The sequence below is a fragment of the Humulus lupulus genome, chromosome 3 (assembly GCF_963169125.1).
Source record: "Humulus lupulus chromosome 3, drHumLupu1.1, whole genome shotgun sequence".
NCBI lineage: Eukaryota > Viridiplantae > Streptophyta > Magnoliopsida > Rosales > Cannabaceae > Humulus > Humulus lupulus.
The window spans coordinates 91,139,135-91,211,223 of record NC_084795.1 but is presented as its reverse complement, the minus strand read 5'-3'; the positions used below and the strand labels follow the sequence as shown (position 1 = coordinate 91,211,223).

Genomic DNA, 72,089 nt, shown 5'->3' with positions numbered 1-72,089 from the left:
CTTGCAACAGGTGCAAATGTTTCATCAAAGTCTATTCCTTCCACTTGTGTGTACCCTTGTGCCACTAATCTTACTTTATTTCGCACAATTGTACCAAATTCATCAGATTTATTCTTGAAAATCCATTTTGTGCCAATAATATTTGTATGCAATGGTCTTGGCACAAGGATCCACACTTTGTTTCTAAAAAATTGTTCCAATTCCTCCTGCATAGCTTTAATCCCATTTTCATCAGTTAAAGCTTCTTTCACATTTTTAGGCTCAATTAGAGATAAAAGACAAACAAATTGAACAACATTACTAAACCTTCTTCGTGTTGCCATACTGTCTTTTGGATTTCCAAGTATTAAATTTGTTGGATGATTTAACTTAACTCTGGTTGATGGTTCCTTTTGGACTTCATCCAAAATAATATCTGGAAATTTCTTTTCTGTCTGTTCAGAATCAGTTTTATCGGATTCGCGATCTGTTGGAACAGATGGACCAGACGTTGCAATAGTAGTATCACTGACACAAGCTTCTTCGTGTTTTTCAGTAGGTTCGTCAATAAACCTTTCAATTTCTTCCTCTGTTGAAAACTCAGAAAAATCCCTGGAATCATCAATAACAACACTAGCCGACTCCATTACAGTTTGGGTTCTCATGTTATACACACGATATGCCCTACTGTTAGTGGAGTATCCAATAAACACACCTTCATCACTCTTAGCATCAAATTTACCAAGATTTTCTCTATCTCTCAAAATGTAACAAACACATCCAAAAACATGAAAGTAAGCCACACTTGGTTTCTTACCTTTTCAAATTTCATAAGATGTCTTAGATGTACCTAGACGAATAAAAACACGATTTATGATATAGCAAGCAGTGTTAATTGCTTCTGCCCATAACCGTTTGGTCAATTTTTTGCAATTTAGCATCACTCTAGCCATTTCTTGAAGAGTGCGGTTTTTCCTTTCTACAACTCCATTCTGTTGAGGAGTTTTGGGAGCTAAAAACTCATGAGAGATACCTGCAAACTTACAAAATTCATCATAGACAGAATTCTCAAATTCTTTACCATGATCACTTCTTATACGAAATTTTTTTCCAATGTTGCAATCTTTTTCAACTTTTAATTTCAAGCAAAGAGTTTTAAAGGCATCAAAAGTGTCAGATTTTTCTTTCAAAAAATCCACCCAAGTATATCTAGAAAAACCATCCACACAAACAAAAATATACCTTTTCCCATTTAAACTCTCAATTTGAATTGGACCCATAAGATCCATGTGAAGCAATTCTAAAACTTTCGAAGTATTTATGTCAGAAACACTTTTATGTGTAATTTTTAATTGCTTACCAAGTTGACAACTCTTGCACTTACCATCAGATTCTTTACCTAGCTTAGGTAAACCACGAACACTCCCTGCATGTGACAATTTTTTCAAGGTTTTGAAATTTATGTGACCAAGTTTAGCATGCCACATATCAGTGTTATTACTCACAACAGATTGACACATAATAGATGGCAAAAGAGTGTAGCAATTGTCATTAGATCTATAACCTTCAAGAACATTCTCACCATTCTTGTTTAAAACAAAACAATTCTCTTTATCAAAGTTAACAGTATAACCTTGATCACAAATTTGACTTATGTTTAGAAGATTAGCTTTGAGACCTTCCACAAGTAACACTCTTTTGATTATAGGCAACCCTTCAAAGTTAAGAGTACCCATACCAAGAACATTACCTTCAATTCCATTGCCAAAAGTAACAGACCCACAATGCATAGGTTTTATGTCTGTAAGAATAGACTTGTCACCTATCATATGTCTTGAACAACCACTGTCAAAATACCCAAAAATATGAAGAAGCAGATCTATCATATTCACTAGTAAAACCAGCAAAACAATTATTCTTTTTTATCCATATTTTCTTTGATTGAACATTTTCCTTTTTTACTCTTTTGAAATTATCAAAATAATTAAAAATTTCAAAATATTCATTTTTGGAAAAATTCATAAGAGTAAAACACTTAGGACGAATATGACCCTTCCTACCACAAAAATGACAGATTGGAATGAATTTTTCGAACTTACCATTGGATTTACCTGCTGACTGTGTCCTTTCTGTTGGAACAATCCGAGTACCGGATACAACAGATTTCAGTGAGGATGACACAGGAACATCAGACGATAGCATCCCAGCCGAGATAAAGACAGTTTTCTTTGATTTTTGAGAACTTGAAGCACTAAGTCCCACATGAATTCTTTGACCTGCATTCAGTATATTCTCAAAATAGTTGAACCGGGGTTAAGCATTCTAACATTTTTCTCAAGAGTATCCAAATCTTTAGACAACTTATTAATTTCAACATTTTTTGAAATTATTTCTTTTTCAAAATTTTCAATTAAATCAGTAAGTTGTTTAATTTCAAAGGATAAATCTTTATTTTTGCTTACCAATGACCAATTTTCATAACACACTTTTACCCATGAACCATACATCTTTTTGTAAGATTCACTCAAGGACTCATCATTCAATTCAGATTCATCACTATCAGAATTTTCTTCATCTTTTGAAACATTATTCAAGCAAACAATTTTTTCATTTTCAGATTTAGAAACAGGTAAAATAGAAGTGAGAGCGACATTACCTTCCTCATCTTCACTACTTTCAGAGTCATTATCACTCCAAGTAGTAATCATACATTTTTTGTTCTTTTTCAAAGTGTTTGCACACTCAGACTGGATGTGACCAAATCCCTCACATTCCCTGCATTGAATACCCTTTTTATTATTTTGAAAAGTTTTAAGAGAAGAAGGATTACCTTTTGACATCTTGCCATTGAATTTCTTGTTTCCTATTTTATTCATATATTTTCGAAAATTCTTTGCAAGTGATGGACCCAAAACGGGTATGTTTTAAAAATTTATACTCGCAAGCGCACGAATCGTATTTATAGAATAGTGTTCGTGTAAGCACGAGGTCGAACCCAAGGGAGTTGACTTAAATCAATAGAGAAAACTATTTTTACCAAAGTGAAATAAATTTCTAACCTAGTTCCAAAGATTGATGTGTTTTGTTTTAAAATAAAGAAAGAAAATACTAAAAAAAAATTAAAATAAATAAACTAAAAAGATTTGTTTTTAATAGTTATTTATAAAATTATTAAGATTTTAGAATCCACAAAATATAAATAATAGTATTTATTAATATGTCGACTTCCCAATTTTTAGTGATAATTGAAATTAATCTAATTACCTTTTCCAAAACATTATACTTCCTTTAAGCTCTCTTTAATTCAAAAAATATAGATTTTCCTTCACTTCAATAGTATAACTTCAAAGCATTAGTTGTGAATCAATTTAATGAAACTACAAAAAAATCAAATAATGTTATTTCTAAAGCAAAATATAGTATTTTTGTTCTAAGCATTGGATGTGAACAATTTAATGACACATCTTAATCAAAGAATACTATGTTTTTGCACAATTAAGAACCAAGTAAAATATGCTCTAACAATCTAAAATACATGATATTATAGATGAAAGAAATATTTAGAAGAAGAAAAATCATAAACTTTATTGCTCATTTTGGGAGGTCAACATAAAATAAACACTATATAGTTATATCTTGGTTCATCCTCCACCTTAATAATTTTAAGTGGATTAGAAACCCATAACTATCAAAAACAAAATAAAAATTACAACATAAATAGGAAAATTTGGAGGAGTAACCTCCAAATTATTCCTCTAAAAATACATAAAAACTAATCTAAGAAAAGAAAAAGATGGAGAGAATAGAGAGATGGAAGAAGTGGTGTAAGAGAAGGTCTGCTTGAAATGGTGAAATGAGACTCCTATTTATAGATAAATTCTTTGGTAAAGGATAACACTCCTATTGGTCTAAAAAAAAAAGCACATGGATTCATGCTCAAAATTGTCATCTTTTCCTATAGTTACAAATCCAATGGTGGAGAAAGAAGCACATGGATTGATGACATGGCATTGTCAAGAATTGGATTGGGCCTTTCATTTTGGGCTTGCTTTCTTCATTTCTTTATACCAACATTTTATCAACATTTCATTTGCCCCAACAAATACACCTACATAAAGAAATTAAACACACATAAATTAGTAACAACATAATTAAACAAAATAAAAACAAAAAATAAATAAAAATACATAAAATCAAAATAAAACTAATAAATTCAAAATTACTTAAAAAATTGATAAATTAATTTAAAACTCAAGAACTAAGCAACAATTGGCTTATAAAATGTGGTAAAATAACTCTATTTTGTAGAGTTATCAGCAAGCATTGCCATTTCATTATCACCATCTTCATCATCTGAAACTTCCTTTTTAGTGCTCTTGAAAGCTATGGTTTTCTCCTTTTCTTTGGAAGTACTTGGTTTGTCTTTTTGACGAATCTTTTGATTTAACTCAAAGGTACGAAGTGACCCCATCAATTCTTCTACCTTCATAGTACTGAAGTTTTTTGCCTCTTCCATAGCAGTGAGCTTAACATTGAACCTGTCAGGAAGAACTCAAACGATTTTTCTAACAAGTACAGAACCATCAAGTTTCTCACCAAGTGCAAAATACTCATTAGAAATATCAGATAATCTCTCATAAAATTCAGATAATGTTTCAGAATCAGACATTCTAAGGTCATCAAACCTAGTTTGTAACATAATAAATCTAGACCTTTTAACATCTACAGTTCCTTCAAACTGAGTTTGAAGAATTGTCCAAGCATCTTTAGCCGAGACACATGTGGAAACAAGTTTTATAAAACTTTCTCCAACATCATTAAATATGGCGTGAAGAGCTTTATTATTATAGCTGCATAATTTTTCTTCTTCTGTATCCCAAATAAGTTCAAATTTTACAATTGTGCTTCCATCTTCACCTTTTTCAGTAGGAGGTGACCATCCAGACAAAATTGCTCTCCATGCTTTCTCATCTTGAGGTTTTATGAAAGCTCTCATCCTAACTTTCCAATATGGATAGTTTGAGTCATTTAGCAATGGAGGTCGAGACACCGAACTACCTTCTGCAAAGAAAGACATTTCACACAAAACAAATCAAACGGAAAATAACCACAAGATCTCACTAAGAGTTTAGTGAACCTGGCTCTGATACCAATTGAAATTCCATTTTTTATGATTACCAACTTAATTATTCAAATTAAATAATTAATTGTTGAACTGTTACAGAAATGTTTAAACAGACACAAATGATGTTTGAACAGAAACCAGATATGTTTAAACAGTTTGTGACCAGAAGATAAAAACGAACATAAGGTAAAGAACACACGAATTTTTACGTGGTATCAGCAATCTTTGCAGATTGCTACTAGTCCACGAGGCCACGCCCAAAGAATGAAATTTATTAGAAGAATATCTAAACGATTACAAAACCAAATTGACTTATACAAATAAAGACTCCATCTTGAATTTGTCGCAACTGTTGTAATCTAAACTCCTAATCAAATTTATGAAGTACTAAGATCTTGAACTCCCTTCAAATCATAATACTTGCACTTTTCCTCCCGAAAAGTGACTCACGAACAAGACTTCTCCCGAAGCTTGATGACCAATGTCCAAGTGTGTTCAACCTACACAATTAACACAAAGAAAACAATACAGAAGTACACTGTAATAAACCACTAAGAACTTGCTGGACTCAAGTTCTTCACATAATAAAAAGTCTTTCTAAAACTTGAAAAATATTTGGAAAATAATACACTAAGAGAGATAATGAAAAACCAACGACCTAAGGATGATTATATACTTTTTAGAATCCATTTAGGTCGTGGAAAACAAATCAGAAACCAATCAGCCAATAAATGGAAAATCTTCCAAAACAGGAAAGTTAGAATCTGTTCAAACAGACTGGCAATCCGTTCAAACAGATTCATTGAACCTGGACAGTTTTTAAACCAGTTTCCCTAAATAAATAAGGAAACTATATATACTTTATCTCTGCAAGCTATACACGATTTCTAGACAAATAAATCAGATCAAAAAATAAATAACAATAATTTCCATTTCAAGAAAAGATATTCTTTTATAGGAAATTATATATTTATTTTATTAAAATATGTATAATAATCTGATTATTAAAAGACACATTTCAACAAAACAGGAAACTACCCATTTTTTAAATTTACCACTCAATATTACAAAACAGAAAACTACCCATTTCAAAAATACTCATTTAATTAATTTTGTCAATATTGTCAAATATGCCAATAAAGGATTTTACAGGATGGTTTATGCCTTTTTCTTCCTTCATGATAGCGTCGTCTAACTTCATGTATTTATCTACTCGGTCCAGGAACTTCTGCAAGGTTTTGATGGGGTTCCTGTGTATGCTATCCCACAAGGGACTACGATAAAGTATTCCTGCCGAGATGGCAACGAACTTCCCCTCATATACTACTGTGGATGCTCTATTCGCCTCTCTCATGAATCTTTAGATGTAGTCCTTCAGATATTCATCCTTCCCTTGCTTGATGTCAACTAGCTGATTGGCATAAATTGGTTGAATCTGTCTGGCACTGAAGATTTTGCAAAATTCCTTCCTAAATTGCTCCTAGGAAGTGATGGATCCAGGTTTGAATTTCCAATACCATTTCTGAGCTGAGTTAGAGAGATTGGTAGGGAATACCCTGCACCTATAATCATACTCCACACCGAGTAACTCCATCTGATCCTCAAACTTTCCAATGTGTCGTATTGGGTCCTCCTTCCCAGTGTATGTTGGAAGTTTTGGGTTCTTGTATTTTGGTGGTGGTTAAGCAGCTTGGATCTTGGCACTGAAGGGTTTCCCACTTCTATGAGCCAGCTCGATATCGGATGGTTTCTTTGTCAGACCCTGGACAACCATGACGAGTGCATCTATTTGAGCCTGCACTGCTGGTGGGGTAGACGTCCCTGGTACCCCCTCCTGAGTGTTGGTCCTCTTGTTGATGTCCTCCCTCAGATCCTGAGGTTGTGCATCTTTTATGAGCCTATCAAACACGGTATTGAGGTTGTTCATCGATTCCTTTCCCTTGCGAGATTGAGGGTGTAGGGGTGGTAGGTTCGCCTTGCCCTTGTCGGTGCGACCCTGCCCCCGAGCCTGTCCTCCTACATGTCTTTGAGACTTTGAGCGGCCATTTCCATTCCTATCACGCCTCTCAGATGTTAGACCCTCATCTTATGCATTGTTTTGTCTGTCCCCCTGGGAGGAGGCCTTTGGGTTGGTAACATTCTTACTTCGAGATGAAGTGTTATTCTTCGTAGTCATGGAGGAGGCAGTCGTGGACTGTGCCTTTTCATCCTGTCTCTAGGAAAGTGGCTCTGAGAGCGTCCTTGGGGTTCGACTCCTCCCCTGGGACTCCTTCTTACTGTTGTATCCCTACTGCTTTTCCCTGAGCCTCTCTTACTGCCTGAGCAGCAGCTTCAGCATTAGCTCGGGCTAACTGGGTAGTTGCCTCTAGGGCCACAACAGCCTCCTGGTGCCTCCGGTCAGCTTCCTGCTCCCTCTGTATCATCCTATGGACCTGCTCATCTGTCTCCCGCTGTTGTCATTCCATAGTCGCCCTTTGGAGGGAAATTTCTGCAACAAAGGCCTCCTACCTCGCCAGAAATTGTGCCATCTCATCATGGTAAGCATCTTGTGGATCTTCCACATTTGGTTAATCTCCAACTTCCACCTGAGGTTCATTAATAGGATCAATGGAATCTTGAGTGGTGGAATCCCTGGGAGCCATCTTCTTTATCTGACTGGGTTTTGGAGGCATCGTAAAACTGATGAAAGTGTGTTTCTTGATTTCGTACTCTCAATGAAAGCACCAAAATGTTGACCTATGAAATTGGCCAACGGTCGTATGTACAATATACAACACCTTTGAACAGAAAGAATCTAATATATGACAAAGTACAAATATCTAAACGAAAACACATAGGAATTTATAGTGGTTCAGCCCTGTTCTTCTGAACAGTAATAACCTAATCCAAGTCTTTCGTATTGGATCGCTCAATAGACAATTACAAAGATCAACTCAGAGTTCACTCCTCACAAGTTCGACCAAAAGATCGATCCAAAATGTCCAGAAAAAGAGAACTCCTGAAATGAAGCCCTAGGTCCTTTATTTATAGTACTAAGGGGTTGTTACATGATCAGTAAGAGTGGGGATCGTAGTTTGGTACACGAACATTGGGAGTGGAGATACGTGTCCACCCTCCCTTGATTATGAGATCGTGGGTCTTCTCGTTGTCTTTGTTGGATCGTGGTCAATAATGCACGATTGAGACCTTTGAGAAAATGCTAAGTCTTGATTGGTTTATGAGACTTAGGTGCTAGGCTCGACGACCCTTTAGAGCTTGGGTGCTAGACCCGTTGGTCCTCTGGGTGCTAGGCCAGTTGATCTGATGGGTGATAGGCCTGTTGATCTTAGTTTGAACAAGCGTGAGTTTTACCCAGTGAAGTTTCTTTGGGAGTGTGGGCCGACCACCCTATGAAGGATAGGGTGGGCCGACCACCCCAAGGGGTTCTTGGGCATGTTTAGGCTGACCACCCCTAGGGGGCCAATGCCAGGCCGACCACCCCTATGGGGTTTAGGCCCGGTTGACTTTCTATAGGTCCTAGGCCTATCTTTTTTGCTCATCGGTCTTTTTTCAATACTTCGTCGTTTTTCCCTAATTTATGATGCCACGTGCCGCTTTCTCATTCGCCACGTCATCTCTGAATTTTTGAGGGATAACATTTGTGATATGATTAGATTAGATTAGATAATAACTGTTGGTTTTTATTGATCAAATCAGAGATTATACGCAGCGGAACAACAATCAAATTGTTAGTTTAATCCCATAAGATTTCTAGATCTACTTCTTCACATGCATATATATATTGAATCAAAGACATGAATAGAAAAATTACCTCAGGTCCTTCCTTGCTGCTATCTTTTTGTATGGCTAAATCCTTGAGATCTCACACCAAGATCTTCCAAAATGTTCTCAGCACACAAAGAACGAGTGTGGGCTCGCTATACAAACAATAGGCAAAAAACTATTTATCAGATGTTCTCAACACATGAGATCTGATAAAGTTTGGACCTAGGTTTTATGAAGAACAGTGACTTTTGTTTGTATCACTGTTCTCTTTCTCTGAGAGAGATTTCTAGATATTTTTCTATCCCTGAAAAGTTACGTTCTGTAAAACTGATATCCTATATTTAATATATCCAACATATTAAAATAAAATCTTAGTTATTTTAAACAATTTGAAAATAACTAATCAGTTATTAGATTTTTGTTTAAATAATAATATTTTAATCAAATTACAATATCTCATTATTTATTTAATATTTAAATAACTAAAATTGTGAAACCTAGAAACTGCTCACAGTCTCTTATGCGTGTAGCACAGTGACTGTGCACTGTGCCACACGTGTACCACATGCCAGTGATGGCATGTGATTTTTTCCAATTTTTATTATTATTTAAATACCAAAAATCCCAAAAATAAATTAATTCAAAATTAATTATATTTTTGTTAAATCAAATTATTAATTAATTACACATAATTAAACAATAATTATGTTTGATACATAGAAAAATATTTTACTTATCACATAAGTCATTTTTGCCCATTTTTGTATTTACATTTGTCAGTGTTTGTTTGAGCCATTTCGGGGACCATGGACCTATAACATTAAGCTCCAATAAATTGAAACTAAATAATTAAACTCTTTAATTATAATAGTTAATTTATTAATTCTGATATTACTCCACTATAAATTCATAATTGCACTCTTTATGTTATAGATATACTTTTACAGAAATCTTATCTTAAGTCATCCATTGATATAACCATCTTACAATAGTTCAACCCTATAATTAATTAGTTCATAAATTAGAATGGAAGAATTACCATTTTACCTTTCTAATTTACTTCTTATTCTTTAAGTACCATTAATTCACTAGTGAATAATTAATCTATAATCTAATTATAGATTTGAGCTCAAAATCATTCAGTTCCAGAATTAACCCTTAAGGGAACTAATATACGATCTGTTAGGAAAGATTAGATTCTGTATTGTTGATACATGTTCCCAGCCATCCATGATATTAAATCTCCAAAACAAAATTCATTAGCCTCATTCTTTGAAGAGACCTTAACGAATGAATCAAACGATTTAATAAACATGAACAGGAGTTCATGAACACTCAGGATTTAGGTTGATCTATAAATGATCATCAGTTATGATACGAATTACAAGTCTTTATTGTTAAATGGTTTTTGGATAAATACTTTAATTCATATCGGTCCATGTCATATATAATCATATTATATAAAGCACCTTTACCGAGATGTCTTTCCACATCAATAATCCGAATCTAGATTATTTGTATCATTATGATACTCAGTAAACCGTACTTACAACTCCAATTAAAGAATTCCATAACTTTAATTTGTTGTTGTTGACTATTTTTATTCATTCATGTAATCTTAATTCTTTCGTACTAATACAAGATCACATACTCAAAAATGAATATGGAATTTTTCTGATATTTACAAAATTATTCAAACAATAATTTAACAATCTAAATATAACAATAATAATAGACCATTGTATTTATTTATTCATAGAAAAACAAAAATGTATTTACATGCTTTTAGGACACACTCCTAACAATAACGATACTTACTTAACATGTCAATAATCAATATCGGTCCAGTCCAATGTAACAAAATACACCCGATCTTATCTACTTGGTCAATGTCCTGGATATTACATCACACTAGATGTGTAAGTAGATATTATCGTAGATTACCCAATCAGTAAAAATCCAGTGTATTGATTTAATGTTAGGAAAAAATGCTTTTGAACATATAATTAAAATTATAATCCACTGTGACCGAGTCACTATAATTGTAACTATACATATTGTAACGCCCTGGTTACGGTGAACTGTGAACCGTGAATTTAACTCGCTAACCGAGTTCTTTGGTTAAAAACGTGCTTCTAGGTGTTATTAATAAGTTAAGGTGGAAAACCAATCAAAAGCAAATGATACATTGTATTTAAAACATAAAAATATTCATGGGCCCATAAAAACGTTTACAAGTTATTTACAATACAAAATGGTCATTACTGTGTAAAATTTACAACTCGTCGATCTAAGCGGCAAAAATAGGGTAAACCCCCTAGTTCCCCTGAGAACTCCTTGGCCTTGGTGGTCAAGCGGCCGCATATGTACACATCACCACCTAAGTTCTCCACTCAAGGCTGGGTGAGCTTTTCTTTCCCTTTACCTGCACCACATAGCACCTATGAGCCAAAGCCCAGCAAGAAAACATAATAATGCATATAAATACTATCAAATGATTATCATTATAATAATACAGTGCTTATAGCTCTAATCAGATGAGTGAATATCACTTTTTGATTACGTTAACCATGAACGAGCTTATAGCTCTAATCAGATGAGTGATTTAACACTTGAGGTTCTGGTAAACCATAATGAGTGACTGACGAGCAAATCACTAGCTTAAACAAATGAGTGATTGATGGGTAAGTCACTAGCTTAAACAAATGAGTGACTGATGGGTAAGTCACTACGGGGCTCGGCACCCATAGCCATGTGACTAAACAGTCACCGAGGCTCGCTGGCCCTGGCTCTAAATGACTAGCCTTTGGCTAGACAAGCGCTTTTAGTTTTCATCGAACTTGAGGTTGGTCCGGCATTAATGCTCATTTGAGTTATTCAATGCAGATGTCGATTAGATGTAATCTTTGTCGGCTTGCGTTAACACGCTAAGACCGTTATTGACTTATGAGTCAATACCATGTGACCAGTGCTCAGTACCACTGTCGAACTTGACTAATGAGTCACAGCTTCACAGTTGATACTGACACCATTGCCAATTATAACTATTTAGTCATTGCCATACACAAGTGAGCAAGATTTGCTAAGCATTCGATATTCAATCAATGTACACATTTAAACATTCATCATGCCTCATGAATAATCATGCATGTCACATATGGGGTGCATTTTTCTTACCTCTGATTCAAGCGATAATTAACAAAAGAACGACCCTTGAGAATGATTTATCTTTAAGCTCCTTAGCGGTCACCTAGTCATAACAAAATATGGGATTCCATCAATAAAATGAATAACAAAGATTCCCAAACCAAGACCTAGCCTCCGGGACATCGAATCCTACTGAACCGGGTAGTAGGAACAATCCCGAGGCCTAAGACTTGAGTTCCCATGATCAAAACAACTATTTGGCCTCAAAACCCCTCAAGAGCCGCGACCCCAAAATCATGAGCCGCGGCCCCCAGCCAAGACAGGAGAACCAGGGGCAAGCGCCGCGACTCACCTTCCCCAGTGCCGCAGCCCCCAGCCACCTCAACTCCACCGTCATCAGCATCAAGCTCGGGCTGCGCTGCCCAAGACCAGGGCCACGACCCCCACCTGGAAATCAGCCATAACTCTGATTTCTCACCATTTAAACCTTCCAAAAACCTACTTAAACATCTCCAAATCCAAAAATCCAAGTTCCCAAACATCCCAATGATCCAAAATCATCAAATTCCAAGGCTCAAACAAATCAACAACTCATCAACACACAAAATCCAAATCAAAGCTTAGAAACTCTAAAACTCCAAACTTAAAGCTTAGATTACATTTGATTAAGTTGTTTCTCACTAAATCCTTTGGTCAAGAAGCTTCTAATCTTTCCTAGGATCGCTATGCCTCGATCCTTGCTTGATTCCGACTCCTAAAACCCAAGTTTTCTTCGAAATTACAACGAATGGTCTCAAACGATAACGGGAGAAAGAGAAAGGTGTTTGAACGTAAGTTTCTTTCTGACAGGTTACTTCAAGCTTAAGTAACCTCAAATAAATCCTAATGCTCGGGGTCCCAAAATGTAAAGAACGCCCTAGACTAGTACTTATTAAAACATTCACATATCGTTGGTCCATAAAGAAAACCACTTTTTATAAAGGTCTCAGTGGGGACTAGCTTAAAACAATGCAAGTTGGGCCCATTAGTTTAAAAAGAAAATATGAGTTTTAATGCAAAGTTCAAAAGAAACAATATTAAATAATTAAGTCCCATTGATAATTTAGAAAGTCTCTTAAAACATAATATATTTAAAATGGCGTCCTAAAGTGATCGTTTATTCCGTCCATAGGATACCCCACGCCATACACCCTACGACGATAGAACTCCTCACGTCACCACGCGTGCCATAGAGAAATCCTATTTGCTACCTGGAAGGGAAAGTAAGGGGGTGAGCTAAAAGCCCAGTAAGGAAGTACAAACAATAAGCAAGTAAGGATACAACAAATACGAACACTAGCGTTCACCTAACACATCATGGCATATCATAACATTATCGTAACATATCATCATTGCATATCATAACGTAATCGCAACATATCATCATAGCACATCATAATGTAATCGTAACATATCATCATAGCACATCATAATGTAATCGTAACATATCATCATAGCATATCATAACGTAATCGTAACATATCATCATATCACATTCATACAGCATACATGATGAGCATGGCCCGCTAGTTGTCCATGTCACCCTAATCATATTCATACAGCATACATGATAAGCATGGCTCGCTAGTTGTCCATGTCACCCTAATCATATTCATACAACATACATGATGAGCATGGCTCGCTAGTTGTCCATGTCACCCTATGAGGTAAACAAGAGTCTCTGGTCCTTGAATAACCTCGGCACGACCGCCCTAGGAGTTACGTCTTTATCTATAGTAGCTCGTTGGATGTATCTAACATCCATAAACATATCATATTCAACATATCATCACATTATGGCATTCATAATTCATAACAATTCATTCTTACAACATCCTTACCATTCATAGCATAAAAATCATAGAATCTATCTAACTTCCTTACCTCAGGTCCAAGCTAAGAAAATTTTCACAATGTGTCAATGAGCCTATATCATAATCAAAACAACATTTCTTAGGTTCATAAATTACTATTTTGCCCATCCATACAACTCATGTGCGCATGGGCCATGCACACATAATAACAGTTACACATAACATGCAATTATTCTTAACTATACATAGAGCCATAAAAGAATAATGCTCATTTTGTCTATTTTACATGCATGATCTTTCTATAAAAACCACATAGTTGAATAATAAACATAATTTTGGACGTAAAAGTGGAATTGCATGTAACATGCATACGTGGGAACATTACGTAATTGCGACGTTTTAAAAACGATAATTCTACATTTCTTACTTTTATCGTTTTAAAATTAATAGACATATAACATGCTTTATTTTTCTTAAAATTTCTAAGTTGATTAAATTTCTCAAAACATTATTTTATTTTATAAAATAATTTAATTTAGCTTTAAAAAAATGTAACAATTTCTTTTATTATTCTCAAATTACAAAGAAGTAACAAAAAGCTTGAAATTAATTAAAATATCTATGATTAATATGTTTCTTTAGAAAAATAAATTTTAATATTGGTTAATTGTGTTACATAAATGATGTGAGAAAAATATATCTTTAAGTGTGGGAAAAATATATTTTATTTAAATTATTTAAGACTTAGTTTTATGTAACATAAATCCATATGTGACAATTAAATAATCATTTTTAATCATTTAAACCAAACTTTCAGCCACTATTTAATTTCTTTAAAAATCACAAATAAATTGAATCTAAATATTTTTCTCAATCAAAATAAAGAAAAATCATAACTTATCAAAATATGCATTCATACCATATTAAAATACCATTTTTAATATTACCATAACTTAGGATAATAATTTTGTTTCAAAAACTCATCAAATTCATTTTAGTGAAACACACTTTACATTTTTTTACAAAAATTCCAGTAACCATTTTTATCTTTAAAAAGCACTATATTCAATTTTAAAACTCCTATTTTTCTAAAAATTCAATAAAAATTCTGTAGGTATTTATTTGAGTAAAATATCATTTTATTGGGACTTAAAATACCCTTTTTAATTCCATAAAATTAACATAACATCAAGGACATTACTTATGCATGCAAATCATTTTTTTTTTCAAACTTTTACCTAATTACTTACAAAAATCAGCAAGCTTAATTTCTCATGAAATTCTTTTATCCCAAAAATTTCACATAAAATCATACATGTCCAAAATCTCATCATACTCTTATTATATACATAATTCTAAGAATATTACTAACATATTCACATGCAATCTTATAAAATCCCATTTTTTTTCTATTCCATTGAATCTACACATGAAATCCAACAAAACACTAACAATAACAATAACATACATTAATTCATAAACACCATATTCACATATGCCTTTATATTAACCTAACATGTTTCTATCATTATTTTAATGCATCTTAAAATTTATTCATTCACAATATCACATGCATCCTTTCAAAATTTCATGGATCCAAATAGCAAGATTTCCAGTTATCATTTTATCCAAATTACATAGGTCCTAAAACATGGATCTAATATATTGAAAATCATACAACATCAAACAAAATATCAAGATGATCCTTAGGTATGCCTAGGCCGAAACCCCAAATTTGCATTCATAATTACCACTAATCATTATACATAGAAAATGAACATCAAAACCCTTTTATACATCAAACCATAATACCCTTCATGCAAATCAAACAACTTATTATCATCAAGATATCAAGAACACAGAGTACCCATTTTTTTTTCCTACCCAAAACATAAATCCCTTTAACCATAATCCCTCTAATAATCTATCCATCAAAACCAAAAATCACAAAATTTAGGGAGGGATTTCAATACCTCTTCTTGATAGAAAATCAAGAATCCAATCCAATCAAGAATCCAATAACCTCCTTGCTCAAACCCTAGGGGTTGTATATTTTGAATAATCAAGATAGAGAAGAAGATGAACAAGGTTAGAGACAACCCAATCAAAATACTAGATTAATAATCATAAGGAAAACAACCAAAAACCTTACCCTAGCTTGAACCCTTTTTCTTCTTCTTCTTCTCTCTCTAGGTCACGCCCTCTCTCTCTCTCTCTTCTCTCTATAATTTGGCAGCCCTCCATCCCAAATGAGCCTTCAACCTCTTTCTTATTTTCTATTTAAATGCCTCAATCTTCCAAAACCTAGCTAAGGAAAATGTAATTATCATTTTCCTTTATTTTCCCTAAATCAAAATATAATTCAATTAAAAATTATACTCAGCCAATCAATCCATTTTATCATTGACAGCACACTAATTCCTCTCTTGTCTTCCTTGGCTGTCCATGGCTAATAAAGGAAATAATGCTATTCTCGTAACTCTAGGGTGCTGAGACTTGGGACTGGGTTTTGACCCGTTTCTGTTACGTTTTAGGAAAAATGATATTCACAGAAAATGTAGATAATTTTATTAGCTTTCTAACGGTATAAGTTGTGTCTAAATTGGATATCCACAACCCATTTTATACCCATTTTACTGAGGCTGGGTCTAAGGTTACGGGAATTAAAAAAAAATGACAACTCTATCATTTCTCACCATTTGTTTCCCAATGTTTTTCTTGTGTGAACACAAGCCTCTTTATTTCCCTTTCCTTTTATTTTCCTTTTAAATCCCTTAATTAAATAAAAATAAATAAACTAATAAAAGGAAATTAATGTGTAGAAAACTATTGCATGCACACCATGCAACCATGCACATACACATACTCAATCACTAGGGTGCATCACTACCTACCATGCACCTTAGTGCATTAAACCAACTCTCACATAATCACATTTAAAAATAAAAATAAATATATATCATTTAACAAGTAATTTCAAAAAAAATATTCTACCAACAATTCTAACAATTAAATAAAATATCAAACAATCAAATAAAACAACAACAACTAAATAAAATAAACAATATTTAAATAAAACAATTCATCACACTTAACACTTAAATAAAATAAATCACAAAATTTTAATAAACTAAAAAAAAAAATTTGGTGCACTACACAAAAACTCCCCCGGGGACAAAATAGTCAAAACACCCAGAATTTCCTCCTGATCTCAATAACTCCCAATATATCCTCAAATAAACATTATCATTATCCAATATCCCAATAATTTACCCCGTTATGACAAAACTGCTAACTTGCCACTTAAGATCGTCTCATGCTGAATAGCTCGAATATATCCACATAATAATGAGATCTCTTCCATAAATCACAACATGCACCGAAATACACAAATATGCCCTCAACAGGCCAAATTACCAAAATGCCCTTATAATTAAATGTGGACCCACATGCATGCATTTAACATTATATTATAATATAATTCACATAAACATGCATATAATCATTTAATGGCATAATAAAACAATTATGGCCCTCCCGGCCAACTAATCCAGCCATTAAACCGCATTAGGGATTTCAGGGCATTACACATTTGTTTGGGATTTTATAAACATTTGTATTAATAATAATTAATCATGTAATAAAACATGTAAACAACGCAATTTGATTGAACAAAATGATTTCTACTGCTTTATTGATAGTGAATGAATTACATAAGAAATGTGGTTTTATAAGGGGATAAAACCCAACAAACTCCCACTTGCATTTTTAAAACAAATTCGGCATTTCTCTCAAACCCATTCCCTCTATATGCTTTAGAAAAGTTGTCTTTCCCAGTGTCTTTGTGAAGGGATCTGCAAGTTTGTCCTCAGATGCAATCTTCATGACCTTCGCTTCTCCCCTTGCCACATATTATGTGATGATGTGATACTTCCTTTCTATATGCTTCGCTCTTTTGTGGCTCTGAGGTTCTTTAGAATTGGCTATTGCCCCATTGTTGTCACAATAAAAAATGAGGGGTTTATCCATTTCTGGAATAACACCAAGAACTGTATAAAACTTCCTCAGTCAGACTATTTCCTCAGCCTCAGAAGCAGCTATGTACTCATCCTCCATGGTAGAATCTAAGATCGCAGATTACTTAACACTTCTCCATATCACAGCTCCACCCCAAGAGTAAATACCATTCCAGAAGTTGACTTTCTATCATCGACATCAGTCTGAAAATCAGAATCGGTGTAGCGTAACGGGTTCAAAACTCCACCCGAGTAAACTAGCATATAATCCCTAGTTCGTCAAAGATATTTCAGTATGTGCTTGACCGCTATCCAATGTTCCCTTCCTGGGTTTGACTGGTATCTGCTCACAACTCCCACTGCATGACAGATGTCCGCTCTAGTGCACAACATAGCATACATTAGAACTGCAGATGCATAAGGAATCCTTCTCATATCATCTTCCTCTTTAAGAGTCTATGGAGACTGCTTTTTAGAAAGATGGATTCCATGTCGAGATGGTAAATGTCCTTTCTTTGAATCTTTCATAGAGAAATGCTCAAGCACCTTATCTATGTAAGTTGCTTGAGATAAAGCCAAAGTTTTGTTCTTTCTATCCCTCAAAATCTAGATATCGAGAACATAACTTGCTTCACCCAAGTCCTTCATCTGGAATTGAGTTCCCAGCCAGTTCTTTATGTCTGATAATTTCTTGACATTGTTTCCAATGAGCAAGATATCATCCACATAGAGACTCAAGAATGCCACAATGTTGTTTTCCTTAAGTTGGTAAACGCAGGGCTCGTCAACATTCTACTCAAAACCATAGGTTTCAATGATTTCATTAAACCTTAGATTCCAGGAACGTGAAGCTTGCTTAAGACCATAACTAGACCTATTCAACTTGCACACTTTCTTTTCTTGTCCAGGTACTTTAAACCCTTATGTTTGATCCATATAAATGGTTTCGTCTAGATTCCCATTAAGGAACGTTGTCTTGACATCCATTTGCCAAATCTCATAATTAAGAGCTGCGACTATGGATAAGAGTATGCGAATAGATTTTAGCATGGCAGCCAGAGAAAAATTTTCCTCATAGTCAACTCCTTCTCTCTGGTTATAACCCTTTGCCACGAATCGAGCCTTGTAAGTCACAACCTTTCCATCAGCTCATCTCTTCTTCTTGTAGATCCACTTGCACCTAATGGCCCTAAAGTCACTAGGTGCTTCTACAAGATCTCAGGTGAAGTTAGAGTACATGGACTCCATTTCCAGTTTCATGGCTACAAGCCAAAGATCCTTATCAGCAATACCCATTGCCTGTTCGAAAGAAAATGGATCATCATCACGTGTGTCACCAATGATAGAGTAGTTTTTTAATGGTGTTTTAAAAGGTTATTTTATTTAATTTTTTAGGATTATTTAGTATTTTTTTTTTGTGTAGTATGACATTTTGTTGCCTTTATTTGATAATATTTTAGATTTATGGGACATAATTGATAAATGGCCGCATTTGGTGTCAAAAAGATGGAATTTGATGAAAAAAGACATTTGAGCCGCGACCCTTGGAGTTTGAGCCGCGGCGCTGCGATTAGACAGAAAGGTTAATTTCTTGAGAAGCAAAGGGCTGCGACGCTGCCTTTGAGAGCCACGCTATTGGTTTATAAATTTGGGCCGCGGCACAAGTCTATTAGAGCCACTACGCCTGAGCAAGTCAGAGACAAGATAATTCCATATTTTGGTCACGAGCCGTGGCGCTAGAGTGGCAGATTTCGCAGAAAATGGCAGTTTATGCAGGGGAAAATGTGGGATTTTACATTCAAAGCACAAATTACTATTTAAGCATCATTATGAAAATTTCTTAAAGAAAGCCCTAAGAAGACTATTGTTTATTGTTCTCTAGATTTATTCTTCATCTTAGTTCTTTAGGGTGTTTTCTATGAACAATTATGTGAGTGTTATGGTTATTATGTCTGATATGAACTAAACACTTCTATCTAGGGTTTAATGTAGTCATTTGGATGTCTATTTAATGTTATTATGATGTTCTATTGATTCTTCTTCTTTATTCTAATCTATATAATGTTTGCTTAATGCTAGTAAATACCTGATCAATATTTGCATGATTTATGATTTTGATTCAAAATTTGAAAGATGAGAATTGAATATGTTATCGTTATATAGACATAGGTTACATATTGGACGAAAGTACTTGTATGGCTTGTGTAGTAATTAGGTTTCTATGCTTAATGCTTGCTATATGTTTAAGTTTATCACAGAGATGTAGAAAACCTACATATAGGTTGAGATCTTATATCTTGAAAAAGAATAAGAATCGATTTTGTTAACCTGCTATTAGAATAGGAAGAAAAAAATTTAGAACTGATTAATAAAATTAATAGAATGAAAAATTGATGAAGTTAACACCCTAGGTTTTTAATTATTGAATCAATCTTTATTCTTGCAAAGTTTATTTTAGTTTTAAGTCTTAGTTTAAAAATCACTCTATTTTCGACAGCCAAATAGAAATTTAAAAGCATTTATTGGTAATTGGTTGATAGTCTTTGTGGGAACGATACTTTATTTACTATCTATATTACTTGAATCGATTATGTATACTTGCGTATCATATTTTTGCGATCACCCAACGACCATGTTGGTTTCACTATCCATACAATAGCAGATCGGGGTACGAGAAACCCTCCCACTACGATGAGGCATCGTAACTGTCTGAACCAAAATTGTGGTTTCTTGTTCTTCCTCGTTAATCTCGATTTGCGTCACTTGAGGAAGATCAGTAGGAGTATTTTTTGTTTTCATCAACTTGTGTTGATGGAATCAGAATAGTAGGAATAGCTAAGTCAGATTGCAATTTTGCCAAGACTACTTTGCTACGAGGTTTGAAATTAGACATGTAGTCCTCTTCAAGAAAAGTAGCGTTTGTAGAAAGAAACACTTTTTTTTTTATCTATTGGACTATAGAATAGACCACCCCATGTACCTTTAGGTTAGCCAACAAACAAGCAAACTTCAGTTTGCGATTCTAGCTTTTCTTCCCTTTTCCTCAGGACGTGAGCAGGACACCCCCGGATTCTATAATGATGCAAACTAGGTTCATGACCATTCCATAGTTCTAAAAGTGTTTTGGAGATAGCGACATTGAAAATGTCACACGCAGTTTGTATGGCATGTCCCCAAAAAGAGATCGAAAGAGTTGAATAACTAATCATGAACCAAACCATTTCCATTAACGTACGATTCTGACACTCCGCAACACTATTTTTTTGCGGAGTACCTGGGGCAGTACGTTGATATAATATCCCAAGTTCAGCTAAATTATCTTGGAACTGCATATCCATGTATTATCCACCCCTATCAAATTGCAAGATCTTTAACGTTTTACCTAATTGGTTTTGAGCCATTGCAAGGAATTCGTTAAACTTCTCAAATGTTTCAGATTTCCTATTCATTAGGTAAAGACACGAGTATCGCAAGTAATCATCAATCAAAGTGACAAAATACTCATAACCACCCCTCGCTTGAACATTCAGCAGTCCACAGACATCTGAATCAAGCAGCCATAGTGGTTCTATGGCCCTTTCTCCTTTTGCAGAGAATGGACGCTTGATTATTTTACCCTCGAGAAAAGATTCGCAGAAAGGTAGGTCACCCATTGTGAGTTCCCTCAAAGGCCTAGCCTTTGTTAGTCTTTTGATCCTATCATAGTTAATATGACCAAGTCGGAGATGCCAAAGATACGTTATGTTATCGTTATCAATCTTTTGTCGTTTGGCGGTCCTAGATCTAGCTACCTTAAATAAATTGTTATTAAAAGAGGAGGGTTCGATAGGTCGTAAAAGGTATAGCCCATTTTCCATACACTCAACACACAATTCACATATATTCAATGAAATTGATGTATTAAAACTTGTGAAAGTTACAGCAAAATGTTGTTGATGTAATAAAGAAACTAAAATTAAATTCCGACTAAAGTTTGGAATAAAATAAACATTATTTAAAACTAAATATTCATTTAAAAAATGAGACGAGCTTGTCCTCTTGCTTCAACGTTCACAAACACTCCATTTCCGACTCTAAGCTTCAACTCACCTTCCTTTACTGGTGTCCAATTGCTAAGTAGTTGTAAAGAAGTGCATACATGGTTAGTGGATCCAGAATCTATAATCCATACAGAATTATCATCTTCCAAAACACATGCATCCAAGACAAAAGATTAACAATTACCTTGGGTTCCTCTAGCCTTGAGAGTTGGGCAATCCTTTTTCCAATGCCCGGTCTCCTTGCAGTGGAAACATGCTCCTTTGGCTTTCTAAGTAGCAGGTTTTTCCCTATCAGGTTTTGCAGCACCTCCAGCTGGTTTTGCAGTAGCTGTGGCCTTGCCATTCTTGTTATTTCTCTCACTCCTCTTGTTGCTCTTCGAGGATAAAGCTAAGTTAGCTTCTCCAAGAGTGACCTCAGTAGCAGCAGCAGGCTTCTTGTCATGTCCTTTACTTGGTCCACCATTGATACCTTCAAACATTTGAAGCTCGTTCGTGAGTTGAGTCATTCCGTACTTCAGTTTTTTTTAGTAAGTAGTTGGTGGTGAATGGAAGAAAACTAGGAGCAAAGACTATTCAGAATAAGCCCCACTTGAGTTTCCTTGTCTATGGTGGCTCCGTGTAATTCTGCCTCTTGAAAGTAGTTCGTCATCTTGATGAAGTGATCACGAACATGCATTCCAGGCGCCATCCTGGCTTTAACATACTTCTTCGTTGCCTCGAAATGAGCTTGTCCAGATTTGGGTCCGAACATTTCTTGAAGTTGCTCCATGATTTCATAGGTAGTTTTGACATCCTCCAGCTTCGTCCTTAGTGTGTCCGACATGCTAGCTAGCATGTACACCTTGGCTTTGTTGTTGGTAGTGAGCCAACGCTTGTACTTCTCCCTTGATTCTTTTGAAGATAAATCACCAGGGACATCAGGGAAAACTTCAGTCATAACAAACTTGGAGTTGTCGTCGATCAACACAATGTTGATGTTTGACTTCTATTTGGGAAAATTCTCTCCAGTGAGAAGTTCCTTGGAGAGAAGGAAGATAATGGGATTCAACATAGAGCTATAATTATCAATAAGTAGAAATCAATGTGTTGTTTAACAAACATTTAATCACATAAATATTCAGAATTAACTCAAACATATAAAATATGCATAGATATGTAAAATACTAAAAAATAAATAGCTACTACATCTAAGGTATTTTAACTAGCCATGACTAATGTGAACACCATATGCATAGTCTATAAGGGTTTGATCTATAACTATCTATCCTAAGAAATTTAACCTTGTTAAAAGTCCAGTGAACACCATCCGTAGGGAGACGTAATCAAAGCGCCATAAGGCCCCACTAAATTCTAACCTTGTTAAATTAACGGTGGAGATCGAATTTCAAAAATTAAAGCTCATTATTTTAATTTAGTATTTTCCTTGTGAAATTTATAAAACTAGGTTTTTTATATTATTTAAAATAATTAATAACTTTAGTATAAATTTCTTTTAATTCTAAAATATCTATTTAAATCCACTTTAAATATTTAGAATTACTGTGTTACTAATCAATTAATTTAGGTTCAACTAGAATTAACCTAATACAATCAAGTCCAACTTAGGTAAATGAGCCTTAACAATTTGGGCTTGCATGGAGGAAGGATGGATCCAGTATGTCGTTTCCACTACAAGGCCCCCTAACTTCCATACATAACGCAAAAGACAGGAATTTAAACCTTTGTTTTATTGATCGCTATTTAATTGATTAGGTCCAATCTAGTAATGCAAAGCAAATGAGCCTTCACAAGTAGAACCACCCACAAGAGAGGAATTTAAACTTTACATGTTCAATTGGACCCAAATAAAACCTATCAAGATTATGAACCGTTTTATTTGATCTTTTTCCCATCATCTAAAATAATGGGTCATCACTATAAACCCATCATCTAGGCACAAATTTGCAAAAATTACAATTATAATGATGCGTGACATGTTAATTAATTGAATGGGTCTAGCATACAATCTATACGACATGATACTAATTTATGCATGTACACATTTATTACAAAAATAAATGAATAGCTAAAAAATAATAATTAATCAATCAATTTCATGAAATCAATCAATTAATTAATCACAATCAATTTTAATTCAATCAATCTTCAAAATATTAATCAATTTAAAATTAATTCAATTGTTCCCATTTGAAAAAATATGTGCCATCACTTATATGTTACCAAAAATTACAGTTTTTTTTTTATATAAATATATATAGGCCAAAAATGCATAGCCACCAAAAAAAATTAATTTTTTGTGCAATTTTTCAAACTTTGATTTCATGTACAGAGTTTATGAATTTTATACAACAAAATAAAACACACATAAATATACAAAAATCATGAACAATATTCTTTTAGCATCACACATACATAAAACTTAAACTTGCAAATAATTATGCTACCATCCAATTAACTTATCTAACATGTCAAAATATCACATACATGTATATAAATATATAAACTAGCAACCTTTGCTCTGAAGCCAGTTGTAGGATCTCATTTATATAAGTCTATATGCATGCTCCTTATTGCACAAAATAACATTCAATAGAAAACATAGATACATGCATAGAAGTGATTTTCATACAGAGATTCGTAAATATAATAATAAAAATACTAGAGTACTTACGAGATGCATAGCGGAACAATGACTACACCCTTTGGATTCCCTAACATTTTGTCCTTGTTGAATGCTAGGACTGCAAGGAATCCAAACCGCTTTTAAACAAGACCACAATCTTCCAAGTCTTTTTATAAAACAACCTAGTGTTTGTGTGGGCAAGTCTCAACACATAATAAAAGATTTCCTAGAGAGAAAACTAAGAGAGAGTGGGCGGCTTGGTATAGAATATTAGTAGTGAATTTTTACCTTGTCAAATTCATCTTTTTTAATGCATTCTATAACACTAGTATATATAGGCAATTAGCTATGACATAAAATAGGTTTTAGTTACCCATTTTGTTTAATTATTTAATAATTATAATTAATTAAATACTTGTCAAAATTAACTGATTATAATTTTGACCTTTATTTAATTTATTTTATTAATATTAATACTAGTTTATCAATATTAACAAAATTATCTCAATTGGCTATAATACTCTCTTTTTGAGACTTTGCAATAAAAACCTCAAAGTTTCTTCTATTTCTTTTCTCACAAAATATCAATAAATAATTTAACATTATTTATTTTCATTGACCTAGTCAACATGATATTTTTATAATTAATAATTAAATTAATTATTCAAGACTACTAGGTTCATTTTGATAAGAGATGACATGGGGACCATGGTCTATGAACTCAAGCTTCAATAGGTTACCGTGAGTTTATTTATAACAATTAATCTCACTACTTTATTAATTCCCCTTGACTCCACTATAGACTTGGAATTACACTCTTGAATTCATAGAACATTTTACACCAAATGTAAATACGTTATCCATTGTTATAACCATAACCGTCATCAATCTTCTATAGATGATCTACTAATGAGACGGGTGAAAATTACTGTTTTACCCCTCATTAATATTTTATCCTTAATTCCCACTAAGTTCCTTGTAAACGATATTTCCGTAAGTTTAAGTACAGAAATGAGTACTCTATCATTTAACACTTGAACCAAGCTATAAGGAAATCATCATTTCACTTCTTAAACATAAGCTATAGATTTCATATCTATGATAAATACTCCCACTCAATTATACTACCAAATGTCCAATATGTAAGTATGAGCCATTCCGTAGGGTAAGCTGGTAACGAACAAATCAAAAGACTTAAATAATACAATTAGCAGAATATTAATCACTCTAAATTAATATTGAATTGACATATGGTCAACTTTGTGATATGATTAGATTAGATAATAATGACACTTACTTATCTTGTCAATAATCAATATCAGTCCAGTCCAATGTAACAAAATATCTGGTCTTATCTACTTGTTCAATATCCTGGATATTACATTACACCAGATGTGTAAGTAGATCTTATCATAGATTAATCAATCAATAAAAATCCAGTGTACTGATTTAATCTTAGAAGAAAATGCTTTTGAACATATAATTACAATTATAATCCACTGTAACCGAGTCACTATAATTGTAACTATACATATGTTTGGGATTTTATAAATATTTTTATTAATAATAATTAATCATGTAAACAATGCAATTTGATTGAACAAAATATTTTCTACTACTTTATTGATAATGAATGAATTACATAAGAAATGTAGTTTTATAAGGGCATAAAACCCAACAATATTTGATTAGCAACAAATTAATTCTAATTTAATTTAATTTGTTTCAATGTGACACTTTAGAATTAATAGAAAATTATAGGAGTTAGGTTTTCAAAATTATTTTACAAATTATTTTTTTGAAGAACCTTAGTCATTAATTTTCAAAAAAATGATAATAAAAATACTTAACTTAATTATATAATGAACTTCTTTTAAGAATTGTATTCGATCTCCACCATTAGTTTAACAAGATCGATAGTTTAATGGGGGCATCAAGATGCTTTGATTCGTCCCCCTACGAAAGGTGTTCATTAGTTATTTTGACAAGGTCAGATTTCGAAAGATAGATAATTATAGGTGAAATTCTAATAGACTCACCCCAATGGTGACTGCTAGGACTAAATCTATGATTATCGAAACCGTGGGTCTAGCTCATAAAATAAGAAATTTTGTTTTCTTATTTTGAGCGAATAGTTGGTTGTTAATAATGGTGTCCATTATTAAATGAGTTTACAACTCTATTTCACTAATGGTATTTTTTTTACTCTCGCCAACCAGGACAAGGATATCATAGATTAGTTAAAAACCTAAAGCAATAGAGATATGATTATTTTTGGTATTTTTCCTCATATCTTGCATATATTTGATACATGTTTTGTTATTTCTTAAAATTTGTGTGAATAGAAGTTTTGTTGAGCAAAAGTGATTGATTTCTATTTTATTGATAATTTGTAGTTTAAATTATGGTTGTGTCTACTCCCATCCTTTCATAACTTTCGATGGAGAAACACACTGGAAAAAACTTCCTTAAGTGGAAGCAGAACATCAACATTGTGTTGATTGGTGACAACTCAAGGTTCGTCATGGCTGAGGAATCCCCAGAAATTCCAGCTGAATGAGCTACCAAGTATGTAAGAGACAAATACGAGCGTTGGCAGGTGGCTAATATCAAGGCACAGTACTACATGTTGACTAGTATGGTCGACACTCTCAAGACAATGATGGAGAATGTCGAGATGACCTACGAAATCATGGATCAGCTCCAAGACATGTTCGGGGCAAAGTCTGTGCAGAATCATTTTGTGGCCACCAAGAAATATGCCAATGCTCGGATGGCACTGTCTCAACACGTTCATGACCACCTGATCAAGATGATGAACTACATTTAGGAAGCTAAACTGCATGGAGCTACAATAGATGAGGAGACTCAAGTCGGCTCAATCCTCAGCAGTCTCTCTCCAGCTTTCCTACCGTTCACCACCAACTATCTAAACTTAATTATGGTCTAGCGCAGCTCATGAACGAGCTTCAGACTTTCGAGTCTATCATGGGTGGACTGAGTAAGGGAGGAGCAAAGAAGGCTACTAGTGATGCTGTTGATCCAGCTAACACCAACCCAAGCCTGCAAATACGAGTGCACAACCAAATGCACATACGCCTAAGGGGAAGAAAAAGAAGAACAATAAGGTAAAGGTGAATGCTTTCAGTGCAATGAAAAAGGACATTGGAAACAGGATTGCCCCAAGTTTCTAGCAGTGAAAAACAAAGGTAACAATTATAGTTCATTTATCTTAGAAATATGTGTTTTAGAGAATGATAAATCTGTTTGGATTATCAATTCTGGATCTACTAACCATGTTTGTAATTCTTTACAGCTTCTTGAATCGTGGGAGAAGGTGGACGAAGGTGGCTTAAAGCTAAGAGTTGGGAACAGAGCGTTCGTTGCGGTCCAAGCTAGAGGAAGAGCTCCCCTGAAGTTCGAAAATGAATATTTAATTTTAAATAATGTATTTTCTATTCCAGATTTTAGTAGAAATTTAATTTCAGTTTCAATGTTGTAATTAGAATGATTTGTTATGACTTTTACAAGTCTGAATATATCTATTTCTTTCAATGGATCACAATTGTGTATTGCATTTTTGGAAAACAGGCTTTATATTCTGCAACCTGATGAACCCCTTGTGTTTAATAATGAATTATTCAAAGTAGCTAAACCTAGGACCAATAAACGTCAAAAGACCGATAACGATAACATGACGTATTTATGGCATTTGAGACTAGGTCACATTGGATAAGATATGATTCAAAGACTTACAAAGGATGGGCCTTTGAGGGAACTCACCTTAGGTAAATTACCTGTCTGTGAATCATGTCTAGAAGGCAAATTGAGCAAGCATCCATTCTCTGCAAAGGGTGTTAGGGCCTAAGAACCACTTGGAATAGTACATTCAGGTGTCTGTAGACCTCTAAATGTGAAAGCCAGGGGTGGTTTTGAGTATTTCGTCACTATTATTGACGATTACTCTAGATACTCATGTCTTTTCCTAATGCATAGGAAATCAGAAATATTTTCAAAGTTTCAGGAATTACTAGCTATGGCTCAGAAAACGTTAAAGATCTTACGATCTGATAGGGGTGGAGAATATTTGGATATGCAGTTCCAAGATCATTTAACTGAACTTGGGATTTCATCTCAACTTATTGCCTCGAGTACTCTGCAACAAAATGGTGTAGCGAAATGTCGGAACATAACTTTATTGGAAATGGTTAGATGCATACTTAGTTACTTAAATCTACCAACTTCATTACGGGGACATGCAATTGAAACTGCGAACGAAATTCTAAATGTTTTGAGTCTAAATCAATCCCCATAACACATTTAGAACGCTGGAATGGTTGTGAACCTAGTTTATGCCATTATAGAATCTGGGGGTTTCCCACGCACGTCCTAAGGAAAAGGAAGGAAAGCTAGAACCACGAACTGAAGTTTGCATGTTTTTTGGATATTCAAAAGGAACTCGAGGAGGACTTTTCTATAGTCATTCAGAAAAGAAAGTGTTTACTTCCACGAATGCTATTTTTCTGGAAAATGACTCTATCCAAAACTTTAAACCGCGCAAGAAAGTAGTTTTAGATGAGATGGTTGAAGAATTGACTCCAACCAATGTTCCATCCTCATCAATGAAAATTGATGATGAAATTACCACTCTTCATGCCCAACCGACGCAAGTCGATTTAAATGAAGAAAGTACCACTGTTCCTGAGCAAACAGTCAAGGAGCCTCGTCGTAGTGGGATGGTTTCTAAGAACCCAGTTCGCTATGGTTTGGATGGTAAAACCAATATGGTTGTTGATGACACTGGTGATGATTATTCATTATCTTTCAAACAGGCAATGGCTAGCCCTGAAAAAGGAACTATGGCTCGAAGCCATGAAACAGGAAATGGATTCCATGTACTCAAATTCAGTCTGGGATCTTGTGGAAGCACCTAGTGACTTTAGGGCCATTGGGTGCAAGTGGATCTACAAGAAGAAACGAGGTGTTGATGGAAATATCGAGACTTATAAAGCTCGATTAGTGGAAAAGGGTTATACCCAAAGAGAAGGCGTGGACTATGAGGAAAATTTTAGTCAGGTAGCCATGCTCAAGTCCATTCGCATCCTCCTATCCATAGCAGCTGCTCTCGACTATGAGATCTAGCAAATGGACGTCAAGACATATTTTCTTAACAAGAAGCTTGACGAAGTCATTTATATGGATCAACTAGAAGGATTTAAACTAGCTAGACAAGAAGGAAAACTTGCTAGTTAAATAGGTCCATTTATGGACTTAAGCAAGCTTCTCGTTCTTGGAGTCTTAGGTTTGATGTGATAATCAAAACCTATGGATTTGAACAAAATATTGATGAGCCTTGTGTTTACCAACTAAGGGCAAATCAAATAGTGGTATTCCTGGTTCTTTATGTAGATGATATCTTACTCATTGGAAACAATGTTAAGAGATTATTAGATGTGAAGAATTGGCTGAACATTCAATTCCAGATGAAGGATTTGGGTGAAGCGGGTTATATTCTAGGTATCCAGATCATTAGAGATAGAAAGAAAAAATTCTTAGCTCTATCTCAAGAAGCTTACATTGATAAAGTGCCTGAACGTTTCTTAATGACAAATTTCAAGAAAGGACGTCTACTGTCTCGCCATGGAATTTATCTTTCAAATAAGCAGTCTTCCCAGACTCCTGAAGAGGAAGATGCAATGAGAAAAGTTCCTTACGCATCTGCAGTTGGAAGTCTGATGTATGCTATGTTGTGTACTAGAATAGATATCTGTTATGCAGTGGGAGTAGTGAGCAGGTATCAATCAAACCCATGACCGAAACATTGGATAGCAGTTAAGCATATCCTGAAATGTTTAAGATGGACTAGGGATTATATGTTAGTCTACAAGGGTGGTGTTCTGAACCCTACAGGCTACACATATTCAAATTTCTATACTGATGTCAATGGCAGGAAGTCTACTTCTTGAATGATGTTTACTATTGGGGGTGGAGTTGTGATATGTTGAAGCGTAAAATAGTCTGCGATCTCAGATTCCCCCATGGAGGCTGGGTACATAGCTGCATCTGAAGCAGCTAAGGAAATAGTCTGGCTAAAGAATTTCTATTCAGACCTTGGTGTTATTCCAGATATGGATAAACCGCTTGTGTTGTTTTGTGACAACACATGAGCGATAGCCAACTCGAAAGAACCTCCAAGTCATAAGAGGAGTAAGCATATAGAAAGGAAGTATCACATAATTCAAGAATATGAGGCTAGGGGAGATGTGAAGGTTTTGAAGATTGCAACTAAAGACAATCTTGTGGATCCGTTTACAAAGACACTACCAGAAGCTACATTTGATGAGCATATCAAGGAAACAGGATTAATAGAATTAAGACATTAGTTTCAATTAGTGCAAGTGGGAGTTTGTTGTGGTTTTATGCCCTAATTAAAACTCAATTTCTTTGTAATCTCATTTTATTATCAATAAAAGAATAGAAATCATTTTTTACTTGGTCAATCACTTTGCTCACATGTTTTGTTTTCATGATTATTTGTTTAATATAAACTTCTATTAAATCATGAGCATATAGCTAATCATATTTATAGTGACGTAATCAAAGTGGAATATAAATATGATTTTTCAAAAATAAGTTAGTCCTAAGATTAGTCAGTGCACAGGATTTACAATGACTTGTCAATCTACGATATGATCTACTTACACATTGTAGTGTTATGTTCTTTCCACAACATTAGCAAAGTAGATAAGATCGGATGTATTTGTTACATCAGACTAGATCGATATTGACTTTAGATAGATAAGTAAATGTACCTGTAATGACCCAAATTTGCTAATAAGGCTTAGGGGCCTTGATTAGCATGCCTGGAGGGCGATAAGTGATTTATTGTTGTAATATGTGAATTTGTGTGAATATGTGTTTAGTGATGCATGTTTAGGCGAATTAAATATGCATGTGGGCCCCGTTTGGTTATTAGGGGCATGTTTGTAATTCTGGCTTGTTGAGGGCATAAATGTGATAATTGTAATAATTGTGATATATCTGTGTTGCACGATCTGAGACAGTCCTAGGGAGTTGTTAGCTAGAAAGTTACAACGGGGTCGAAAATCCGACTCGGGGCGAGTCGAGGGTAATTCGGGTATTAGATGTTTAATGGGGTTATCGGGTTAAGGAAATAAATATTTGGAGATATATTTGAGGATAGAATGTCTAGGAGGGAACATTGGGGAAAAATTAGTATTTTGCCTTGGGGACTTAACGAGACTTGGGAAATGACCAAATTACCCTTGGGATTTTTGAGGGTTAATGATAGATTTAAGGGCAAAAAGGGAAATTGGTTTAAGGGATAAGTTAGAATATGCAGGGGTAAAGTGCTTCACGTTTCTTCACTTTGGTTAAGCTAGAATTTTCTTTGGAGCTCTAGAGGAAAGCAAGAGCCTAGGGAAGAAGAGGAGAAAGGAAGCTGATATTCTTGGAAGCAAGGGAGGAACTCAAAGCTAGGCATTAGAGGACTAATTCAGGGATCTAATCAAGCTCAAAGGTAAGTGTTAAACTTGATAAAAAAGCTGAATGCTACTGATATTGGGTGTTAGGACTTAGACATGCATGGTTTGGTTTCTAGGATTGGTTTTGATTGCTTGATGGGTGTAGGAATTGGTTCTTGAGTCTGTTGGTATGTTTAGGTTGCATGAGTATGAATTATGGGCTTAATTATGAGGTTGGGGGTAATTTTGGATAAGATATGTGGGGTTAAGCTCGGGGAAAACTTGAAGGAAAGGCTGGGTTTTCTGGGCTTGCAGGTAGAGTCGCGGCTCTAGGAGGGGCATGCCGCGACCCGTGTGCACACGAGGCCTAGAGAGGTCATTGAGCTCAAGGCGAGCCGTGGCGCTTGGCCAATCATGCCGCAGCCCGTGTGTTCTTCCAGGGAGGTGCTTGGCCTCTGTTTTGAGGCAAGCCACGACCCTTAAGGGGTTGGGCCACGACCCTAGTTCAAGATGAAGAGTGTCTTGTGGGTTTTGACTTGGGAACTTAATTGTTAAGGCCCGGGATGGATTTTATCACCCGGGTTGATAGAATTCAAGGTCCCGGAGACTAGAATTATGATCTAAAGCTATTTGATGGATGGATATTTTTGGTGCGTTGTGACTAGGGTTTCTGCGAGGCTCGAATTAGGGGACTGTGCTCAGGACATCGGTGCTTGGAAAGCTTGGGACACAGGTAGGAAAACTACTGTTCCTATAGAGCTTGTGTTGAAGGGAACGACCCTATATAATTATGTTGCAGGGCGTAGCCCTTTGAATGAGTTTATATGTGTTTAAGAACATGCTTAATTATTCTATGTGTGCGCATATATGTGAATGATCGGCAAGAGCTGGGAACGGCAAGGGCCGAGAACGGCGAAGGCCGAGAGCGGCAAGGTCGAGAACGACAAGGGGCCGGCGGCCGAAGTGCGAGTTGCCAAGGCGAGACCCTAAAGGATACCTGGGATATCCTCACGGTGTGGATCGCGAACCCAGGGCCTGGTAAAGCGTCTGGGACAACATGGTCGTACGTGTGTAGCCTGATGATGGCTTGTTTATATGTTAAGTGTTTGATATGCATATATTATCTGCTTGTGAGGGTTTTCTTGCTGGGCTTCGGCTCACGGGTGCTCTATGGTGCAGGTAAAGGCAAGGGGAAAGTCGACCAACCTTGAGTATGGTGTGCGTGACGAGCGGCACGTACATGTCTGGTCTGCCTGGCTGCCACGGCCATGGGTACTTTTGGGAGATGTTTGTACTAAACTTAAATTTTGTCGTTTAGCCGACTCTAGTTATATTTTTGAATTGTAAATTTTTCTAAACAATATTTTTGGGATCCCAAATGTTAAACGCTTATAATTTTCAATGAATGGTTTATTTTCAAAGTTTATGACTCTGGTTATGGTTTAATTGTACTTTTGTCTTAAAACCTCGATTAGTGAGTTAATTGCACGTTTTAAACTCACTTAGTAACAGCTCTAAGGCAGTAGGGCGTTACAGTATCATTATTATCTAATATAGTCATATCATAAAGTTGACCCTAGGTCAATTCAATCACAATTCAGAATGGTTAGTATTCTAACAGATTGTATTATTCAAGTCCTTTAATTTGTTCGTTACCAACTTACCCTACGGACTAGTATATACTTACATTTGAGGACATGGTAGCATAATTGAGTGGAAGTGTTAATCATAGATATGAACATCTATAGCTTCTAGCAAAAAGCGAAATGATGATCACCTTATAGCTTTATTCAACAAGTTAAATGATTGAGTACTCATTTCTGTGATTAAAGTTCACGGAAATATCATTTACAAGGGACTTAGTGGTATTTAATGATAAAATACAATGAGGGGTAAAACGTTAATTTGAATGAAAAATTATGGTTGTAACAATGGATAACGTATTTACTTTAAGTATAAAGCATTCTATGAGTTCAAGAGTGCAATTTTGAGTCTTTAGTGGAGTCACGAGGAATTAATAAGGTACTGAAATTATTCGATAATAATTTTACGGCAACTTATTGGAGCTTGAATTCATGGGTCCATGGTCCCCATAATGCCTTTAATTAAATCATCTAGATAGTCTCGATTAATAGATTTAATTATCAATTAGGATTGTCAAAATTATTTTGTGTCAATTTTGGACAATTTTACTAAGATGTGGAATTTAGAGAAGAAAAGAGAAATTTGGGAAAATTATTAATTATGACAAACTGGTGTCAAATTGATAAATTGTATTAAATCAAGGTTCAAATTATAATTAGTTAATTTGAATAAATGATTAATTAGTTAATTAATTATTGTTTAAATACAATTATATATATACATTTTTAATAATTTTTTATAAGATTTCGTTATATACGAAATCAATTTATAATATATATACATTGTATTATATTTATTTAATTAATTAATAAGAGTTTTGATTTATTATATAATTATAAAAAATAATAGTATTTAAGTTTAAAGATTTTTATGCTTTGAATTTAAAATGGAAAAATCTCAAGGCTTGACAAAATATCTAATATTCAGCCATATAGGGATTTCAAGCTATTATTTTAATTATTAAATTAAATTAAATTAAATCAACCCTAAAGTGTTGTTATAAATAGATACTTAAGTCTAGGGTTTTTTAATCTAAAAGTAGTGTTTTTGAAAAAGCAAAAACATAGACTCAAGAGACCTATTGTAGCCGCTCATATTCTCTCATCTCTCTATAATTTTCCTATCTCATGTGTTAAGAATTGCCCACTCTAGTATAAGTGATCAAAGGTAATTGTGGAAGACTGTGTAGTTTGAAGATCCAGTTCACTCTCTTGTCATTACTCTACGACAGAAAGGAACAAGGGTTAGAGAGAGTGAAGGAATGAGTCTCAATATTCGATGCATAAAAGTAAGATTCTTAAACTCTGTTATTTGATTTACTTAATGAAATTCATTAGAAACATGTTTCTAGGTTGTTTTATATGTTAATTTGTTTAATATATGAAACCTACATGAAAATATTTATGATCCTGTAAAATGTATTCCTAACAGTTGGTAACTGGTTTACCATGTGCGCAGCGGAGAGCACGGGGTGTTGGGCCCAGAAATTCCACAAACATTTATTTAAACAAATTTTAAATAATCGGATCCATTAACACGCAAGACATTAATCATAGAGAAATAAAAAGGTGAGGATTTATCAGTTGAAGAACTATCAAGGATCATTGCTATCTTTTTGTATCTCCAACGAACATCCAATCCAAAGCAATTCTTCAAAATACTCAGACCAAGATCTTCCAAGATGTATCTCTACACCTCAAGACGTGTGTAGGCACGTAGAATAATGATAGGGAAAATTCTATAATTCACAAGATATTATAAACACATGAGATCTTTGAATTTTAGGTCTGAGACAGTTTTCGGGGATAGGAAAATATTACGATATATTTTCTTTCTCTTTTTGAATGTTCTGTATATATCACATATATCTCTCTTGAAAACTATATTTCTAATAGATTTATAAAAGAATTACTTAAATTCAAATTTTAAAATTTAAATTATAAATCTATTATTAAATTAATAAATAAACGAAAATTGTCAAGATCCAATCTTTATCTTGTTACATGTTGTACATGCCAACTACAGTCCCTGGACTGTGGTTGGCATGTAGCATCCCTATTTTTATGGATGTGTTACAACCAATTTTCTTTTAAATATATTTAATATTTTATTTATTAAAAAATATATAAACCTGATAACTTATTTATCAAATTAATTAAAGAATATATATCATTTCAAATTCAAATCAAATTTGAATTATCATAAATATATTTTCACATTATTAAAGTAAATAAAACTTTAATTCAAAATTAATTATCTTAATTATTTAAATGTCATTTTCGAAAATACCAATTTATTTAAAAAATAATTTTTGAAAAATATAATTAATTAATTTCAAAAATTAATATTTTAATTAATAAATTTGTCTCAATTACATATTTGACCCTGAAGAACAAATTTCATCCAAATATGTTACTTTCCTGATTTTTTCCAATTTCATCTCTTACTTTGAATAATGTTGATAGAGCCATCTCAGAGACCTATGGACCTATAATTTCAAGCTACAATATATTTAAATTATTAATTAAAAATATTTAATATAATAATCCTAACGTCCTGCGTTTCTGGTACCTTTAAACAACTCGGATCGGGATTTTTTCCCCGAGTTAAGAATATTATTTTAAATAATATTATATTTGTTTGGAATTTATTTCCATGCATTATTTCTAGCTAAATTATGAATTTTATGATTTAAAATTCAAGATAAGACTTTCGGTCTTGGACCGACACGAAAACCCTGATCGGGTAAAAATCTCAGAAAATAAAATGAAAAACTATGGAAAATATATTTTGGGCATAAAATACATTCATAAAAATTAAAATTTGGTAAAAAATAATAAACCTAAGAGAAAATAGAAATTTTAGGGCATTTTGTGTTAAATGCTTAATTTTACCGAAATGTGGAATTTTATTCCATGAATGGATCTTAGGTTAAATTTTATTGTGTGATTAATTAAATTAAATGTGAGAGATATTTAATTTAATTATTACGTGTTAAGTTTTGTTTTTAAAACTTAATAAGAGTGAAAAAGGTTATAGAAAGTCAATTTGAATTTTTCTTCTTAGGAAATATTGATTCACCTTTATAAAAAAAAATTAAAATTAAAATTAAATAAAAAAAATAATATAAATGCATATACAGGAAGAGGTGGCCGGCCATGTGGGGTTTAAAATGGTGTGAACAAAATTAATTAAGTTTTAAATCCCATTTTAAATATTAGGGATAACGGCAAGTGGATAGTAAAAATACTCCAGTGTTTTAGGATATTTTAGAGTAGTCTAAACCCTTCTACCCCCCCCCCCCCCACCCCCCCCCCCCCCCCCCCCCTCAAAAAAAAAATCCGACCCTCTCTCTCTCACAATCACTCTCATCTTATTTGAAAACTCTCTATCATGTTTTCTCATCATCTTCAACCTCAAGAACACTAAGAAGGCTTGGAAGCTAAGCCTTGGTCTAGAAAGGGCTTCCCTAAGGTAAAGTTTAAAAAAACTAGACTCTTGTAAAGTTTTAACCATAGATTTTTCAATAGCTGATTATATATGTTGTTGGGGGAGTTGGTTAAGGTTTTGAAAGGGTTTTGAAGGAGCCAAAGCTAATAGGAAGATCCAAACCTTAAGCAAGAACAACAAGAGGTAAAAAGTTTACTTTTATGGTTGTTATTGTATGGTTTTAGTTTTAAGCATTATTTTATATAGTTAATGCTTAAAGTTTCTTATTGGTGATGTAATAAGGTTATGGTAGTTGCTTTATAATTTTTATGATGCTTTTGTGCTGATTTTTGAAAATAGGGACCAAAACCCCCAAGGGTTTTGTAGGAAACCCTAAAACAAAATACATGTTTTGAGCTGTGACTTCCAAGGGGTCAAGCATCCACTATATATTGATTTTGTAAAATTTATTTTTACTGTGATTTTTTTGAGATTGAGTACATAAAATTGAGCTTTTGAAACACTCAAAAATGTTTAAAAATGGGTGAGTTATGCTATTTCAAAGTTTAGGTAAAAAACTGTTTTTTTTCGTATTCTTAATTTCGGGACCAAGTTTGGACAGCCACTGTATAGGGCAAATGAACACAGTTTTTTCTAAACTTTGGTGGACATATTATTGGCATAACCTATTATTCCACTGTAAAATTTGGTAAGAAAATACTGAACGGTTTGAATGTTATTAAGTGTCAAAGTTTGGAAAAAATAAGGACTTGAAAATAAGGTCATTTTTACCTCATTGTTGGAAAATAATTTCACCAATAAAAAATGCTCATTTTGACCTAAGATTTTACAAAGACCTAAAAGGCATACAAAAAATGGAATTGGGAAATTTTGGTAACAATTGGGTAAGTAAATTTCAAGTTATGAACTAACAAAGTATGTAGTTAAAAATGTGAAAAATAGGGTTTTCACACTTAGTGCAAAAATAAGATTTTGGAACTTAAGGTAAAAAGTAAAATTTTGCTTATTGCAAGATAAAAACTTGACAAGTCTTGAAAACATATTTTGACCTAGAATACCACTTTGAGTTTAGTGGGAATTATTTTTATTAAAAAAAATTTATTCTTTATAAAAATAAAAATAAAAAATTATTTATTAATAAGTTAATAAATTAAAAGAGGGTTTAAAACCCTATATTTTGAGAAAATAATTTAGTGAATTATTTTTCTAGTAAGTAAACTTAATTAATTAACTTTGGAAAGATTAACTAGTCAAGATGGGAAATTTTTAACGGTTTTCCTAATTAAGACAAATTAGGTAATTTTCTTAAAACGATTTTTAGAGATTAAAAACTTAAGAAAAATAAAAGGAAAATTAAGAGTTTATTTTCTTTAAAAATAATTAAGGAATTAATTAGTATTTTCTGGATAATACCGGCTAAAATCTTCTATATATTTAACCAACTTGTTGGAAGTATGGGTTAATAGCGATGCATTTAAAGAACAAGATTTTTAGCGGATTGTGGGAAAATACTATTGTGATACCCGAGCCTAGGTATCGAGACCATAGGATAGGTCTCCCCGAGACTTAGGGTTTGGTCTCAAATATTTTTGTATGAATTTCCTTAATGGGTTTTAAACCAAATAAGGATCATTAATCCTTACAAATGATTTTTTATTAAAATGACCAAACTACCTAAAATAATAATAATAAATTATGAGTGTCATAATTAATCCAAGTATACTGTATGGATAACTACATTATTGGCTAGCGTAACTGGACTGAACGTTGGAGGGTGAAAACCTGCTGAGTGATAAGGACTCCAGGTAAGTCAACTTATATTGTGTGGCTGCAACATGAAACGACTATTGTATTGTATGTTAGTATAGGGACACATGCACATATATACACTCTCATAGAAAGTTTCTTAGAGACGTTAGTCTAGTGAGTACTGATTTAGAAAATATGAATGGTAGATATCCGTCATATCCTAGACGGTTGATCACCGTCACACTACTTGATTTTATTATGTCTGGTTCATTACCGCGACGAGTGGCCAAGAGGTGAGGATTGCTGGTTAAACCTAGGGGCGCCAAAATGAACAGGACCTAGGGCCCTCATGCTTACTTAATTAGTGAACGGATAGAGCCCGAGCAAGTGCTCTGATAAGTTATTCCCGGATAGCAGCCGTGAATATTAGCCATTCAGTGAGAGTTCCTAGAGATACTAGGGGTTGCCAAGTTTGAGTGAGGCTGAAAACCCTAGGGGCAACTGCTCACCAGCACCACTGATTAACATAGAAGTCTTTGTAAAACTGTGTAAATTCGATTACACTCTTGGATATGTAGTGATGCCCTAGGTAACTTGATGGTTACCCTTGTGAGGGATTTACTCTTGGATAAGTAGCGATGCCCTAGGTAACACGGTAGTTACCCTAGGTAACACGATAGTTACCCTTGATGGGGATATTTATTGGCTAGATCTTAGTGTTGAGACTCGATTCTCTCTTACAGATTAGAATTTATGCTGGAGAGCGTGTTATGCCCGAATTGTTGGAAATTGTCGAGCGTTGGTCTCGAATTATATTGTGATATATTATATTTGCTTGCTCTGGGGTTTTTTGAGTGTAGGGATATATTTGTTGGTAAGAAATAGTTGTGATATAATATATCTGCTTGTTCTGGGATTTTCTGAGTGCAGGAATTTATCTTTTATATGAAATAATTTGCCATTGGTTATTAGGCATGACCATAATTTTTCTAGGACGCTTTTGCGTTCTTGAAATTGATTGTGTAAGGTCTAGATGGATCCTAAACCCTAATTCTCTACATGCTTTTGTTTTAAGGTTGAACTTACTAAGTGTTTTCGCTTACCTAGTTGTTTCCTGTTGTAGGTAAGAATAAGGGCAAGGCAAAGCAGTGAGTGCTGAAGTCTACCTTGCAAATGTACATGAGGACCGACCTTTTGGGAAGTCGTTTTATTTTTGGAAATGTTGTGTTATTTTCCTAAATTAGGCTCACTCTACTCTTTAGAAAATATGTTTGTATTAAATGTTAAGTATGGCCATACGATTTTTAAAAAGTTTTTTTATACGGGTTTTTGAGACGTTTGGTTAAATGAAAACATTTATATTTCTGCATTATCGAGTCTCAAAAATCTGGGTCGTTACAATTGGTATCAGAGCTCGAGTTGAGCCGGTTCTGTAGACAACCCACATGTACATTTCGTAAAGATAGACCAGTACTCACTATAAGTAGTGTCTCTTCCTTTAGTGTGTTGTTTCCTTTGTTTTCTTTTATTTACCTAAATTCTATAAATTATAGGCTATGGTCGATATACCTGAGATAGGTGACCTTGTGATAAGAAACCTACCCATGATCCCTATGCTTAGGATCAATTACTATAGAATGTGTAACGATGAGAATCTGTGATGCTTCGAGTACAATCAACAACATCGGCGTGTCATTTGGCAATGGACTCATTACATGACAAAAGTCCTTGATAGGGCCAACACACCCGAGCGACGGAGAGTGTGATATGCCAGTCCTTGTCTGAGAGGCTCGACACAAATATGGTTTCGTCACAGATGTTGGCGACTGGTTCGCGACATGTAGGATGACTTCTGTTTGCAGCTCGAGCTAGCGTTTTGGCCATGGATTGGCATATCTCCATGGTTGATAGAATTCCTCGAGGCAAGGCGGTAGAGCAGAGGAGGATCCTGAGAAGCCGGATGAGGATACCGACATAAAGCTGGATATCCTGATGGATAGCCTAGATTAGGTTATGTTGTGAGAGTCTTGTTGATACTTTTTGTAAAGACCTTGCAAACCTACTAGGTTGTAGGACTTTAGTGTAGTTTTAGTAGGCAAATGTAGAAACCCGACGTGTAGTTAGGGTTCACTTTTTGGATTGTCGTCCTGCTAACTAAAATCCTATGGGATGATCTTTCATGATCATTTTGTATTGCGAGGTTATATCCATGAATATTATGACTACTTGTTTTGAGTCGAATCATTATGGTTCTTCTTTCTTGTTTATGAGTGATAACTCTACAAAATAGAGTTATTTTACCACTTTTTATGTGCTAACTGTTGCATAATTCTTGAGTTTTTAAGTAATTTATTAAGTTTTTAAGTAATTTTCAATTTATTAGGCTTATTTTAATTTTATAGATTTTTGTGTGCTTTTATAGTTATTTTGTTGTAAAATGTTGTAGTTAATTATATGAATTATTATTGTTAAGTTAGTGGTAAAAAATGTTGTATTATTGAGCTTAAATGTTAAATATAAATTAAGTTATAATTAATATTTTCAAAAGAATTAATTGATTTATATTATAGTTGAAAATATTTTATTATGATTTAGTTTATGTTTATTTTGTAGGGAAGTTATTTTAATTTTGGGCTTTGAAAAGCAAGAAAAAGAATGAAGAAAAGTGGCATTTTTGAGAAAAAAGAACTAAAAAGCTTGCATTTTTGAAGAACCAGCCCAAGCCCAACCTTGGGCCCAAGCTCCAAGGCCCACCAGCACCCCACGGTTTCCTCCTGAAGCATTTCCCTCACAGCATATGCCAATCACATATGCCAATCACCCAACGTTGCCTCCAAATGCCATCAACAAGCCAAGCCCATCAGGCCCAAGGCCCACGGTCCAGTTCCAGGCCCACTGCCTTCTCCTCTGCCAACATCACAGCAAGCTCTCTCCAATCCGCCTGGCACCACAGCCGCCTAAATGAACCAAAGCAGCCTCCTTGAGCCCAAAAAAATGCTTTTGTACCATTTGTCTCCTATGACAAAAATACCACATTTTTACCTCATTTTCTACACTTTTTACCCCAAAACATAATTATTACACCCTATAATTTATCCCTATTTGCCATATTATAATTAATTAAATTAATTTAATCAATTTAATTCATTTGAATTGATTATTTTAATACCTTATTTTTGGCTATAAATAGGGAGTTTTGAAGTCCATTTTAGAGGGAGGTTACTCTACACAAAGTTTCTATACATTCAAAACCTCTCAACTCTCTTCATCTTCTTCTTCTTTTTATTTTTTTCTATGTATTTTTAGAGGAAAAATTTGGGGGTTTTTCCTCCAAATTTTCCTATTTATGTTTGTAATTTTTAGTTTGTAGTTGCTATTCTAGTTATGTGTTTCTAATCTTTTTAAGATTATTAAGGTGATGATGAAACATTATGTAACTAGATAGTATTTATTTTGTATGTTGATTTCCCATTTTGTGCAATAAAGTTTATGGAATTTTCTTCTTCAAATATCTTCTTTCATCTTAAATATCATGTATTTTGGATTGTTAGCACATATTTAAACTTTGTTCTTCATTAGTGCAAATACATAATATTCTTTGTGTAAGATGTGTCATTAAATTGTACACATCCATGCTTAGAACAAAAATATTATGTTTTGCCTTATAAATAATGTTCATTGATTTATTTGTTATTTCATTAGATTGATTTACACTAAATGCTTTGAAATTATAACTTTGAAAAGTGAAGAAAAATCCTATCTTTTTAGAAATAATTTGTGCTTAAAATTATAAATTTATTTAGAAAATGATAGTTTGATTTATTTTAACTATCACTAAAACTTGGGAATCAATGTACTTATAACTATTATTGAACTTATATTTTGTGGATTCTAATCCTTAATAATCTTATTTTACTATCTTCATTTCTATTATTAATCTATGTTATATATATTGTCTTTAATATATTTATTATTGTCTTTTATTTTATTTTTATTATACAAATATCCCATCAATCTTTGGAACTAGGTTAGAATTTATTAATTTTGATTTAAAATAGTTTTATTTTCGATTTTAGACAACTCCTTTGGGTTCGATCTCGTGCTTACACGAAAACTATTCTATAAATACGATTCGTGCGCTTGCGAGTATAAATATTTAAAACATACCCGTTTTGGGTCCATCAATGAGCAAAACTGGTATGCTCATTTATTGCTAGGTAAGTATTCTTCCCTACTATGCATTGTGGTATAAAAACTTTCGATGGTGCCTAACACTCAAGCCAGGGGAGGTCATGTTGTTAATCAACTAGACCCATCCGAGAAAGTGGCCGTTGACCAGGATGTAGGTCGTGGCCGAGGCAGAGGAAGGGTCGAGGCCGAGAACAAAGAGTATAGCCGGAACAAAATCTGGCAACTCAGATAGAGGATCTTTGACTTTGTGGCAGCTACCGAAAGGGAAAAGGTAATCTGCGTTGGTATTAACTTCTCGCCCCTGTGCGCTTAAGAGCTTTTTATTTGAAATCAAACAAATGGCAAGGACAAGAGCTCAAAGAGGAAGGGGTGTTGATGGCCGAGGCCAGGCCGCGCCTGCTGCTAGAGCTCAGAATGCACCTGCCGCTAGAGCTCCAAACCAAGCTGCTAGAATTCGCGAGATAGCTGAGCAGATGAATAATCTGCAAAGGCTAGTGGAGACCAAGGGAGCCCAAATTGAAAGAGGGCAAAAGAGGTAGGAGGATGCTGATGCCCTCCAACCTGAAAGGTTTAACATCCTTCTGGAACGACTCCCCATGCCACCCAAAAATGCTCAGAATAACGAAGTACCACCTGAAAACAATGAAGAACAGAACCTTGGCCTGTAGGTTATCATTGAGCAACATGTACTGCCAGTAGAAGCACCAAGAGCTGCCCGAGATAAACCTATATCAGAAAGGTTTGACAACCAGAATCCACCTATATTCGAGGGGAGCAGTGACCCATCAATAGCAGATGAATGGATCAGTATTTTTGAAAGAATCTTCGACTTCATTGGAACTACTGAGAGAGAAAAGGTAGTTTGTGCGACTTATATGCTGAGAAAAGATGCCCGCATCTGCTGGGACACAACCAAGAAAGGGCATAATATTGCCGAGATGGAATGGCTAGAGTTCTTGACCTTGTTCAATGGCAAGTACTTTAGTAAGGCAATGATTAAGCACAAAGTGAATGAGTTCACTAATCTGAAGCAGGGAACGTCGAGCGTGTAGGAATACGTTCGAAAATTTGACCAACTATCTAGGTTCGCGAAGAACCAGGTGAACACTAAAGAGAATAAGACCTAAAGTTTTATGAAGGGCCTACGCAGAGACATTGCCAGGTGTGTAGACACTGGTAGAACTGGCCCGAAGATGTAACGTCCTACGTTTTTGGGTACCTTTAAACGACTCGGGTCGGGATTTTTTCCCTCGGGCTAAGAATATTATTTTAAATAATATTATATTTTGTTTGTAAGTATTCCATGAGTTATTGCTAGCCAAAATATGAATTTTGTAATTTTAAAAGTCAAGATAAGACTTTCGGTCCTGGACCGACACAAAAACCCTGATCGGGTAAAAATCTCGGAAAATAAAACGAAAAATCATGGCAATTATATTTTGGGCATAAAATACATTCATAAAAGTTAAAGTTTGGTCAAAAATAATAAATCTAAAAGAAAATGGAAATTTTAAGGCATTTTGTAGTAAATGCCTAATTTTGCCGAAATGGGGAATTTTATTCCATGAATGGACCTTAGGTTAAATTTTATTATGTGATTAATTAAATTAAATGTGAGAGACATTAAATTTAATTAATTAATGTTAAGTTTGGTGATTAAAACTTAATAAGAGTGAAGAAGAAAAAAGGTGTCAAAAGCCAATTCGGACTTTTCTTCTTATGAAACCTTTATTAACCTTTATAAAAAAATAAAAAAAAAATTAATGATCACATATATAGCAAAGGGTGGCCGGCCATGTGCTATTTTAGAGTGGTGTGAACCCAACTTAATAAAGATAAAATCTCATTTTAAGTAAGTCAAGTCAAGTGGGCAAGTGGGAGTAAAAACACTTGAGTGTTTTGAGATAAATTAGATACCATAAACTCTTCTAACCCCCCCTAAGAAACCGACCACTCACTTCACTCTCTCACTATCATCTTTTTTTTTTACTCTCTCAAGTTTTATCTCAATATTCAACCTCAAGAACACCAAGGAAAACTTGGAGGCTAAGTCTTGGTCTAGGAAGTATTTTTCCCTAAGGTAAAGCTTCACTAATCTAGGCTTTTGTAAAGTTTTAAGCATAGAGTTTCAAATAGATAATTAACTATGTTGTTGGGGGAAGTTGGTTAGGGTTTTTGAAAGGTTTTGGAGGAGCCAAAGCTAATAGGAAGGTCCAAACCTTAAGCAAGAACACCAAAGAGGTAAAAAGTTTACTTTTGATGATTTTGTTGTACGGTTTTTAGTTTTAAGCATTATTTTGTATATTTAATGCTTAAAGTTTCTTGTGGGTGATGTAATAAGGTTATGGTAGTTGTTTAATAATTTTTATGATGCATGTGTATTGATTTTTGAAAATGGGAACCAAAACCCCCAAGGGTTTTGTAGGATACCCTAAAACAAAACATGTTTTAAGCTGTAACTTCCAAGGGGTCAAGCAGCCACTGTATATTGGTTTTGTAAAATTAAATTGTACTGTGATGTTTTTGAGATTGAGTACATAAAATTGAGCTTTTGAAACACAAAAAAATGTTTAGAAATGAGTAAGTTATGCTATTTCAAAGTTTAGGTAAAAAACTGTTTTTTCGTATTCTTATTTTCGGAACCAAGTTTGGACAGCCACTGTATAGGGAAAATGAACCCAGTTTCTTCAAAAAAAATTTGGACATATTTCTGGAATAACCTATTATTCCACTGTAAAATTTGGTACGAAAATATTGAACGGTTTGAAAGTTATTAACTGTCAAAGTTTGGAAAAAATAAGGACTTGAAAATAAGGTCATTTTTACCTCATTGTTGGAAAATGATTTCACCAATCAAAAATGCTCATTTTGACCTAAGATTTTACAAAGACCTAAATGGCATAACAAAAATGGAATTGGGAAATTTTGGTAACAATTGGGTAAGTAAATTTCAAGTTATGAACTAACGAAGTATGTAGTTAAAAATGTGAAAAATAGGCTTTTCAAACTTAGTGTAAAAATGAGATTTTGGAACATAAGGTAAAAAGTAAAATTTTGCTTATTTCAATATATAAATTGGTAAGTCTTGAAATCATATTTTCACTAAAATTATCCCTTTGAGTTTAAATGAATTATTTTTATTAAAGAGTTTTTATTCTTTCTAAAAATAAGAGATTTAATTTATTAATAGTTAATAAATTAAAAGAGGGTTTAAAACCCTATATTTTGAGAAAATAATTAAATGAATTATTTTTCTAGTAAGTAAAAATTGATTAATTGCTTTTGGAAAATTAATTAGTCAAGATGAGAAATTTATAACGGTTTTCCTAATTAAGACAAATTAGGCAATTTTCTTAAATCGGTTTTTAGATATTAAAACCTTAAGAAAACTAAAAGGAAAATTTAAAGAGTTTATTTTCTTTAAAAATAATTAAGGAATTTATTTGTATTTTCTGAATATAATACCAGCTAAAATCTTACATATTTTAACCGACTAGTCGAAAGTGCGGGTTAATAGCGATACCTTGAAAGAATAAGATTTTTAGCGGGTTGTGGGGAAATACCATTGTGATACCCGAGCCTAGGTATCGAGACCTTAGGATAGGTCTCCCCGAGACTTAGGGTTTAGTCTCGAATATTTTGTATGACTTTCCTTAATAGGTTTAAAACCAAGTAAGGATTATAAATCCTTACAAATGACTTTTATTAAAATGACCAAACTGCCCAAAATAATAATAATGAATTATGAGTGCCATAATTATTCCGAGTATACTGTATGGATAACTACAGTATTGGCTAAGCGTAACTGGACTGAACGTTGGAGGGTGAAAACCTGCTGAGCGCTAAGGACTCCAAGTAAGTCAACTTATATTATATGGCTGCAACATGAAATGATTATTGTCTTGTATGTTAGTATAGGGATACATGCATATATATAGGCTGTCATAGAAAGTTGCTTAGAGACGTTAGTCTAGTGAGTGCTGATTTAGAAAATATGAACAGTAGAAGTCCGTCATATCCTAGACGGTTGATCCCCGTCACACTGCTTGATTTTATTTATGTCCGGTTCATTACCGCGACGAGTGGCCATGAGATGAGGATAAGCTGGTTAAACCTAGGGGCGCCAAGATATATGGGACCTAGGGGCCCTCATGCTTACTTAATCATTGGACGGTTAGAATCCGAGCAAGTGCTCTGATAAGTTATTCCCGGATAGCAGCCGTGAATATTGGCCATTCAATGAGAGTGCCTAGAGATACTAGGGGTTGCCAAGATTGAGTGAGGCTGAACACCCTAGGGGCAACTGCTCACCAGCACCACTGATTAACATAGAAGTCTCTGTAAAACCGTGTAAATTGGATTACACTCTTGAATAAGTAGCGATGCCCTAGGTAACACGATAGTTACCCTTGATGAGAATATTTATTGGCTAGATCTTAGTGTGGAGACTCGGTTCTCTTTGACAGATTGGCAATTATGTTGGAGGGCGCGTTACGCCTGAATTGTTGGAAATTGTCGAGCGTTGGTCTCGAATTATATGGTGATATAATATATCTGCTTGCTCTGGGATTTTCTGAGTGCAGGGATATAATTGTTGATAAGATATAGTTGTGATATAATATATCTGCTTGCTCTGGGATTTTCTGAGTGCAGGGATATAATTGTTGATAAGAATTAGCTGTGATATAATATATCTGCTTGTTCTGGGATTTTTTTCTGAGTGCAGGATTCTTTATCTAGTTATGAATTAATTTATCATTGGTTATCAGGCATGACCATAAGTTTGCCAGGATGCTTTGGCGTTCTTGAAATTGATTGTGTAGGGTCCGGATGGGTCTGGAACCCTAATTCTCTACATGCTTTGTTTGAAAGTTGATCTTACTAAGTGTTTTCGCTTACCTAGTTGTTTCATGTTGTAGGTAAGAGGAAGGGCAAGGCAGAGCAGTGAGCGCTGGAGTCTTCCTTGCAAATCTACATGTGGACCGACCTTTTGGGAAGCCTTTTTATTTTTGGAAATGTTGTGTAATTTTCCTAAACTAGGCTCACTCTAATCTTTATAAAACATGTTTGTAACTAAATGTTAAGTATGGCCATACGACTTTTTAAAAAGTTTTTTTTTTCTATGGGTTTTTGAGACATTTTGTTAAATGAAAACATTTATATTTCCGCATTATCGAGTCTTGAAAATTCGGGTCGTTACAGAAGACGTATGCCGAAGCTGTGGAACGGGCTCTTCACCAAGAGTCTTGGGCCGTGTCAAACAAGCCAGAACCATAGAAGAACGAAGACAGGAGGTACACGCCCAACAACCCCGGATGGTTTCAAGCCAATCAGAATGGCCCAAGGGGAAATTTCAACCCGAGGTTGAGCCAGAACTCGAGGCGAACAAACAATCCAAGAGGCACAAGACCAATTTTGAGGGGAAATAATAAAAGAAAAGGGGGACCTCCCAATCACGCAATGGCTAGTCCCAACAAACAGCCAAGACGTGAGTTTGAATAATGGCCACTATGCAACAAGTGTAACCGACGCCATCAGGGCCAGTGTGGGGTATGTTTTAACTGTGGAAAGCCAGGGCACTTTGCTAAAGATTTCTGAATGCCAGCCAAAGGGCAAAGGAAATGACCAACATAAACAAATTGGAGCTCCACCTTGAGTTTATGCGCTTACGCAAAGCGACAAAGGAGCTGGACCATCTGATATGGTGTCAGGTCAGATCTCTATCGCCTAAACCTCGACATATGTATTAATGGATACTGGTGCATCACATTCTTTTGCATCTGCATCCTTTGTGGAGAAACTAAATAGTAGTCCTGAGCCTATGCCTGTTATTTGTGGGGTATCCTTGCCTTCGGGAGAGGATATGCTGGTGCAGACACAGGTTAGAGCCGCACCAGTTTGGGTTGAAGGTCATGAGCTGACGGTGGATCTATTAGTCTTGGACCTGCATGAATACGACGTCATATTTGGGATGGATTGGTTAACCAAATATGAAGTTGTTATCAATTGCAAGCACAGAAAAGTGATCTTCACCCCCAACAGTGGAAGAACCATTCAAGTTCAAGGGTATGTCAAGAGAAAAGAAGTGTCCCCTAATTTCTGCGATGAAGGCGAGAAAAATGTTGAGTGATGGATGCATCAGTTTTCTGGCAAACATAGTGGATAAGGATAAAGAGACGAGTCAACAACCATCTGATGTACTGGTTGTGTGCAAGTTTCCCGACGTATTTCCTAAAGTTCTCCCAGGGATTCCACCAGACCGAGAGATCGTGTTTGAGATAGAGTTAATTTCGGGAACTGTGGCGATCTCAAAGACTCCTTACAGAATGGCGCCAGCTGAACTCAAGGAGTTGCAGTTGCAACTGCAAGAGTTACTGGACAAGAAGTTCATAGGGCCAAGTCATTCTCCGTGGGGAGCCTCAATCTTATTCGTGAAGAAGAAAGACGGCTCGATGAGAATGTGCATTGACTATCGGGAGCTTAACAAAGTAACGATCAAGAACCGATATCCATTACCGAGGATTGACGATCTTTTCAATCAACTTCAAGGAGCATCAGTATTTTCCAAAATAGACCTGCAATCAGGCTATCACCAGCTCAAGGTTAAGGAGACAGATATATAAAAGACGACCTTCAGAACGCGCTACGGTCACTACGAGTTCTTAGTGATGTCCTTTGGACTAACCAATGCACCTGCGGCATTCATGGATCTTATGAATTGTGTATTTCACGAGTATTTGGATAAGTTCATCGTCGTGTTCATTGATGATATTCTAATATACTTAAAAAGCCAGGAAGAGCATGCAACGCATTTGGAATTGGTCCTCCAGTGTCTGCGAGACGAAAAGTTTTACGCTAAGTTTTCAAAGTGTGAATTCTGGCTAGAGAAAGTAAGTTTTCTGGGGCACATAGTGTCGGGAGACTGACCCCGCCAAAATAGAAGTTGTTAAGCAGTGGAAACCTCTAAAAAATGCTCATGAGGTTAGAAGTTTTCTTGGGTTAGCGGGATATTACCGGTGATTTGTGGAAGGATTTTCCAAAATAGCCACACCAAGGACTGCCCTCACCCGCAAAAACATCAAATATGAATGGACTGACAAGTGTGAGAATAGTATTCAGGTGCTGAAAACAAGATTGACGACTACCCCAGTGCTGAAAATCCCTAATGGCATAGAGGGATATAGTATTTATAGCGATGCCTCAGGCCGAGGGTTGGGAGCAGTGCTGATGCAGCAACGAAAAGTAATTTCTTATGCTTCTCAACAGCTAAAAAATTACGAGAAGAATTTTCCCACTCATGACCTAGAGCTGGCAGCAGTGGTTTTTGCACTGAAAATATGGAGGCACTACCCGTACGGGATACACTGTGACATCTACACTGATCACAAATACCTGAAGTATTTCTTCACTCAGAAGGAATTGAATATGAGACAGCGTCGGTGGTTGGAGCTGTTCAACGACTATGACTGCAACATTCTGTATCACCCGGGAAAAGCAAATAAGGTGGCAGATGCATTGAGTCGACAGCCAAATGCTTACGTGATGACAGTGAAAGAGGTTTCGCCGCAGTTACGAGCTAACCTTACTACCTTGGATTTAGAGATAGTAGTTGGTCAATTGGCTAACCTCTCTATCGAGCCTACCATTATGGAAGCTATAAAAGGTGGTCGGTTAGTCGATCCTTGGGTTCAAGGATTGATGTACGAAGTGAGGAACAAGGGGCGACCAGGATTCCATATCTCTGAAGATGGATTATTGGGGTTCAAGGGCAGAATATGTGTTTCGGACGATGATGAGATCAAGAAGCATGTCTTTTTTTAGGGACATAATGCTCCTTATGCCATGCATCCGGGTACCACAAAAATGTACCAAGACTTGACGAAGTACTTTTGGTGGCCGGGGATGAAAAAGGAGACGACAGAATATGTGGCACACTACTTAACTTGTCAGCAGACAAAGGCCGAGCATCAACGGCCAACCGGATTGTTACAGCCCTTAGAAATTCCAGAATGGAAATGAGAGATGGTCACTATGGACTTTGTCACAGGTCTACCAACCACTCCCAAGGGGCACGATGTCATTTGGGTTATCGTAGATAGGCAGACTAAGTTTGCTCATTTCTTGCCGATCAAGGTAACTTATGGGGCACATAAGTTAGTAGATATTTACATTGCAGAAATAATGAGACTGCATGGTGTACCCAACTCCATCGTATCAGATCGCGACAGACGTTTTACCTCGACATTCTGGAATAGAATCCAAACGAGGTTGGGTACTAAACTGAAGTTCAACACTTCTTTCAACCCGCAAACAGACGGTCAAAGTGAACGAACAATTCAAACCCTGGAAGATATGCTAAGAGCCTGCATGCTCGACTTTCAAGGGTCCTGGAATGAAAAGCTTCCACTGATAGAGTTCGCTTACAACAACAGCTATCATGATTCCATCAAGTTGGCTCCGTATGAGGCTTTGTACGGAAGGAAATGTCGATCACCTATTCATTGGCACGAGGCTGATAAAAGAAAGTTTCTTGGATTGGATGAGGTTGATCAGATTACCGAGGACATCCGACAGATGAGGCAACGCTTGCAAATTTTGGTTGATCGACAACACAAATATGTCGACCGACGCAGGAGACCCCAGGTGTTTGAGGTTGGCGATAATGTGCTGCTTAAGGTAGCTCCGCTACGAGGGGCTATGCGGTTTGGGAAGAAAGGAAAGCTTAGTCCAAGGTTCGTTGGACCTTTCAAAATCATTGAAAGCATCGGGGAAGTAGCTTATCATTTAGCTCTTCTGCCCGCCTTGTCTAAGGTGCATGATGTGTTTCATGTATCCTTGTTGAGAAAATACATGCTCAATCCCTCACATGTACTCAGCTATGAACAGCTGAGCATTGATCCTTAACTCGTCTATGAGGAGAAGCCGGTGATGATTCTAGACAGAAAGGAAAAAGTGTTGAGGAACAAGATGGTGTCGTTGGTAAAGGTGCGATGGTGTAACCATGGCATTGAAGAGGCAACCTGGGAAACATAAGACAAGATGACGGAGTTGTATCCTTATTTGTTTTAAGTTTCGAGGACGAAACCTCTATAAATTGTAGGTATTGTACGTCCTACGTTTCAGGTAGTTTTAAACAACTCGGGTCGGGATTTTTTCCCTGAATTAAGAATATTATTTTAAATAATACTATATTTGTTTGGAATTTATTTACATGCGTTATTTCTAGCCAAATTATGAATTTTATGATTTAAAAGTCAAGATAAGACTTTCGGTCTTGGACCGACACGAAAAACCTAATCAGGTAAAAATCTCGGAAAATAAAATGAAAAACTATGGCAAATATATTTTGGGCATAAAATACATTCATAAAAATTAAAGTTTGGTAAAAAATAATAAACCTAAGAGAAAATGGAAATTTTAGGGCATTTTGTGTTAAATGCTTAATTTTACCGAAATGGAGAATTTTATTCCATGAATGGATCTTAAGTTAAATTTTATTGTGTGATTAATTAAATTAAATGTGAGAGATATTTAATTTAATTATTACATGTTAAGTTTTGTTTTTAAAACTTAATAAGAGTGAAAGTCCTTTTACCCGCCCTCTTTTTGTTGAGTTCTTCTTGTAAATCTGAGGGTGCTCTCCTTGAGGTGACATCGTCATCGTTACGAGGGGCAGCGTTGGTCTTCAGCTCTGGCTTCTGGGGCTGCTTCGATGGTCCGGGACGTTCGCGCTGCTTCGTCCAGGGGGTGTTACTAGTGGAGAGTCGGGTCCTTCCGTCATCCACTGGGACAGTGGTTTCTATCCCCCCTGGTTTCTCTCTTTCCGCTTAGGGAGTGTCACATTTGATCTCCCTTGCAACAGAACATTTAGCACCTCTTGCATGTTTTCCAGGGTGGTTTCTAGCCTCTGATTCTTGCGGTGAAGTTTTCGTATCTCGTCTTCGTAGAATTGAGACTTCGAACTCGAGCTGACGAAGTGGACCCGAGGGTGCTTATCAGCCCGGCGCTTCGATGGGCCTAGATCCTGCCGACCGGGGTTTGGCATCTGCGGCGACCATGGAGGTAGGAACTCATCAGCACCCCTTGCTGGGCCAGCCGCCATCCTTGGACGATCCTCCTTAGGTGGGACCGTCGGGGACGAGGCCTCCCTTTCGTCTCTGGGAACCTCAGGCTCCCTTGGGGCCTCCATGTTTACAGGTGGCCCTCATGGAGGCTTTTAGCTGATCTTCGTCAAGATGGACCTCTACCTCACGCGGCTCTCTCAACCATTTCGAACGTCGCGGCATTTTCTCTTATCAGAATCGACAGAAGAACAGTGACTTGTAATCTATCCTTCCCACAGACGGTGCCAAACTGTTGACGGTGAGAACTCGTCAACCAAGTTAAGTTAGAAAAATTGAAAATATAGAACTTATCAATGAAAGACTTCAAATATCTAATCATAAACTCCAAGAATAGTTGCAGAAAGAAAATGGTGAAATGAACTTGTATTTCTTATGGTGTAGTGCTACAGTGTTTTTTCCAACCCCCTTCCATGTGGAAGTAGGGTTCCTTTTATAGTGGGCTCTAATGGCCCTTAGTACATTGTGGTCCAAGGGACCAGACGGTACACAAGTACGCTGTCAGGTGAGTGGTCTCAGGGGTAGTAGTGTTGGCTCCAGTACATGGTTAGATTCTGTGGGGATGTCTCCACCACTTATTTAGTACAAGTGTCACAGGAGTGGAGGTGGTGCTACCACTCCTCGTACTATCCCTTACCACCATCACTTGTCGGGCACAGATGTTAGGTCTGTACATTGATCCTTGCAGGCATGTATGTACCTATATACAGGTACCTTATCCGTACTTCTTGACTCTGGTGGGCTACTTTGATGAATGACCTACTTGGATTGCCCTCTCTTGTGATGTAGGAAGGTTCTGGCATTGTGTGCACCCGTGAGGCACGAGGCACCATATACACCTGCAAGGCAACACGGGAGCGAGGCGTTATATGCACCCATAAGGCGTTGTGTGCATTCATGAGGTGCAAGGCGCCACGGACACGCGAGGCGCCCGGGGCGTGAAAGCAGTTGCAAGGCGCCAGGGGGCGCGCGCGGCGCTTGGGGAGCGTGAGGTGCCTGGGGCGTGCGAGGCGCCAGGGGGTGCGCGAGGTGCCTGGGTGTGCGAGGCGCCTGGGGGCGTGAGGTGCCATGGGCGCATGACGCAAAGTGGTCATTTGGAGCAGGGTTGATTTGGACATTCCTTTGAGGGATCAAAGGGACTTCATACATGTTTTCTTTGGATCTCCCAGGGACCTTAGACATGAGATGTGGGCTCTTTACCAATGTAGAATTTTCAGCATCCACAATGTGGAAGAGCACTAATCATTAAGGTAGTCTCTTAACCTTCCCTAGGATATGTGTCATAAGAACTTGAGTGCATAGGCATAGGCATAGCCTAGCCTCCCACCCTTCTCTCTCCTCCCTTGTGAAAAGACTTTTATGCTCTTGCCAAATTTTACCCTATAGTTTTTAAATATCCCAAGCTAAAATTAATTAAATAAATGTGACCAAAAATAAATTTTTTCACATAACACATAATTTTTGGTAATTTTCTCAAATTGACCAAAATGCCCTTAGGGGCTCGGGCAAGAATTTCCATTCTTTAACCCGATAAATTAGAATAAAATCCTCAATCAATTTTTCTTAAATTTATTGGCTCAACTATAAAGTCCCAGTGTCAAACAAAAATTAATATTTTTATGCCATAGTATAACCTATTTAATTAATCCAAGATTTTTACCCCATTAGGGTTTCTGACCCGGTCCATGACCAAAGGTCTTAATTTCTAAAAAAAAAAAACTGCACTTACCACAACATGGCTAGCATTCAAACATCACAACTTCTTGTAACATAAAATGTTCCCCAGACATAATACATAATACAAGGAATTAAAATACTCAAACTAGGGTTTACCCGGTGCCCTTAAACGCAGGGCGTTACAACACCATACACTCCACAATAAAATGGAATAGCTGAAAGAAAGAATAGGAATTATCTTGAGATGATTAACTCTATGATTTTACATGCTAAATTGTGTTATAATTTGTGGGGTGAAGCTTTGTTTGCTGCATGTCATATATTAAATCGAATTCCTACAAAAAAGAACAATGTATCTCCATATGAGTTATTGAGAGGAAAGAAGCCTAACCTAGGTTATCTTAAAGTGTAGGGGTGCCTTGCTTATTGCAAGAGCATGAAGCCTAAAAGGACCAAGTTGGGTCCAAGGGTTGTAAAGTGTGCATTTGTTGGCTATGCCTCAAATAGCAAGGCCTATAGACTATTAGACTTAGAGTCTAATGTGATAATCGAATCAAGAGAAGTGGAGTTCTTTGAGAATATGTTATATTGTGATAAAAATTCTCAAGAACCCATAGGTGTTGGAGAATCTCTTAAAGAGAAAGATCCAAAGGTTGATGAGCAACCTATATTGCCTCAGAAAAGCCAAAGGCTTAAAGAGTTCGGGTCAATTGAGAAATGATCTCAAGCAGAGATACTCTACGGTAGACTTGAAGAAGTCACATAGAAATTTCCTATGATTCTTCAAGTTGAGGATGATCCCAAAACATTTCAAGAAGCAATGTCCTCGAGAGACTGTTTTTTGGAAGGAGGCAATAAATGATGAGATAGATTCAATTATGTCAAATCACACATGGAAATTGGTAGACCTTTCACAAGGTTCAAAATCAATCGGGTGCAATAGGGTATTTCAGAGGAAATATCACACCGATGGCACATACAAATCCTTCAAAGCTATATGAGTAGCTAAATGATTTAAACAAAAGGAATAAATCGATTATTTTGACACGTATGCATCGGTTGCTAGGACAACTACAAAAAGAGCTTTGTTTGATTATCATCAATATATAACCTTTGTGTTCATTAAATGGATGTCCAAATGACATTCCTAAATAGAGATCTCGATGAGGAGATTTATATGGAATAACCAGAGGGTTTTGTTCTAAGGAGAAATTAACATAAAGTGTGTAGGCTTGTTAAATCATTATGTGGTTTAAAACAAGCACTTAAACAATGGCAAGAAAATATGTAGTTTCGGATGGGTATAGACACAATAATGTGGACAAGTGCTTATACTCTAAGACTTGTTATGATTATGTCATCTTGGTGTGTCTATATATTGATGATTGTTGATTTTGAGTAATGAGATGAAAGGCATAATGGAAACGAAGAGGTTTCCATCTTCCACTTTCTAAATGAATGACCTTTGAGAGGTCAATACCTTCTTTGGTATAAAAGTGAGAAAAATAGTGGGAGTTATGTCTTAAGTCAAGCTCAATTTTTTGAGAAAGTGCTTGACAAGTTTAGTAATCTAAAAATCAAAGAGGCGAATACACCATTTGATTCAAGCATAAAGCTTGAAAATAACAATGGTAGAGCGGTTAGTAAACTAAGTAGATTTACTAGCAATCCAAGTATGGAACATTGAAAAGCGATTGAGAGAGTTCTAGGATACCTTAAAAGGACTAAGTAGTTAGGCCTCCAATATTCAAAGTTCCTGAAGATACTTGAAGGATATTCCAATGCGAGTTGGATATCAAGTGTAGGAGATAATCTCTCCACAAGTGGTTGGGTGTTTATGCTCAAAAGAGGAGCGATTTCTTAGGGCCCAAAGAAACAAACATATATTTCACTCAACCATGGAGAATGTGTATATAGCTCTAAAGGAAAATGTCAAAGAGGCCAAGTGGCTTAGGGATTTCATGAGGAATATCTCAATGGTGATAAACAAGCCACATTAGCTAGAGTTTATAATGACATGAGAAGTATAGACATATAACTCAAAGACATGAGTATGTGAGATAATTGATTCGAGGAGGAATCATATCGATCTCATATATAGAGACAAGTGAGAACTTAGCAGATCCATTTACAAATCCTTTTGCGGAGAGGTTAGTAAGTTCCACTTCAAAAGGGATGGGTCTAAAACTCTTAGAATAATATATTCACCAATGATGGCAACCCAACTCAAAACTTGTGAACATCAAGGGTAAGAGTTCAATGGGTAAGAACAAGTTATTGGGTGAATAGTTTCAACACTAACAAAATTATGAGTTCCATCCAAGGATAGTTAGCGTTGGTTACTACCGAGTGAGGGTTAAACCTAGGGTTTTTAATAAAGTTCAATTGTGTGCAACAAGTATCTCTAAAGGTAGGAAAGATGCTATAAAAACTTCACCTATGTGAACTTAAAGATGGTGCTCCTCTCATGGGAGTTGGAGTTTCTCCCGAAAAGTTCATGAAATGGATGAGCACATGGCCATGTGAGTGCTAAGCAAGAATAGTGGGAAAATGAATGGTCAAGCGAAGTTTTGTGAGGTGTTACCAATTTTATCATTAAGGAGTACTTGGTTCAATCTTTAAGACACTAATGACAATGATAAAGCTTTGTAATACTTTCACTAAGGTAAAGTTCAAATCGAAAGATACTTTATTGTATGCACCAAAAATGTTAAGCTAAGAAAAGAGGATTATATTTAACCAAGTGGGGGAATGTTGAGCTTGGTTAAATATAATGGTTAAGATGTTTACACGTTGAGGTGCAAAACACTTAACGTTTTTCACTTAAAGAGAAGTGAAAACATGAGATTGTGTAGAAGGCATCAAAAAGTGACTTTTATGGGTCTAAAGTGATACAATGAGGTATCCAAACATTCCCAAAAAATTATGTAGTATTTGGTGCAATTTTAGGATTATTGGAAGGGTCCAAAGTCAGTGGAGGTGGTGATGTGTCACCCCCTAAGTGGTGTAGCATCGCCAAAATGCGAAGGGTTTCAAAAGCCCTAGTAGGCGACGTATCTCCCGGGCAGTCTTTTAGGGTCGCACAGTTTATGTAAAATGCTAAAAATGATGTGTTTTAAATGCTCTAATCCTATTGGTTAGACTAATGATGATGCCTAAACTATATATATGGGTTATTACAGTTGAAAAGCCTTGATCACACTTTCCAACTCTCTCTCTCTCTCTCTAGTTTTCTAAGACCAAAGTTTTCTCCAAGAAACTCATCAAGTTTTGCTTGACTTATATGAGTTTTAAAGCTTGTTCAATCCCAAATCTCATTCTACTTAGTTGAAGCTTCAAGCAATAAGGGAAGTCTTGGAATAGAGATTTTGGACAACAATATTCTTATTGTGTATAAGCCTTAGAAGTTCCCTAAGTTTGAATTTCAAGTTGCTCTAAATCAAAGGTTGTATCTATCTAACCCTAACTTTGTTTTGTGTCATTCTATTGTGTTTTCATTGTTAGTTTTGATGATTAAATGTATCTAAGTTCATCTTATCATCATTTAATCATTTAGTTTCTTATATTCAAGATTAACATTCATATCATGGACATGTCTCTTTGATTATCAAAAATTTCATTCATACTTTGAATTTGGATCTTGATTAACATCTAGGGTTTGAAATATTGTATCATTCCTATTATTAATTATTGATTTGCAAATAGTAAAGCCATACCAATATCAAAATAGTATATGCCTTCCTTTTGTCTAAACCCTTTGGCCACCAACCTTGCTTTAAAGGCTTGGACTGTCCCATTAGTGTGATATTTTCTTCTAAATATCCTCTTACAACCTATTGGCTTTGGTCCTTGTGGTAAATCAACAATCTCCCAAGTGTGGTTAGAAATAATTGAATCCATCTCATCATTCATTGTCTCCTTCCATAAACTAGAGTCCATTGAAGACATTGCTTCTTGGAAGGTTTTAGGATCATCATCCACTTGAAGTACCATTGGATACTTCCAAGTGTCCTCCTTCTGATTTCCCTCCACTAAGTAAAGAGTCTCAATTTGTGAGTTTTTATCTTGTTATCCTATCTCTTTAAGCCTTTTTCTTCTTTTAGGCAATAGTGGTTGCTCTACAATCCTCGAAGATAACTCCTCTTATGTTTCTTCTGATGAGATCGGTTCTTGAGGTTTGTTGTCATTATACAACAACTTCTCTTGATTCAATTATGAAATTAGACTCCAAGTCTAATAGCCTATAGGTCTTGCTATTTGAGGCATAGCCTACAAATATACACTTAATGGCCATTGGATCCAACTTGGTCCTTTTAGGCTCCATGCTCTTGCAATAGGCAAGACACCCCAACACTTTGAGATACCCTAGGTTGGATCTCTTTCATTTCCATATCTCATATGGTGAAATTTTATTCTTCTTTAGAGGAATCCGGTTTGGAATATGACAAGCAGATAGCAAGGCTTCTCCCCATAATGCAAAACTCAAACTTGCATGTAATATCATAGCATTTATCATTTCAATAAATGTTTTATTCTTTCTTTTCATTATACCATTTAGTTAATGTGTATAAGGGGTTGTACATTCATGTATTATACCATGCATTTAACAAAACAAATTGAATTCCTTGGAAAAGTATTCATCACCCATATCACTTCTTATTACTTTGATTTTCTTTTCCAATTGAATTTCAACTTTTGCTTTATAGATTTTAAACCTGCTAAACGCTTCATCCTTACTCTTAAGCAAGTAAACATATGTGAATCTAGAACAATGATCAATAAAGGTAATAAAGTACCTATGTCCACCACTAGTAATTATTCCATTCAATTCACAAAAATCACTATGTATCAAATCTAACAAGTTAGTTTTTCTTTCAACACTAGGATAAGTTTCATTATCATCTTAGATTTAACCCATAGTTGTAGAGTCCAAGAACTTTACTTAGCTAGTTAGATAGTAGTATTATAGTAATAATAGTATTATCTTTATGACTGTGGCTTTTTGGTTCAGATCGAGATTTATTTGGACACTCATAGTAGTACTTGTAGATTTTCTAAGTTTAACCTATAGTTTAGGAATATTAATTTTACCCTAAGGTTTGATTAATATGACTGATATTAAGAATAATATTTATTATACTATAAGGTTTAGATAAGAACCAATAAGATAATAGCACATGTTATGTATAGGTTTATTAATGATTAAGTATTTTGAGGATTAAATTTATTAAGGTTAAAATTTGAATACTCTAAGGTCAGTCAGCAGCTTTGAAAACGTTAGAAGGCTTAGTCAAGGCTGTTTACTTAATTTAAATTAAGCTAAAAATGTGTAATTTTGTGTTTAAATATTCAGCGTATGCCAATATATCGCAGCTATAAGGGGCGATATATTGCAGTACGAAGATACGGAAAACACGAAACGATGCACGATTTGCCTCGGGCATAATGGTCGAGGCGATATATCGCCTCTCTCAGCATATTTTGAAAGTTTTCAAAAACGTTCTCCATTCAAACCTTCAACCTCTTGATAAGTCCAGCATCTTTTTGAACGAGTCTTCAGCCTCTGCTGAACGATAATTCAAATTATTTTCACTTAAAAATCCATTATTTTTATTCAAGTAAAATGAAGATCCTTTCATTCCTAAACTCTATAAATAGGACCTAGTACCCAGCCATTTATTCATCTATTACTCTAAGTTCAGAGGCTGCAAGTTGCTAGGTGAGTGTGAGAGTGTAAACACTTGGGTTGGGAATTATAAGCTTGATCACTATAAGCTTATCAAACACTTGGGGAAGTAAGGTTTATTCACATTTCGGTTCAAGGTTTAGATTGATCATAGAAGTACTCAAGGTATCCCAAACTCTAGTCCATTTCTGTATTATGTTCTTTAAAGTTCTCATAGTCTTCTACTCATTCTAACCTTATTCTTATTCTTGGTTAGGAAATACAAGTTCTTAAGCACAAGGTTTTTGGTAAGTATAGTTTGATAGCATAGTTCCTTCTTCACTTTCATCCCTTTTCTTCCATATACTCACCATATTATAAATGGTTTTTAGGAGTGTTCCAAGGTCCCCAATCAGTTCTCATATCCCGGTTATTTTGGTAAGGAAAATAGGATAGGATTTATGTGATATATGCTTTTATATGTTATCTTATGATTTTATGTTATGTAATATGTTATGTTAAGTATGATTGTAGACTTGGGCATATGACCTATATGACTAACAAACCCCAAATAGATTATGGGCATATGACTTGCTTAGCTAGCAAGACCCCACTAATCTAATGGGCATATGACTTGCTTAGTTTATGGGACCCCGAGTAATAATGGCCATTATAGTATGTATGTGACATAAGTGTTATAGTATGTTTTTATGTTGCATTATGAATTTTTATGTATATGGCTATATGTTAGATTTTCCTTGCTGGGCATTAGGCTCATTCCTTTTATGTTTATATGTGCAAGAAAATAGCTATAGTGGCTGGAAAGGTTCGTGGATGCTTGAGGAATGTGTGTTGAGGAAGAATGGATTCAAGGAGTCGAGAGTTTTGATTTCGAGGATGTAGTCTTTATTATGGTTTGTGTGTATTTTTCCGCACCTATTTATGTAATCTCTTTTCATTACAATTAAGTTATGTTTTTTTTTTAAACAATGGGATCCCATATCTTGCTTTGAGATTATGTAAGTTTAACAATTTGTTTTTACAAGTCTTTAATAAAATATGATCTTTTTCACTTGTAAGTTCTATTAAATATTAGGGTCTATGTATAGTTTTCGTTAATGGTCCAAAGTCTAGAGTAGTTGGGTCTTTACAGTTGGTATCAGAGAAAACGATTCCTTCGCATGAAGTTCTTCTCGATACACACACTCATAAGCTCTGAATCTGACCACCAAGTAAGTATTTAAGTTATAGTTATTTTGCCTATATATAGCTAACAATTTTAGTATTTATGTTTTCAGTTAAGTATGAACGGAGCATTAAGCAATGAGGATATCTGAGCCATTAAGGCTTTAAAAAGAGTAAGGGAACCAAGAAACACCGTAGGAGCACTAGAAAGAATCACTCGAAGACTGCTTTTATTCCACAAAGAGATAGGTCACCGTCAAGAGTCTAAGAAAATTATGATGAGAGCAACGGAACAATATGTATTAATAATTAGACTATTTAAAGATTTTCATCCTGTAATAGCAGCCTTAGAGGAAATATGGGAAACAATGGATGATGAAGACGAACTGCCAGTAGTAATGCGATATTACTTCCTCTTAGTTAGGTTCACTGCAAAATCAGAATTTCAGTTTACAAATGAGCAAAAACATAGGATTTTCACCAACCTTCCTAGAGGACATTTTGATGCACATGATAACGACGATTATGAGGAGATATATGACGATATGCTAGATGAAGGATCGGATGTAGAAGATCCTGATTTTTAGAATAGTTAGTTTTTTATTGTTTGTTTTATTTCTTTCTTATTTTATGATTGTAATAAGTGAAAAACTTTTTTTTTCCAAATGAATATCATGTTATTTCATTATCATGTATGAGTTTGATTTTTTTTATTTTTGCAATCATAATAAATAATAAGTAAAATAAATAATGACTAAGTTCGGTGAGGGTGGATACAAATCAATGAACCAAGTTTCCTTATTGAGAGTTAGGGGGCCATAGTAGTGGGAACGATTTTACTGATCCCAGCCCTCCCTCAATATGGTTAACTTTGGAACAAAGATGAGTTTTGAGCCTGAGAATTAAGTCATATAGGATGATTAGAAACAAACTTAGAAAATAAAGATGACTTGTTTTTCTAAGTATAGAAACCCACTCTAAATAATAAATAAAGACCTATATAATTTTTCATAAGAAGTCATAATAAATAGGTCCGAGATATGTTTGTTTTAGAATAAGTTTTTGCTTTAGAGCCTATTAGGTAAAGTTCTAACATGTTTCTTTTAACTGTTAGAACTCTACTACGATGTCGCTCCGAAGATCTGCACGCACCAACAGAAACGCCTCCAACGATGTTCCAGCGAACAATGATGCCCCTCCAGTTCGCAGAAGGGGAGTGCGTGCTACTACTAGCCGCAACGCGCCGGCACCACAAGCTGACAACACTGCGGAGATTTCCAGACTGCGACAACAAGTCGAGGAACTTTTGTAGCAGCAACGTCAATAGGCGCAGACTCAGACTCAGCCTCAGCCGCAGCCACAGCCGCAGCAAATGGCCGCAGCACCCCAACAAGTTGGTCCATATGGGGGATGGCCAGTGGCGAACTACGCGCCATATCCAGTACCGAACATGGAGCCAGTGCATGAGAGGTTCCGCAAGCAGCATGCTCCAAACTTCGAAGGGACTACAGACCCCTTTGAGGCAGAAGAGTGGCTAAGGAATGTGGAGCCAATTCTGACGCACATGAATCTCAGTAATGCGGACCGCATATCCTGCATCTCGCATTACTCAAGAAAGATGCCAGGATATGGTGGGACTTGGTCCAGCAATCGCATGATGTTGCCACCATGACATGGACTTGATTTGTGGAGTTGTTCCACAAGAAGTACTACAATTCGGCTGTACTCGCTACGAGAGTTGAGGAGTTTGCCAATTTGAAGCAAGGAAATTTATCGGTGGCAGAGTATGCTCGTGAGTTCAACCGCTTAGCTAAATTCGCATCTGAGATGGTTCCAACCGATTTTCTGAGGGTGAACAAATTTTTTAGAGGACTTCGACCGAAAATAGAGATGGGGGTTAAGCTAGCAAACCCGTGGAATACTACATATGCCGGCGTTCTTGAGATGGCAATAGAAGTAGAGAGGTTGCAGGCTAATGTAAGTAAAGAGGAAGCCAGTAAGCTTGAACCTAAACAGTAGAGTCAACCTCAGACCAGTCGAAACAGCAACTATAATGGCAACAATCAGTCAGGCAACAACGGTAACGGTCAGAAGAGAAGGCATCCTGACAACAAGCAATCTGACAGCGATAAAAGGGCACGAACAAATAATGGGGGAAATAGGCCGGGCTACGTGGAATACCCGCCATGTGCTAAGTGTCAGAAGAAGCATCCTGGAGAATGTCGCGCAAACACCAAGGAATGTTTTAACTGTGGTCAGGAAGGGCATCGTAAAAGAGATTGTCCTCAGCGAAAGCCAGAAGGGAAGAAGGACGACAAGATGGTTCCTACTAGGGTTTTTTCTTTAACCCAAGGAGAGGCTGATGCTAGCAATAAGGTGGTCACAGGTTAGGTTTCTATCCTCAATAACTTATGCTCTGTATTGTTTGATTCGGGAGCCACTCATTCGTATATCTCGTTAAGAATGATAGAAAAACTAGACAAACCTTCTGAAAGATTTAGAACTAGGTTTGTAACCGAGTTGCCTTCAGGCAAAGTAGTTCTATCATCACGGATAGTACGAGGCGTACCGATCAAGATTGAGGGCATAGAACTAGAAGGAGACCTGATAGAACTGATGATCAAAGACTTTGACGTGATATTAGGCATGGATTGGCTAGCACGGCATGGCGCAACCATTGACTAGTAATTATTCCATTCAATTCACAAAAATCACTATGTATCAAATCTAACAAGTTAGTTTTTCTTTCAACACTAGGATAAGTTTCATTATCATCTTAGATTTAACCCATAGTTGTAGAGTCCAAGAACTTTACTTAGCTAGTTAGATAGTAGTATTATAGTAATAATAGTATTATCTTTATGACTGTGGATCTTTGGTTCAAACTGGGATTTATTTGGACACTCATAGTAGTACTTGTAGATTTTCTAAGTTTAACCTATAGTTTAGGAATATTAATTTTAACCTAAGGTTTGATTAATATGACTGATATTAAGGATAATATTTATTATACTATAAGGTTTAGATAAGAACCAATAAGATAATAGCACATGTTATGTATAGGTTTATTAATGATTAAGTATTTTGAGGATTAAATTTATTAAGGTTAAAATTTGAATACTCTAAGGTCAGTCAGCAGCTTTGAAAACGTTAGAAGGCTTAGTCAAGGCTGTTTACTCAATTTAAATTAAACTAAAAATGTGTAATTTCGTGTTTAAATATTCAGCGTATGCCGATATATCGCAGCTATAGGGGGCGATATATCGCAGTACGAAGATACGGAAAACACGAAACGATGCACGATTTGCCTCGGGCATAATGGTCCAGGCAATATATCGCCTATAGGGGGCGATATATCGCCTCTCTCAGCATATTTTGAATGTTTTCAAAAACGTTCTCCATTCAAACCTTCAACCTTTTGATAAGTCCAGCTTCTTTTTGAACGAGTCTTCAGCCTCTGCTGAACGATAATTCAAATTATTTTCACTTAAAAAGCCATTATTTTTATTCAAGTTAAATGAAGATCCTTTCATTCCTAAAATCTATAAATAGGACCTAGTACCCAGCCATTTATTCATCTATTACTCTAAGTTCAGAGGCTGCAAGTTGCTAGGTGAGTGTGAGAGTGTAAACACTTGGGTTGGGAATTATAAGCTTATCAAACACTTGGGGAAGTAAGGTTTATTCACATTTCGGTTCAAGGTTTAGATTGATCATAAAAGTACTCAAGGTATCCCAAACTCTAGTCCATTTCTGTATTATGTTCTTTAAAGTTCTCATAGTCTTCTACTCATTCTAACCTTATTCTTATTCTTGGTTAGGAAATACAAGTTCTTAAGCACAAGGTTTTTGGTAAGTATAGTTTGATAGCATAGTTCCTTCTTCACTTTCATCCCTTTTCTTCCATATACTCACCATATTATAAATGGTTTTTAGGAGTGTTCCAAGGTCCCCAATCAGTTCTCATATCCCGATTATTTTGGTAAGGAAAATAGGATAGGATTTATGTGATATATGCTTTTATATGTTATCTTATGATTTTATGTTATGTAATATGTTATGTTAAGTATGATTGTAGACTTGGGCATATGACCTATTTGACTAACAAGCCCCAAATAGATTATGGGCATATGACTTGCTTAGCTAGCAAGACCCTACTAATCTAATGGGCATATGACTTGCTTAGTTTATGGGACCCCAAGTAATAATGGTCATTATACTATGTATGTGACATAAGTGTTATAGTATGTTTTTATGTTGCATTATGAATTTTTATGTGTATGGCTATATGTTAGATTTTCCTTGTTGGGCATTAGGCTCATACCTTTTATGTTTATATGTGCAGGAAAATAGCTATAGTGGCTGGAAAGGTTAGTGGATGCTTGGGGAATGTGTGTTGAGGAAGAATGGATTCAAGGAGTCGAGAGTTTCGATTTCGAGGATGTAGTCTTTATTATGGTTTGTGTGTATTTTTCCGCACCTATTTATGTAATCTCTTTTCATTACAATTAAGTTATGTTTTTTTTAAAACAATGGGATCCCATATCCTGCTTTGAGATTATGTAAGTTTAACAATTTGTTTTTACAAGTCTTTAATAAAATATGATCTTTTTCACTTGTAAGTTCTATTAAAGATTAGGTTCTATGTATATTTTTCGTTAATGGTCCAAAGTCTAGAGTAGTTGGGTCTTTACAATAGTTTACATTTATCATGCTCAACTTCATTTAATACAATTAAACCACATTTAATAACTATTTTAATTGTACTATATGAGCAATTCTATTATGTCACAAAGTAATATAATCAAAGTCAAGCATATAGCATGAAAATGTGGATGCATTATTATCAAAACTTGAGTCTTTACTACACAAATTAATCATTCCCTCACACACATACCCCTTCCCTGAAAAGTAATTTTCCTTGGAAAATATTAGCTTGCCGAACTCAAACCCTGCTTTGATGCCTGGTTTGCTCAACAAGTTTCCACTTATAAGATTTTTACACATGTCCAAAATCATACAAAAAATTTGTAAGAAGAACTTTCTTTCCGGATGTGAATTAGAGATCAACATTTCCCTTACCCATCACCTTGGATCTATGCTCATTCCTCATTTGAATTTCATGGCCATCCTTTGTTTCTTCAAATGTCTTGAAGATCTCTCTGTCATAAGTTACATAAATTGTGGCACAGGTGTCATACCACCATCCTTGTACTTTGCCTTAGATAGCATTCACCTCACTCAAGATTGCAACCAAATCCTCTTTGGTTATGTTGACCTTGGATCCAAAGTTGGTAGGTTCGAACTTGCATTCCCTATCCAAGTGACCACTCTTATCACAAACAAAACAAGGGTCTTTCACACCATTGAATTTCCCTTCATTCTTCATTGGGGCTAGGTAATTGTCCTTCCTTGATTGGGGCTTCTTGTGGGTCTTCCCTTTTGATTGAAAGGTTTCTCTATGGCATTTACCTTGGATGTCCCTCCATTGGACTTTTCCATACACTTGTCTTTAGAACGAGACTCATCTTCAATCCTTAGGTGCTTAAGGATCTCTTCCAAAGATATCTTCTCATTCTTATGGAGAATCTTCTTTCTATAGCCCCTCCAAGATGGAGGCAACTTGGCTATTATTCCACCCATAATAAAGGATTCTGACAAGTTTATCTTAAGAGTAGATAACTTATTCACAATAACTTACAATTCATGTACTTGAGGGAGTGAGGGTTTTCCATCAAAAAAATTAAATTTCATATATTGAGTTATAAGGAATTTCTTGGTACCTACTTCTTCAGCTTTGTATTTCTTATCAAGTGCTTCCCAAATTTCCATTGTCGATGTCGTGTTAGTGTAGAGATCATAGAGGTGATCTGAAAGAGCGTTGAGAATATGGCCTCGGCATATGAGCTCATCTTCTTTATGTTTCTTCCTTTATTTGAACACTTATTGAGAATCATCATCTTTTAGTGCACCCAAAGTTTTAAATCTTTGTCAAGTATGCAGTGAACTTTCAAGGTTGTAAGAAGTAACTTGATCTTTTCTTGCCATAGAACAAAGATAGAACCATTGAATCAATCTAGTCTCACTAGATATTGGGGAATAAACTTGAGGGCAAAAATTGATTGTATTGGTGAGAACAAGAATCTTAGAAATAAACAATCTCAGAAGATAAAACTAGAGTTTGGGGATAGAGATTTTTTATTGTTAGGGATATGGCTCAACACACAATTTAAATGTTGTAATTCAAATAAATCAAAACCCAAGATAACTTAGTTCACAATTAAGGAATAACACAAATAAGATAAATAGATAGAGTGGACCTTTGGAGAGAAATCCTTAGTTACATTAAATCATAAAGACTATGATTTTATGTGAATCATTGGAGATGACAAAAGGCTTGACACAAATTGTAACATCTCAATTTCCCTAATAAGGCTTAGTTCCTTGATTAGGGGGTCAGGAGGGCAATAATTGAGTATTATATGCATGATTGTGATTATATGCATAATTATGTGAATTGTATTATGATATGAATATGCTTGCATGTTTAAGTGTATTAAATATGTACGTGAGCCTGTTTCTTATTAGAAGGGCATTTTTGTAATTTTGACATGTTGAGGGTATAAGTGTAAATATATGTGATTTATAATTGTGACCACATTATTATGTGGATATATATGGGTTACCCAGCACGAGGCGATCCTAGTGAGCAAGTTAGCATAAAAGTCACAGTGGGGTAAAAGGTCTGGCTTAAGGTGAGCTTAGGGGTATTTTGGTAATTTTGTAAATTACTGAGATTTATTGAGTAATGAGAATTAATTGATGAATATTTGGTTTGATAGATTTATTTGGGATTATGTGGGGTAATTTGAGATTAATGGGAATTATGCCAAAAGACTAAATTGCCCTTAGGAGTAACCTTTGAGGTTAAATGGGGCAAAGGGCAATGTGGTTATTTGACAACATTAGATAGTAAATAGGCAGTAGAACACTTAGTCACGTTCAAGGCATATTCTAGTGGGTTTTTGCACATTTTGGAAGAGCACTCAAAGGTACTCCAAAGCTAGGCCAAGCTTGGATTCTTGGTGAAAATTGAAGAGGATTCTTGTGGATTAGCAGCTCTGGATTTGGACTAAAAGTTACTAAGATCATTATCAACCCAAGGAATTCAAAATTTCAAAGGTAAGACCCCTGTTTTTGGGCATTCTAATGGTGTTCTTGGGTTTCCTAGCTTTGATTTGTAGTTTTGAGTTCTATGGTTGTGTTTTAGTGAAATGAGTGTTGGGTTTTGGTTGCCTAAGCGTTGGAGAGTGTTTTGTTGTTGAAATTATGTTGGAATACTTATCCTTAGGTCAAAATTTTGTCTGGTTGGGTAAAGAAATCGATAGTTTGGAAATTGGGGAAGAACACTCTTATTTTGGGAAATTTTTGGGTTTCTGGCGACCTAGCGCGACCGCGCTAGTGTCCCAGAAAGGGTGAAATTAAAATTCGATTAGAGTCTCGAGTTAAAGGGCATGACCGCGCCAAGGGTTGGCGTGACCATGCCAGGTGCCACAAAAAGTGGTTTAGATGAATTTTAAGAGTAAGGCCCAGGGCCTTAGAAATTCAGTTTGGGAGCTCGCTTGGGAGCTCGGGGGACATTTTTAGTGCCCCGTTAATTGGGAACAGTGGTTTTGAGAATTAGAGTTCAGATTGGAACTTGGGATCTGAGGCTGATTCCTGATGAACGTATATTTGTATTGTGACTAGGGTTTCCACAAGGCTCAGGTCAAGGATAGCACTCGGGGTTGTTTCTTTATTTACACGAAGCTCAAGGTAAGAAATCTGCACTCAATACATGAGATATGTGAATAGGGCTTGGCCCGGTGGTTAAATATAGATATGATTAGGGCTCGGACCCCTGTTAATGAGTGTGATTATAACTATGCTTGTGAGTATCTAATTAAGCATATTGGAATGCGTTGCGTTTGTTTATATGATGAATATATTATATGTATGATTATTCCTTATTGGAAAGCTCGACTTATAAGCCGTGGTCGACAGTTATGCGTGCAGAACGCAGGTCGCTATGGCTAGGCCACCCTGGGAGTGTATTATGCGCTTGTTTGGCTCAAATGCCACTTGAATAAATAGAAGTGTGATACGCACTCGTGTGACTCTGTGGTCGCATAATTGTAAAATGTGTCTGCTTGGTTACAACTATTACTGCTAAGCATGCTGTTTATATTTTGTTGACTATCTGAATCTATTTAATTAAGTTTTCTTGTTGATCCTTAGCTCATGGGTGCTATGTGGTGCAAGTAAGGGTAAGTAAAAGCTTGGCCAGCCATGAGTTGGAGAGCATTAGGGGCAGTGTGTACATATGCAATCTGCTCGACCGCCACAGCCGAGATATCGCAGAGGAACTAGGGTTGGACCTTGTTTTGCAGCTTAGGTCGACTTATTTTGTAATCCTTGAGTTGTAAATAACTTTTAAACTTCTATTTAGGGATCCCATGTAAATACTAAAGCTTTTAATGAAAATTTTAATTCATTTGACCAAAATTTTTAGTACCTGAGCTATTAGTTCCTTAATCACATGTTTTAGTCCAAATGACTCGTTTAGTGAGTCCAGCACTATTTTAAATACACGTCGTAACGGTTCCTGATTAGTAGGACGTTACACAAATTGAATTTTTTGTCCAAAAATCTCTATTCCTATCCTCCCCTTAGAGATTGCTTGAAGCTACTACAAGTTGGAATGAGATTGGGATTTACAAGCCTTAATCTAAGCAAGTCAAGCTTTCTTGATGAAGATTTTGGAGAAAACTAGTAATCTTTTTGAGTTAGAGAGAGAAATGGTTTTAGAGAGAGAGAGAGAGAGTGGAGAGTGATCAGATCACCAAAGTCTCAAATGAACCCTTTAAACAACATAAGAACCGTCAATAATGTCAGCCAATGAGATTAGAACATTTTAAACTAAGTTTTGGAGCCAAAGTTACGTAACTGTACGATCCCGTACAGATTGCTCAGGCGATGCATCACCTACACATAGCTGATGTGTCGACTACATGCAAGCGATGCATCGTCTGTCTAGGGTTTTGCATCCCGAGCGACGCAATGCAGATGCCTCTGAAATAACACCCCGAAAATTGCCCCAAAATGTCTTCAAATGTCTCCAAAGTTTTTGGGGTACTCTTATATGCTCCAAAGAAACACTTTGGACCCAAAAAGATAATTTATAGATGTCTATACTAGAAGTCAACCCGCTCATGTTGACTTTAGTGAAAACGTTATAGTTTTTGCACCTCTTTGTGCTTGATCAATTTCACTATGTATTTAACCAATTCTAACATAATGTTCATTGGGTTTGATCATAAGATCTACAAAAACCTAGGACCATAATTAATTAATAATTAAAGATAACATAAACCACAAAAATGACCTTGATTCATGAAAAAGATGATATTTATAAACCCTAATTCACAGTTAATATGAAAAATTGAAAGGGATGAGGAAAAGAAGAGTACTTGGCTTAGAGTAATTAAGTGAGATATGCAAATTAGGGAAGGACGCGAGATGGTTTTTTCTCTAGTGAATTTGAGTTTTCTTCAATGGTTCGAATGGTTTTGTTTTGGGTATGAGAAATTATTTATTTATTTAAAAAAAAATAAACTAATTGTAGTTGGTTGTGACCTACCCCACATAAATCAATAGCGGGACGAGATGGAGCTAGTTAGCCCTGATTAGACTGGGGCAAAGTCGCATCATCGGAGCAGAGCCCTGCCCTACCATGCCCTACCCAACTGGGTTTTTCTGCCATGCATACGTACTCTAGGTAGCCTAAGACAACTAGTGCCATGAAAGGGTAGTTTTTTGTCGATCTAGATTGTAATCGTGACCAAATGAGAGTTATAGGAGATATCAATATCTCTAGTGATGCATAAGAGGTTGACCTCCATGTCATCGTTGTGGACGAAGGTTTCAAACTTGAGAAGGAAACTGAGAAAGTCTTGGAGAAAAAACTGGGAACATATAAAGTTGTAATTTTATAATGATTCAATTATAATTTTGCCAATTATTTCATATTTAAAAGTGAGAAGATTTTAGATGTTGTACAAGAGATTTAAACATGAATGAGAAATGAGAGAAAGAGTATGATTACGTCAAATATATTATATATGTAGGTTTATTAATTTAAAATTTATGCTGTTTTATTTTAGTTTTAATTTATTTTTAGCATCAAAAGTTCAAATATGTTAAAAATAATAAGTTTAGGGATCAATTTGCTAATACACATAAAGTTTAGGGCCAAATTCTAATTGTATTTAATGTCTTTTGTTTAACTAAATTTTCAATAGTGTTAGTCTTAGGGACATATTAGTTAGGATTGGTT

General features: G+C 35.5%; 1 protein-coding gene across 1 annotated transcript; it reads right to left on the bottom strand.

Annotated features, from left to right (window-relative positions):
* Nucleotides 1-22,481: 22,481 nt before the first annotated feature.
* Nucleotides 22,482-22,862, bottom strand: LOC133824667 (uncharacterized). Its single transcript, XM_062257629.1, has one exon. The coding sequence runs from the start codon at nt 22,860-22,862 to the stop codon at nt 22,482-22,484; it is 381 nt and encodes a 126-aa protein (XP_062113613.1).
* Between the last annotated feature and the right edge of the window lie 49,227 nt (nt 22,863-72,089).

What these genes read in the sequence shown, in the direction of transcription:
- LOC133824667 (XM_062257629.1), bottom strand. Translation starts at nt 22,862, where the DNA reads ATGACTGAAGTTTTCCCTGATGTCCCTGGTGATTTATCTTCAAAAGAA.